The sequence below is a fragment of the Marmota monax genome, unplaced genomic scaffold (genome assembly GCF_021218885.2).
Source record: "Marmota monax isolate L192 unplaced genomic scaffold, Marmota_monax_Labrador192_F-V1.1 WCK01_AAM20220418_F8-fsc00521, whole genome shotgun sequence".
NCBI classification, from domain to species: Eukaryota; Metazoa; Chordata; class Mammalia; order Rodentia; family Sciuridae; genus Marmota; species Marmota monax.
In genome coordinates, this window is record NW_026694603.1 from 270,746 (window position 1) to 342,834 (window position 72,089).

The following is a 72,089-nucleotide window of genomic DNA, read 5'->3' on the forward strand; positions in this document are numbered from 1 at the left end:
AAAGGACCTACCTATCTAATTTAATTCATGATGGCAATAGCTACAATGTCTAGTTGCTTATAAGTGCTTCTTAAGAGTAAACTGAACTATACCTCTACCTAATTTTCACCACTTTATCTTGGGGGCTGTGTATTGGTTTTGGTGATCCCCAAAAGCTCATGTGTGACAATGCAGGAATGTTCAGAGGTGAAATAATTCAATTATGAGAGCTGTGACCTAATCAGTGGATTAAGCCACATAATGGATTAATAATATGAAAGGACTGCTATACTTGGTGGTGATTATAAGGCAGGTGGGGAATGGCTGGAGGAAGTAGATCACTGGGGGCATGCCCCTGGGGATTATATGTCTTGTCCTTGGCTCCTCCCCACTCTCTCTCTGCTTCCTGGGTGCCATGAACTGAGCAACATTCCTCCACCATGCCTTCCACCATGATGTTCTGCCTGACCTTGGACCCAGAATAATGGAGTTGGCTGACCATGGACTGAAACCTCTGAAACCATGAACCAAAATAAACTTTTCCTTCTCTAAATTGTTCTTGTCAGGTATTTTGATTGCAATGATTTAAAAAAAAAAACTGGCAAACACAGGCTGTTTTCTGGAGCAACACGTACTATTCTCCATTTAACAATGAGTCAGACATTTGAAGCCAACATATACATATTTCCTCTTAGTTGCTTCTTTTTTTTTAATAAATATGCATGGTTTAGCAATAGGTACTTGTAAAACACAGTGTCCAAATTTATCAACATCCTGGTGTCCCCATTAGGGACTATGAAATGTACAAGGGGACTGTTACTTCTCTTAGTCTCTCTCTTAATTTCATAAATGATCATTTCTTTACCATTAACATGGCACTACTGGATTATATATATTATTATTAACTAAAACCAGTTTTTAAAAACATTATTTCTTAATCATGTAAGCCAAACATAATCTTTGTAGATAATAGAAAACACAAATAAATAAAAATAAATAAAAAATTATTCCAAGGCACCCAATAGAATAATTCCTATAAACGCATTATTGTAAAATCTTCCAGACTGTTTTCTATGCTCATCATATTGTTTTTTTCTGATGGCAGTATAGTGTTCCAATTCATGTAATCTAATTCATAATTTTGAACAGACATTTGCATTGTTTATAATTTTTGCATATTTTGTTTTTGCTCTCATAAACCATGGCTTTGAGAATCAACCTATGCTTGTGCCTATATATACTTATCTGATGATTTTCTTAATAACCTAGAGGTGCTATGGTCAGATAAAAATAGATTTTCTTATGCATCTTTTAATTATATATCACCAAATTACACTCTAGAAACCCATTTACATTTCCATTAACATATTATAAAAGGTCTATAACTCCCGGAATTTTCCCATAAGATCTTGTTAAGCCAGGTGTCTCCCTTCCTATAATAATAATTTCTTTTCAGCTGAATGGATACTTTAATTTTATTTAATTGGTTCCAGTCCTTCATTTCCACCTGTTCGTATTATTACTTTATGATCCAATCAAGTATGAGATTACACAACCATTCTGGCTGTGTCATCTGCAAAGCTGACCCTTGACCCTGCTGTTGTCATGTAAGTTACAGAGAACACTGTTGAACTGAACAGAGCCAAGAATTGGGTCCCTTGGCTATGTCCTAGGTATGTCTTTGACCTGAGTGATAATCACTTACAAACCCACCAGTCTTTCTAAGGGACTCTTGGAATTGCCCACAGTCTGGCAATGAACAATGTAATAGCTGATGTCACTGGACCTAGTTCCCAATACAACCAGTATCTGTACACCTAGGATGTGCTGGTGATTAAATATTGTTCTTATCATCTCATACCCAAATACACAGTAGCTCAATGAAACAGATGTTAACTGTTTTCCATATTTGTGTCTTTGGGGAGGGATTAAGAAAAATAGAATGTCTTAATACAGCTCCCATCCCCCTTCTACCCTCAAAGGAAGGAATGACCCTTCCCCTTGCAGGTTGAAATTAAGATGCACACAAATGTATCCATAAATAATTACATTACCAATTTTTGCATCTGAAAATGTTGCATAATTAGTAATATATATATATATATATATATATATATATATATATATATCCTAAGACTTTCTCAATATTGTATTTTTGAGACTTATCCATATTGATACATATAGATTGAATTCATTCATTTAAACAGTTTTATAACCTTTCTTATAAAAAAAAAAAAGGAAAACCCTGCTGAAAGATTATTTCCACAAAGAGCATTTGTTATGGGTGTCCTTAAGTTCAATCCTTTGTGACAATTTCAAGAGTTTCTGAAAGATAGACACATAGTAAAATTGTTGGGTCATAGAGTATGAATATCTTCAGTATATATACCCAGCTACTCTACAGGGCAGTCCACCAGTTAGTTCCAACATATACTTCTGACAGCACTAATTCTGAGTTCCTTTTTCCCACATCTTTGTCAGCATTTGGTATTGTCCATTTCACCAATTGCCAAACTTTGGGGTATGAAATCCTTCCTTGAGATTTTAATTTGTATTTCCCTGAATATTAGTGATAGTAGGCCTCTTTTCATGTTTATTGATTATTTTGAATTGTTTCCATGGATTTTGTGAAAGCTATGGGAGCCAGTTTTCAAGATGGTCCCCAGTGTCACCTGCCTCCTGGTAGTCACACTCTGTGTGGTCTCCTTCATTATACCAGGGTTGATCTAAGACACCAGTGCAATATGACAGAAGAGCTGTTGTGCCCCTTCTGAGATGAGGGTATAAAAGATACTGTGTTTTCCATCCTGGTAATTCTCTTTCTCTTGGACCACTCAATCTGGGAGAAGACGGAAGCCATATTTTACTAATGTCTCCTTGCCAAACAGCTAGCAACAAACTGAGGCCTCCAGAAAACTACATGGGTGAACTTGGAAGTAAATACAAATGACTTGTATTTACCCAGCTGACATTTTGGGTGCAACCTCATGAAAGACCCTAGAACAACCTAGCTAATATACTGCCAAATCCTTGACTCGCTGTAAGGTAATAAATCTTACTTGTTTTAAGCTAAGTGTTGAGGTAATTTTTTTATGCAGAAACAAATAACCAAGACAATATTTTTGGACATCTATTGGGTTGTTTTTCAAAAAATAATTTACAGCATTTATTCTAGACTCATCTTTTTTTTAGCTACAAGGAACACAAATATCTTCTCCCAACATTGGCTTATCTTATTAGCTTATTCATGATGTTTTTGATATAATAAAGGCTTAAAATTGAATGTAATCAAAGTTGCCAGGGTTTTTTTCCCCCTTTATCATTTAAGCTCTTTGCATGTGATTTATAAAATCTTTCACTACATTAGTAACAAAATCAGTCTTCAGCTGGGCACAGTGGTGCATGCCTGCCATCCCAACTACTCAGGAGAATGAGACAGGAAGAAAGAGCACAGGATTCAGGCCAGCCTGGGAAACTTAGTGAGACCTTGTCTCAAAGTAAAAGATAAAAAGGGCTGGGGTATGTAGCTCAGTGATAGGGCACTTGCCTAGCATAAACTAAGCCCTAGGTTCAATCCCCAGTAACACATGTACACAATTTTCTTTTCCTGTGTTTTCCCTTAAATGATTTGAATCTTACCTCTATTTTAAATTCTTTAGTCATTCCAGAAATAATAGTTGAATCGATTTGGGCAAACCTCTCTCACATAAAGTAAAAAGGGCCGGGGATGTAGCTCAATGGTAGACACCATGGGCTGCAAACTCAGTACTGCAAAAAAAAAAAAAAAAAAAAATCCAAACAACAACAACAAAATAGCCCCACCACCACCACTGCAAAAAGAGGTCTCTTAAAAATTCTTTTTAATATAACACACTTTGTGGTCTACTTTTTAAATAATTTGCTATACGTTTTTCAGCTTGAAGATTTATTCTTGGCTCTGGAAAAGACCAGAGAAAACCACTTATTCAAGTCATGTTGCCATCACTGTCATTACATTCTGACTCAATAACCATGACCCTTTTTGCTTCTATTATTATTATTATTATTATTATCATTATTTGTCCTTTTTGCTTCTTTAATTGCACCAAACTTTAGGATAAGTTATAGACCCTAGTCATTCATTTTTGTGGATCAGCATCTGAGCCTATTCTCTCGAGAACTCCTCATCCCCCAAAACCTTGGTACACAGCAGAGCTGGCCTCTCTCTACAGAAGGTGATCACTTCTTGCTATGGTTTGAATGATTCCATCAAAACTCATGTTGAAATTTAATCCATTGTGAGATAGAAGAGGATGGACTTAATCTAACTATGGTATTTGGAGGTGGGACCCTTAGGAGGTAATTAAGATTAAACGAAGGCATGAGAGTGAGGCTGTAAATCATCAGGACTGTGGCTCTGCAGGAGAGACCTGAGCTAAGAAGCTTTGTTTTGTCATATGATGCCCTGTGCCACTTTGAGACTCTGTAAGAAGTCCCCAGCAACACAAAGGACCTATCAGATGCAGTTTCCTGATCTTGAACTCCCCACCCTTCAGAACTCTGAGATGAATAAAACTTTACTCTTCATAAATTACCCAGGTGGTGGTATTCAGTTTTAGCAACAGAAAACGAACTAAGACATAATCGATGCACATTTCCCCAGCCTTTTTTTGCAGCAAAGATATGGACATATGACCAAGGCTTACCAGTCAAGACACATTCCCTTGGGCATTGAATTGAGACCTGATATTCCAAAGAATCATTAACAATTATGAAGCAATGCTTTTTGATCTTTAATGCCCATAAGAATCACCTTGGAATCTTATTTTTTTAAAAAAAAATGTTGAGCTCCACTCCCAGAGATCCTGATTCAGTAGGTTTGGGGTGCGACATGAGAATTTACATGCTCCCCAATGATGCTTAATCAGCTGGGTGGAAGACTCCACTTTGAGTAGAGCAACTTCTCTGGTGATAATTGTGGTGGGGATGACATCAGGTTTCCCAGGACAGCAGGTTGCTGTTCGAGCCAGTGTCTGTGGTGGAAGCTGGGCTAGTTTTGTGGTAGATTTTTAGGGTGCTATTCCTAGCTGGGTAGCTGCTCACTTTGGTCCTCCAATCCCACTGACAATTCTGTGCCTTACCTTATATCTCCTAATAGATTCCTTTGCCACTTTAATTCAGCTGGAATTATTTCTGTTGCTTACAGCTAAAAATACTGACAAATGAACTGAAGCAGGTACCTCCGAAAAGAAGAAATACAAATGGCCAAGAAATATATGAAAAAATGTTCAACATCATTAGCAATTAAGGAAATGCAAATTTAAACTACCCTGAGATTTCATTTCACTCCAGTCAGAAGGGCAGTCATCAAGAATACAAATAATAATAAATACTGGAGAGGATGTGGAGAAAAAGGAACACTTCAACAATGTTGGTGGGATGGCAAATTAGTACAACTACTACTGAAATCAGTCTGGAGGCTCCTCAAAAGAGTAGGCATGGAACCACCCCATGACCCAGTTATAAAACTCCTCAGTATATAGCGGAAAGAATTAAAGTCATCTTACTGTTGTGATCCATGCATTCCCATGTTTATAGCAGCACAATTCACAAGAGTCAAACTATGGAACCAGTCTAGGTGTCCATCAGTGGATGAATGGATAATGAAAACGTGGTATACATACAATGGACTTTTGTTCAGCCATAAAGAAAAAAATGAAATCATGTCATTTGCAGGAAAATGGATTGAACTTGAGACCATTATGTTAAGTGCAATAAGCCAAATTCAAAAGGTCAAGGGTTGGATGTTTTCTCTCATATGTGGAGAGAAAAAAAGGTAGGGGAGCAGGGTAGAAATCTCATGAAAATCAACAAGATCAGTAGAGGAAAGGGAGCAAGGGGTAGGAGGCAGAGTGAGAGAGAGAGAGGGGAAGTGCTAGGGAGTGATATTGGCCAAATTATATTGTTACATTGTATGCATGTGTGAATATGTAACAACAAATCCCATCTTTATGTATAACTATAATGCACTAATAAAAATGTGGAAAGACCAAAAAAAATATTGACTGATCTTCCCATTTCCTTGTCTTTTAAGACTTTCTTTGACACCCAAACTATTCTTCGCTTCAGTCTTCCTGACATTATTCTTCCAGATTTACACTGTTGTTTTGCATTCCTGGAATTTATGCTATTTAATACATCTTTGGTACATGTCTGTTAAATATATATATTGTTTTTTTCTCATTTCAATAATATATGTTTACTGTAAACTTATTTTAAAAATACAGACAAGCTCCAAGAAGCAAATTTAAAGTCATCTTTAATGCCACCACCAGAGACAACCACTATGAATATTTTGTTATACTACCTTCATTGTTTTCTATATACACATACACTTTTTATATATTTGGGATCATATCGTACAGACTGTTTTATAACTCCCCCTCCTTTTTTCGTTCCCACAATGTAAGTCAATGTTGGCCCCTGTCAAAAAAAATATTCCACAATACGATCTGCAACAGGGACAATAGCTTCTAGCATATGATGTACTGTAATTTATTGAACTTAGCTCTGATGTTTGATATGCAGGTTGACTCAAATTGTTCACTATTATAAATAAAACTGCCAAAGTCTGATTCAAAGTGACACATTCGAGTTGGTTAGCAATTCCTCCTAGAGCCTCAACTAAATTCTCAAAAATTCTCTTCTTTAACATGTATTTCTTCAGTGTCCCCCCCACCCCCACATCATGCCCTGTTCTAGTTGCCTGGGATAAAGAACAAAATAGATGAAACCCCCCCATGTTCCTTATAGCTCATATTTAGTGGGGTGAATAGTGATGATCCTATAGGTTGATGATACACACACAAACATACAATCTATTAACACTATTCCAATAATAAATAATAATGATGGCAGCTACCCCTTTTAAATGGTTGCCATCTGCTAGACATTATGCTAAGCCGTTCTGTGCAGTCAATCCTCAGACACTGCAATCATCTCCATCACAATCTAACTTTCCCCACAATGCTGGCAGACCTAATGTTGAATCTGTTAAATCTGACCCCTCCCCAAAGCCTGAGATTTGTTTTATTCAAGGAGTTGGACCAGGACCCACGCTTATCAAGCTTCACTGCGACTGTAGACAGCGCCTGGCTCCATACAACTACAGGCAATTTGCCACCTACCCAACATGCAGTCTATCACACATACACACACAAAAAAAAAAAGAAGGAAAAAATAAACACATGATTAGAGCTTAGAGGAGGAGCGAGCCACTGACAACCATCCATTGCCAGATTAATAGGAAGATGTCAGGAAATGTTTCTGCATCCATCACGTAGCAAGGAAGACATGACCCATTAAAACATGCAGTCATCAAGAGAAAACAGATGCAGATGAAAGGCAACAGACTGAGATAAATAAAAGTAGCATTAAAAGGGTGATAAAGAACAATAGTAAGGAAACAAAATCAGATTAAAACTCATAACTAACTCCCTCACGGGGGATAGAATTGATGATACCCTCCAAATAAAATCAGACGATCCCACAGAGAGGTGAAGACCTGGAACAGTTAGAATTCTTACACATCCCTGAAGAGAAACCATTGGACAATATTCATCACAGCTGCACATTCCCTATATCCCCAGCAGTTGCATTTCCAGACAGATACTCTGGGGCAGTGGTTCCAAACTTGGTTAAATGTTAGAATCATGTGCTTTTTAAAACCCAGATGCCAAGGCTGGACCCTGTAGCAATGAAATCATAAGGTCTTGGGGGGTATGAGTCACCCATCAATAGTTTTTTTTTCAAATATACATGACAATAGAGTGTATTTTGACATGTTATACATACATGGGGTACAACTCATACCAATTAGGACCCCATTCTTGTGGTTGTGCGTGATATGAAGTCACACTGGTCATGTGTTCATATAGGAACATAGGAAAGTTATGTCCGATTTATTCTATTATCTTTCCTATTCTTATCCCCTCTCCCTTCCCTTCATTCCCCTTTGTCTAATCCAATGAACTTCTATACTTTGCCTCCCTGCCCTCCCTTGTTATGGGTTAGCTAATGGATGGGACTGAAGAATATCATGCTAAGTGAAATAAGCCATTCTCTAAAGAAACATCAATAGTTTTTAAAGAGCCCCAAGTGATTCCAGGGAACAGTCAAGTTTAGGAATGACCACTAGCATGTGTACTCTGGATGACATCACCCAGGATGTTCACAGTAGCATCGTTTGTAGCATCATTTCAAGAACCCAGAAGTTTCCCAAAGTCCGTGGGAAGAATGCATGCCAGGTAGGGTATTCGCACGGTGACATATTTTATCAGAGCGAAAGGCAAGTCATTGTGGCTATACCCAGAATGAGGATGGAGCTCACAAACATAATTGGGGTGGGGGACAATCACAGGAGAGAATATGCAGCTTGATTTCACTTATGTAAAGGAAATTTCCCCAACTAGATACTGTATTGAATAAGTTCTGTAGGTAATTCATTTATTGACACAGTATAAAGAAATTCAAAAGAATGATAATCACAAAATTCACCAATAGTGGTTACCAGAGAGGAGGAGGCAGCTTCTAAGACACTGGGACTGTTTGCTTAAACTAATCGTGGTACTTTATACCTTATACACATGTAATAAAGATTATTTTGTCTGTTTTAATTAATTAATTAAATGTTGCAGTGCTGGGAATCAAACCCAGGGCCTCAAGCATGCTAGGTAAGCACTGTACCACTGGGTTACATCCCAAGTCCTTTTTATTTTTATTTTTTTTATTTTGAGACTGGGTCTCGATAAGTTGCACGTGCTCCTCCTGCCTCAACCTCTGGAGTAACTAGGATTATAAGTGTGTGCCACCATGCCTAGGGATAAGGTCATTTTATAAATACAATATCAAGAGTAACTTGCTGCAAAGACTAAGACTCTTTGGGGGTCTTCCCTGGAGATGCTCATGCCCAGAGAAAATAGGTTGGCTAAATTCCAAAAGTCTCCACTCAATAGGATCCCCTTTCGCAGGTTAGATTTTTATAGTCCACGAACCTCTCGTATGGCATTCATAGACTTAGTTGGTATCTCCTATTCTTCCTGCCCTTGTGTGATTCTCTACCACGTTATATCAGGGCATGTCACTTTCTGAGTCTAAGTTTTAGAAGACACCCTGATTTCATTTTCATTGTTCTGTCTTTCAGATCAGCTGCTCTGGGGGAAACCAGCTGCCATTTCATGAGCCTATCAGCAACTGTAGGGAGAGGTCATGTGACAAAAGCTTCCAGCCAGCAGTTGTGTGAAGGCTCCATCTTGGAAGTGGACCTCCAGCCCCAGTCCCCAGCTGAGATACTGTGACACATCAGACCTTCAGCCAGAACCACCCAGTGACACCACTCTGGATTCCAGATCCTCCAAAACTGTGAAAGATAATCAGTGTTTATTTTAAGCTGCTAAATCTTGGGGTAATTTGATCTGCCTAACGTAGACAACCAGGGTTGGGGTGTGGCTAAGTGGTAGACCATTTGCCTTTCATGCATGAGGACCTGAGTTCAATATCCAGCACTACAAAAATAAATAAATAAAAACATAAAAAAAGACAATCAATACTCGCATCTAAACCATACTAATGGATTTTAGTTGTCAAAAGATGAAAGAAAACAGAGGTGGAGGACAAAAAGAGATGAGGGGGTCTTCTTTGAGAGGCAGCAGAGTTCCTTATGAAGTAAGTATATTTTCAACTATCCCCCATCTCTTACAAGATGGGGAATCTTTACCTATTTATCAGAACTGGAGGACCCCTAGGGAAGTAGCTTTGAAGTTAAAAAGTGATGCCGGAACCTGGGCCTGGAGCCCCACTTTTGTTTGAATCACACACCAACAGCAGCTCCCTGAAGCAACTGTGGTACACCTGAGCACAGAAAGGGAGTTACCATCATAGACAGAAGTAGGCTGGCTCAGGAAACCCATGCCAGTGGGGCAGGAGAGGGGGCTGGAGGTTGGGGTAGTTGAGGCTCTGAAAACTTATCTGCCAGCCATTGATGTTCCACCTGGCCTGGGTCAACTCCTATATCAAGCTTGAATCATAGCACAATGCTATCTGGGACAACTAGGAAGAGCCAACCAAGTGCACTATGACCTGATGACACAGAGGACCTGGTCAGAGAGAAGCCCATGGCCTGGCAGAGAAGGGAAAAGTCTTTCCTTCTTTCTGTCCCACGAGGGGACTCTCAGAGCAGGCATGAGTGGCTGTGAATGAGGAGAAGGGGCACCAAAGAACAGAGCTGTCCTCTGATGCCCAATCTCAGAGCCGGGGGGCCTTGAACTAAAGGGTGATGGAGGATAAAAATATTTGAGTGTTACGAAATGTTTACCCCAAAGAAAACTATTTTAAACTGGAAGTGACTGGACAGGGCTGATATTTATAAGATTGGGCTAACTTCAATTTTTCCATGGCTGGGGGTGGAAAAAACAAAAAAAGGTTTTTTTTAGCGAAAAGGAAGTGAGTTACAAAAATAAAGCAAACTTCTTGTTGGCACTTGGTGAAGTGGGGACTGTTCAATTAAAGTGGTTAAATAAATAAGCATGAGAGTGAGCTGTGTGTTCTACCTTCAGGGATTGGAATCTGTATCCTACTCTTTAGGACCTTTCACAATTATAAATGCAAGTTTTTCCATGGTTTTTATTTGTTTACGAATATCTTGTTCTTTGCAAATGCAATTCCTTCTTAAATTCGATATGCAGCTGTGGCCTATGGAACTTTCTGGGATGATGGAAATGTCCAATATCTTTGCGATCCAATCCAATAACTAGTAGCTACATGTGGTTACTGAGGGATGGAATTTTAAATCTTGCTGAATTATAATTAAATGTAAATACTTGCACATGACTAGTGTTATCCCCTTGGAAGATACAGTTTAAGGTGGAACTATCTTTCTGAAATCTGGTTTCCTCATTTTGGAATTCATCTTCTTTGTTTGTCTCCTGTTGCAAACTCTAAAACATCAGGGTCCTTGTGGCTCAAGGTTTCTGACACTTCTACATCACCTGCCAATTCTCCTGAAACCAAATTTAGAATAAATTTCACAGTAATCTTTACATCTGGAAAATCTGAACACAGACTGAATATCTGGTAATACTAAGGCATTACGAAAATTGCCTACTGAAATATGTTCACATAAAAGAAATGATACAATTTTTTGCTCTTGGCTCTAGGTAATAGAGTGGGGAATGGACAGAGGAAACAAGACTGGTTGGTATTTGTTGAAGTTGTGTGGTGGGTTCATAGAAGTCCCTGAGATTAGTCTCTCTAACTTATATATGTATGCTATAGGTTGGATCTGGAGTATCCCCCTAAGGTGCCTGTTGGGAAATGCTGGAACCTTTAACAAAAGGTAGAGAATAGGGAGGAATTTATATACATACATTGGGGGGTGTGACCTTGAAGGGGATAACGGATGGGTGGGCCTCAGACCCTTCCACCACCCTCTCTCCCTCTTCCCCCTCCCCTCTTTTTTTTCCAGGTCACTGAAGTGAATGGGACCTCCTCTACCATGTGCTCCTGCTGTGATGCACTGTGTTGCCACTGTCCCAAATTGACCAAGCAACCACTGGCTGGTTTCAGACTATGAGCCAAAATAAAACTTTCCTCTTTTTAAGTTGTTTATCTAAGGTATTTTGTCACAGTGATGACAAAGCTGACCAATACAATGTATAAATATTTCAATGTCAAGGAGCAAGAGTTGAAGTCAGGCATTGTGGTTTGTGCCTATGATCCTAGCTATTTGGAAGACTGAGGCTAGAGAATTGTGAGTTCAAGGTGAGCCTGGGGCAACAGAGTGAGAACCTGTCTAATAAATAAATAAGCAAACAAGGGTTTCTAAAAAAAATCGGAAATGCTAATATAATAAAGTTCAGTGGAAGAGAAAAACAAGACATAAAATTATAAATATACACTATAATAAGGAATTTACTTACATAGAGGGAAATATAGAGTTCAGGGTAGTAGTTGAAGCCCAGATGGCTAAGTTCAAGTCCTGGCTCTAATATCAACTTGACTACATGATCTCAGGGAATTTTTTTTTTTTTTTGGCTTTTGTTAAACTTCAGTCTTCTTATCTACCGAATAAAAATCTTCCTCTATTATACCTCTTAAATTGCTGTGGAGATTAAAGAAGCCTATTTATGAAGTACTTAACCAGCATCTGGCACACAATATGAATCAAATCACTTATCTTTGGAGAAAAGATTTATGAGCAGTTGCTCTTGCACCACTGTATTATCAACTTTCCACAAAAGAATGTTTTTCTTTTATATTCAAGGTGAGAAATGGAAGAGGAAGAAAGAAAAGGGAGGGAGGGAGGAAGTATCTTCTTCCCTTGCTACTTCTGTGTTCTGAGAAATTGTTAGCAAATAAATTAATAATTTATCAGATGTTTTAGACTTTAGAAAAATGAGAAATCCAACTTATGTCTAGATAACTGGAATTCCCCCCAAAAAACTGTTTTATGTCTTTGGGGATGTGTATTAGGTAAGCATTCTCTGCAAACTTCCTTTAGCCCTGGGGGTGGAGTAAGATTTTGTTTTTGTGGTTGTCCTCCTTATCCCTGACCCCAGAGCTCTCCATATTGATGAACAGACCACTTAGTACTTTCTTTGCAGATAAGACTACGCAAACTTCCCTTTCTATTAAAATAGTATATTTTAAGAAAGATATGGCCTTCCATTATCACTATCAGTCATGACTCATTCCCCCCAAGTTGATGCTTATGCAATTTTAGTTTTCTTCCTCAGTCACATGAACATCTTGCCTTATCTAGTCCTTCACAGTCTTCATATTGGAAGCTGGGAATGTAAGGTCACAAACAAAGTTCTGGTCCAGTTGCCTACATTTTAGCCCAAGAAGAACTGAGCATTGTCTCTATTATCTTGTGTCTGTCTGTCTCAAGAAGAATTTTTTGCATTCATTCCTCAATTCTGAGTGTACATGGTAATCATGAAACTGAAATTACACTAAACCAGTCAGATAGAGAGAGAGAACATAGATTCGTCTAACCGAAAAGTCCAAAAGGTAGAGTTAGCTTCCAACAGGGCAAAACCCAAGTGTGTTAATGGGTTTTGGAGAGGTATTTCTTCCTCTCCAATTAAGCTCAACTTTCTGCTTACTGAATTCTTTCTCAGTCTCATTAACGCTCAGTCTCCTAGTAACAGCTCCAAGCCAACAAACAGTCTATCATCCTTACACCTCTAATAGAGCAAGAAAGCATTTCCTCATCATCTGAACAAAGTCCAAGAGACAGCTCTCACTGATCCACACTGGGTCGTGTGCCCCACTCTGAACCAATCACTGAGATTTTGGTAGCTCTTTCTGGGTTGGATACTCACCCTTGGAGCCAAAGGATGAGTTCAACCCTCTTGGGCCATATGGAGGAAGATAGATGGCTTCCCTTCAAAATTAAAGGGGCTGTTAAAAGAGGGCAGGACAGGGGAATGGCAGGATAGGCAGCTCAGTGGAAAGAGCTTGTCTTGCAAATGTGAGGCCCTAAGCGAGAGCCCCAGCACCAACACCGAAGAAAAATATTTTTGAAATAAAAGGAGGATAGCAAAAAGGATGCTAATCAAACAACAGCAACAGCTGTCCCCTATGTAGCTCATCAAAGTCTTTCAAAAATGCCCTGTGATACTACTGGAAAATCTCCTGCCTGGCCCATTCTTGCCCATGTCTGGGGCACTCTGACCTTTGCGAGCAGACTTGCACTCTAGTATCTTGGGCTCTGGCGCAGGAAATGAAATCTTCTTCTGCACCATTGACATTGCCGCTCACTCCCTCTCAACATCCTTTCCTTTCTCTTTCAAAGTCACAGCTAGCTACCAGCTGCACGAAAAGAAGCTGCACCACCTGTGTCCCTACATCCTTCAATATCCTTCAGAGAACTTTAAAACTTCCAGAGACCTATTTCAGATTTGTTTTGACTACACCATTTTGCTGCACGTGAATCAGCAGAGGAGGGCAGTAGATAAAGTTTCAGTGAATAGCTCCCATCCATCTCGGAACCCGTGAACTTCAGAACCATGGTGCTCACCAGGGCTGGTCTCAGGAAGGAGTTGTCTTTCCGAATGCACAAGGGTTTTCCCCACCTGCCTGTGGCTGTATGTATACTACAGTAGCCGGCAGGGTGCTGAGGACACGCTACCAGGTTCAGGGCTCCAAGTCCTGTTTCCACTCTTATCCTTTCCCAATGTCCTTAGAAAGAAAGAAAAAGAAAGAAGGAAGGAAGGAAGGAAGGAAGGAAGGAAGGAAGGAAAGAAAGAAAGAAAGAAAGAAAGAAAGAAAGAAAGAAAGAAAGAAAGAAAGAAAGAAAGAAAGAAAGAAAGAAAAAAGGAACAGATCTGAAGATGGAATCAAGAAGAGAACACTGGGTACTTTACCTCTGATGTATTTATTTTTAAGCTGGGCCATGGATTCAAGAGTATTCATTATATTATTAACTAGTCTTCTGAAATATTTCATGAATTTTAAAAATCCACAGGTTAGAACTCAAACTCACAAACAAAAAAGCCAATCTGATTATGTGCTCTCTAGCTCGGTTGCTCATTTTGGCCCAAAGGATGACGTCCTAACTGGGCGCACAAAGTCCTCTGTGATATAGACCAGTCTTCTTTCTTCTCACATGTTAAAGACTGTATATTTGTGTGCTCCCAAAATTCACCTGTTGAAACCCTAACTTTCAGTGTGGTGGTATCTGGAGATGTGGTCTCTGGAGTAAATTAGATTTGCTGGGTCCCAATGATGGCATTAGTGCCCTTCTAAAAAAAAAAAAAAGGAAGAGATACCGGCTTCCTCCCTCCTTCATTTTTCTCTCTCTTTCATTTTCTCTCTCTCCCTCTCTAGATGGCCCTGTCCTCCTGCCATGTGACAGCACAATTAGAAGACAACCATCTGAAAACCATGAGGACAATCTTTATCAAGAACATAATCTGTCAGCACCATGATCTCCATGTTCCAGAACTGTGGGAAATGTTTGTTGTTTAAGCCATCCAGTTGATGGTGTTTTGTCATAGCAGCATGACCTGACTAATACAGCACCTTCCCTCCCACAGCCATCACTTCAGGCATGTTGAACCATTCCTTAAAAGTGCCATCTTCTCCCTGGACTGGATGCTTTGGAATCTGTATTTTCTCCTCTTTTTCACATAACTAACTCCTATTGACTCACTGTATTGAGTCAAATAGGTTAATCAAAAGATCCCATAATGCAGTGGCTGAAAGCATGGAAGTTCTTTTCTGATGTAATAGATCTGAGACTAGCACTTCAGGGTAGTGGGAAGCTCTGTTCTTCTTGATCACCTGCATGACTGAAACTGGGTCACCTTACCATGCAGATTACAGCCAGCAAGTCAGTTAAAAGAGAAAGTTAGAGGAGGCATACTAGGATGTTCTAAGGCAGACTCTGCAGTAGTCCATGTCATTCCCATTCATTCCATTGGTGAGAACTGTGGTCATATGTTCTCAACTAACTGCTGGGTATTCTGGGAAATGTAGTCCCTTTCTATGCAGCCATGTGCCTGCTTACAGTTATTTTGTAACAAAAGAAGGAAGGAAGGAATTTCAATAAACAGTTGAAGCTCAGGCTTCAGTTCCTCTGCAGAGCCTTCTCTACCCCTGATCTCTCTGTCTAATAGATGTCCTTGTGAGCGCTTAGTACCCTACAAAGAGCCATCTCATTAGTTGCATATCTCCCCAGCTTCACTCCTCTTCCTGCCCCCTATTACACTATAAGAACAGTGAATGTTCTGCACGGCAGCACGGGCCTATAATCCCAGCAGCTCAGGAGGGTGAGGCAGGAGGATTGCAAGTTCAAAGCCAGCCTCAGCAACTCAGAGAAGCCCTAAACGACTCAGCAAAACCCTGTCTCTAAATAAAACACAAAAAAGGGCTGAGGATGTGGCTTAGTGGTTAAGAGCCCCTGGCTTCAATCCCTAGTGCCCCCCCTCCAGAAAAAGAAAAGTGAATATGGTTCTGTTTCCTTCATGCCTGGCATTTGCTAGACATTGAATCCATTTTGAGTAAAATATGGAGGAATGACTATAATTTGCAGAGCTCCATGCACAATGAAAATGCAGGGCCCCTTGTTCAAAAATGAGCATTTTTAAGATGGTGACAGCAGAGCCTTAAACCAAGGGTGGGGTCTTTCTTAGTGCAGGGCCCCTTGTTCTTGCACAGGTTGCACACCCATGAAGCCAGCCCTGAAAGTATGAGCAAATAAATGAGTCAAATATATCACCATGCATCATACTCCATAAGAAAAGCCACCTGTCTGTGGGGTATTCAATGCAATGAGTAGAGATAAATCAAATCATGCTAGTAAGTATTGAAGTAAATCTTTCCTCTAAAAAATGAACTTAACAGAGGTCATCCCAATGGCAAGGGCATCTGTCATTTCCCAATGCCTTGTCATTTGGAGGATGGAGCTCAGCAGCCGGTGGGCTACCGAGTCGTTATTGGTCCAGATGTGCAGGATCTCACCTCCTACAAGGTCCTCCTCTCAACCAATCATCACAGCAGCAGGAGTCATCACAGTAATTTTCTTACAGCCTCGGAGCCTCTCAGAGTTGAGAAGACCTTCGAAATCATTGCCAAGCTGTTCTCTAGCATCTGCTTAGACACCTCCAGCGACAGGGAACTTCCTACCTCCTCAGGCAGCTCCTTCTGTTTTTGACAGCTCTGCGGATGGAGTTCTTCCTCAAGTTGAGCCAAAAACCTACTTCCTCGTGACTTCCACCCACTGGCTCAGAGCCACATGGAGGAACTTACAGGTGTTTAAAAGGCTCTAATGTTCACCAGAAAGTAGAGGGGGCCAAGGAGCTGCCCAGAGATGAAGGAGACCACTGATGTGTTTGGCTCAGGCCAGGTTAAACTTGATTTTTTTTTTCATTGGTTGCCAACATTGAAAAATCTGGGGAACTTGTATAACATGTAGACTTCAAAACCTTCAAAACTTGGAAACTCTGGCAATCCTGGGCTCATAATGCCACAATTCTATTTGCACTAAGAACACTGATGAATGGCTATGGAGTGGACAACTGCCAATCTCTTCCCACAGTCTGATGCACTGCTACTTGATATCCAGGCAAAGTCATTGAACTTAATGTCGGAGCCCTTACGCTGATTCGTATGTTTGTTGTTTAAGCCATCCAGTCTATGGTGTTTTGTCATAGCAGCATGTCCTGACTAATACAGCACCTTCCCTCCCACAGCCATCACTTCAAGTATACACCCAGCTTCCCCACCATAGGGGCAGTCAATGAGTTGTAGGTTTATGTCTTCAAATTGGCATTGCAGGTGTCTCCTTCCTGCTCAGAGGTATTGGCTGATGCCCCAGCAGTGACATTGTGACTATGGCAACATGATGATAGAAGCTACACTTGGAAATGTTGAAACAAACAGATCATAATATCCTGGATCAATAGTGATTACAGACTTGCTGTATCAGCTCTATTGGGGTTGCGGCTCAGCAGTAGAGTGCTCGCCTAGCACGTGCGAGGCCCTGGGTTCGATCCTCAGCACCCCATAAAAATAAATAAATAGGGCTGGGGATGTGGCTCAAGCGGTAGCGTGCTTGCCTGGCACGCGTGCGGCCTGGGTTCGATCCTCAGCACCACATACAAAGATGTTGTTGTATCCGCCGAAAACTAAAAAAAATAAATAAATATTAAATAAATAAATAAATAAAGGTATAAAAAATAAACAAAAACAAATTAACATACCTTGCTTGGGCCACTCTTATTTTAGATAGTTATCGTTAACAATTAAACTGTTTGTATCTGTTATATAATTTTTTGTTATTGTCTTTTCTATTTTTTTTAAACCATGATTTGAACCCAGGGGTGCTTTACCACTGGGCCATATCCCCTTCCCTTTTCACTTTTTATGTTGAGACAGAGTCTCTCTAAGTTGCTTAGGGCTTTGCTAAGTTGCTGAGGCTGGCTTTGAACTTGCGATCCTCCTGCCTCAGCCTCCCAAGCCACTGAGATTACAGGCCTTTGCCATTGCATTTGCATCTTTTCTTAAACTGAGTTTAGACTATGAAAAAGACTCAACATATACAAAGGTAAAAAGACTAATTTCTAAACAAAAAGAAATTAATTGAGACCCTTATATCATACACAAAAATTAATACAAAATAGGGCATGGGCCTAATTATAATAGATAAATCTGTAAGAAGAAAACTTAAAAGAGTAAATCTTCATAATGTTGGTTTTAAAACTAATTTCTTAGAGATGACACCAAAAACATCAATGATAGGAAAAAAGATGAATTGGTCTTCATCAAAATTAAAGTGTTTTGTGCTTCAAACACCACCACCAAAAACAGTAAAAAGACAGCCCACAGAATGAGGAAAATATTCCAAATCACATACCTGATAAGGACTTGCATTCAGAATAAAGAAGTACTACAACTCAGTTAAAAATCACTTGAACTGTAAGCTTTGCACACAGTAGGGCATGCCTATTGTCACAGTTACTTGAGAGGTTGAGGCCAGAGGATCCTTTGCACCTAGAGGTTGTAAGCCAGTCTGGACAACATAGGGAGACTGCCTCTAAAAAATAAAAATAAAATAAAAGTTCTAAATGTGCTAAGAATTTTAATAGCCATTTCCCCAAAGAAGATATGCAAATGGTCAATAATAAACACATAAAAGGGTGCTCTGCAGCATTAGCCATCAGGGAAATGCAAATCAAAACCACAGTGAGATACCACTAGCATGTCTGGAATCAAAAATAGCAAGTGTTGGCAAGGATGTGGAGAAATTGGAACCCTTGTGCATTGCTGGTGGGAATTCAAAATGGTGCAGCTGCTGTGGAAAACAGTTTGGCGGTTCCTCAAAAAGTTAAACATAGAATTACCATATGATCCAGCAATTCCACTTCTGGATATATATACCCAGAAGAATTGAAAGCAGGAACTCAGATATTTTTTCACCCATGTTTTTAGTGACATTGTTCCTTACAGCCAAAAGGTGAAACCAACCCAAGCATCCATCAACAGAAGAACAGATAAAATGTGATAGGTACCTAACAGGGAATAGATTTAGTCATAAAATGAAAAGACATTCTGGCACATGCTATAACATGGGTGACCCTTGGAAGCATTATGCTTCATGAAATAATCCAGATACAAAGGTACAAATGTTATATGATTCCACTTATGTCAGATACCTAGAAGAGGCAAATTTATAGACACAGAAAGAGGAACTAGGGAGAGAGGGGAAAGGAGAGTTATTGTTTAAAGGGTACAGAGTTTCTTTTTGGATGTCGAAAAAGTTCTGGAAATAGTGGTGGAGATTACACCATATTCCAAATGTACTTAATTGTACACTGAATTGTACTCTGAAAAAATAATTAAAATAGCACATGGCATATGTATTTTGCCACAATAAAAAATAAATAATATTGGCCTGGGGATGTCGCTTGGTGGTAGAGTGCTTGCCTAGCATGAGGTCCAGGTTCAATTCACAGTATCCCAAAAATTAAATTAAAATTATAAAAGACAGGTCATGTATCAGGTATTGGTAAGAGTGTGAACAAGTTGGAACCCTCATACATGACTTTTGGAGAATAGTCTACCAGTTTCTCCAGACGTTAAACATGGAGTTACCTGATGACCCGCCATTTTCACTTTCAGGAATACCCAAGAAAAAGTAAAACATGTCCACACAGAAATTTTTCATGAATGTTCATAGTCCCATTACTCATAACGGCTCTTAACTGGAAACAACCCAAATGCCCATCACAAAATGTAAATAAATGTCCACCTAAGTTAACAATTAAAAAAGGAACAAAGTACCCATGCATGCTACAACATGGATGAACCTGGAAAACATTTGAAGTCAGAAGAGCCAGTCATGAAAGACTACAGTTTGTATTTTTCCATTCCCATGAGATGTCCAGAATAAGCAAATCTGTAAGGATAGAAAATAGGTCACTGGTTGCCAGGGGCTGAGGAAAGGAGGGATGAAGAGTGACTTCTAATATGAATGGAGTTTCTTTGGGGAACAATAAAAATGTTCTAAATTTAGATTGTGGCAATGATAACTCTATAAAAACTATGGGAAAAAAATCATTGAATCGTATACTTGAGTGAATCTTAAGGTATACAAATTATATCTCAATAAACCTATTTGGGGGACTGAGATGTGGCTTGGTAGTACAGCACTCACATAGCAAGGACGAGGCCCTGGGTTCGATCCCCAGCATCCCACACATACACACACAATAAATGAATTAATTAAAAATAAACAGATACATTTGTTTTAGCAAAATAGACTATGTTCCAGCCTCAATATTTCTTAACTTGTGGTCAGTTTCTTTTCATCCATACCCACACATGCTCTGCCTCACCTCCATATTACTTTGAAGAAACTATCAGACATCTTTTAATACAGAACTTAAAACCAGAAAAGCCCAATCATGTGGTTGGCTGGCTGCACTTCTCCTGGCTGTGTGACATGCAAGTTTGGCTCTCTCGCCTTCCTGGAAATATTGCAAATGATAGGATACCTGGCAGTAAATCCCTTTCCGCTTAAACTTTTTTTTCTACAACTAAGAACCTTGACTGCTGTAGCCACAATTGACATTGACATTCATCCATGGAGGGTGTTTTGACGGAAATGTGCTGTCTTAAAAAAAATGGTGGTTGGAGAATGATTTTCTCCTTAATGAAACTCTCCGTGGAAGCCCAGAAACCTGCTGTGAAGGTCACTATGTGGAAAAATAAGTCTGTTCCTAATACATGTCACAAATGTCAAGCCATTTATGGTCTAGGTAGGATGGGTGGACAACAACCAGGTGATCAGCCAGGGAGCTGTCATTAAGGCAAAACCATGGGCCAGGACCAGGAAGGGAGCATGGAATCGAGAGCTGATGAATTCCAAGCAAGGTGTCAAGGGGAAGTCAAGAAGGATGGTCCAAAATAGAGAACGGATACATAATCATAAGGTCAAGCATATTATTGTCTTGGTGCCCTGCTATGGTGGATTCTGCCTTTGATTCCGTAAAGGATTCGGCCTCCTTTCCTGAAAGGCTATGGGTAGAAACATCATGCCCTTGCCCTTGAGAGTTGACTGAGTCACGGGTGCCTTCTGTCATGTTGTCTGCCACCTGGACTCACTTCCTAGCTCCTCTGTTTCTTTAGTAAGCTGCTAGGCTCTAGTTAACCTCTCTACCTAATGGTCTTTACTAGTCCTTGGCCTTCTGAACCCAACTTTCCTGTATTCACATCAAGTCTCTCTCTCTCTCTCGCTCTCTCTCTCTCACTGCATGACCTTCAACAGAGACCTTTCTGAATCTCTGTTGCATTTTCTGTAAGATGGGAATAACAACATCTATCTTAGGTGTGAGTTGAAAGGAGGCTCTGAAGTTAGCTATCTAAGGCACTTTGCTCAATATCTGACATGAAATAGCTGTCCAATATCTGTGGGTCTCACCTTGCCTGCTGTCCTTTATTAGTAAATATGAGGCTGAGTTGGATCTTGCGTTGGCACCTTCCAAATCAGAAAAGATGGGGTTCTTATTGCTGTGGTTTTTGAGGCTAAGGAATGCACTCATTTTCCTTTCAGAATATATTGCTTTATGTTATAATAATAATAATAATCATAAACGTTTATTGAGTGTCTGTGCTGTATAGCAGACACTGTACTGAGAGATTCTGGTTTCCTACTTCATCTTCTCAGCCTCACTATGCATTGAGGACTATTAGAGAAGGTCAATTACTCACCCAGCATCATGCAACTAGCCAATAGCTTGGCTGAGATTTTAAGTCTGCCTGCCTGTTGCTAGAATCTTCCTCGTGCTGTTTCCCATCTGCCGTGAGCTTTGCTTCATGGCTGCTCAGAGCTGCCCAAAGAGGATAGCTGCTCCCACCTCCAGACCCTGGACCCACCAGTCCTGAGGGCAATTTTTCATCAGAGAACTGGTGTGTCGGGGCTTCCTAGCTGAGAGCCATGACCTTGTTCTAAGAATTTTCCTGCTGTCCTGTCTCATCTCTGCCACCTGGGATGCTTGGCTTCCAGGATCCTGGGCATCCTTCTTGACTTGATCACCCCAACGCCTTGCTTAGAACTCTGGCTCCAGCAGATCCCTGATTCCATGCTCCCTTCCCGACCCTGGCCCATGGCTTTGCCTTATTGACAGGTCCCCAGCTGCTGGCCCAGTATGGTCCGTTCACCCTTCCTATGGCCTGTCTTTTCCCTGACTGAAGATTGGCCACCACGCTAGACCAATGCTTCTGACTTTGACTTTGACTTTGATCTTGCTCACACTCTCTCTCTGCCTCTCTCCTCCTGCTTCTCTCCCCATCCCTCCTTCTCTTTCCCCCTCTCTCTCTTTCCCTGATGAAGCAAGCAACCCCATGGAAAGGTCTCCAGGACAAGAAACTGAGCCCAGCCTGCACACAACAGCCAGCGAGGAAGTGAATCCTGCCAGCACCATGGAGTGAGCTTGGAAGCAGATCTTCTGGGAGCCTCGGGCTGGCTGACGTCCCAGCCTCGGACAGACACCTCAATGGCAACCTAGGAGAGACTCCTCTGAGGACCCAGCTCAACCTCATGAAGATTCCTAACCAACAGAAATGGTGAGATAACATGGGTACCACCAAGTTTGGGGGAGATTGTTACAGAGCAATAGGTAAGTCATGCGGCCACTGACTTATGGGTCTTCCTTAGCCCCTTCTTTGTGCCTCAACCTTCCAACCATCCACGCAGACACTACACCACCAGGGCCACCAGACTAAAGGAACTATATTAAATAAGCTTGGCGTTACTACAACAAAATGCCTGTGGCAGGCTAACTTTAGTTTTAAAAAGGATTATTTTAACTCGCAGTTTTGGTGGTTAATGTCCAGGATCCAAGGAACTGACCCCATTGCTCTGCCATGGCAATGATGGGAGCACATGATGAAGCCAGCAGTCACATCCAGGGAACAGAGAGGGAGAAGACAGGCAGGGTGCACAATCCCCTTCTAGGGTACCTCCTACTAGGCCTCACTATTTTTTTTTTAAGCCATCCTGGAGATGGAACCCAGAGCCTCACACATGTCAGGCAAGCACTCTACCACCAACCTGTACCTCTAGCCTGTTTAATTTTTTATTTTGAGACAGAGTCTCACTAAGCTGCCTAGGCTGACCTTAAACTTGCCATCCACCTGCCTTATCCTCCCAGCAGTTGGAATAACAGGCGTGTGCCATGGTGACTGGGGTAGATCTTGCTTCTTCAAGGTTCCACAGCATTTCCCAATACTGCCACCTTGGAGAGCAAGCCTTTGCATATAGACTTTGGAGAATGGTACCAGTATTCAAATCATAGCAAAATCAAGGAAAACATTCCCTCAAAACAACATAATTGCTTTACGAAAGATGCCTTCGAACACAGCTGCTATGGTCTGATTATTGTTGTCCCAGCCCCCATTCCTATGTTGGAACTTAATCCCCAAGTTGGCATTAAGAGGCGGGGCCTTGTGGACGTAATTAGCTCATGAGGGCTCCACATGGGTCATCCCTTAAAAGGGGATTAGCGCCATTATAAAAGGGCTTGAGGGAGCCCAATTTTCCCCTTTTTGCCTATTTGCTATGTGAGGACTTGGCAAGAGGCACCATCTTGGAAGAAAAGAGCAAGCCCTGGCCAGACATTGGATCTCCTGGAGCCTTGGCCTTGGACTTGCCAGCCTCAGCCTTGTGAGAAGAAAACTTCTATTATTTACACATTCCCCAGTCTGTGGTGTTTTATTATAGCAGCAGAAATAGACTGAGACAAACTTGTGGACGATCTTGTTGCTGATCAGTAGAAAATGAACTCATTCGTTCAGGAAATATATTCTCAACAGGGGGCAAGGTCACCAATGAAGAGACAGGAATTGGTCCTTGGGAGGTGAAAAATCTTACATCTTACGGGTGTAAAGTACAGACATATGAACTATATATGCACAGGTAAATGTATAATATATAAGCAGATATAAAGTGTGTCTGGGTGATTCACATTTCATTGGTGGGGGGTGGTTCTGATAATGAAAAACAATGGTTGAGAAAACTGCTTTCATGTGACACAGGTGGCCCCATGCAGGTTTGAATGCTATAGGGAAGAATGAGACAGCAGAATTAGTATAGCAAGTCGTGGGCCAGGCAAGGTGGTGCACCCCTGAGATCTCAGCAACTCAGGAAGCTGAGGCAGGAGGATCTCAAAGTTGAGGCCGGCCTCAGCAACTTAGCAACAGTCTCAAAATAAAAACAGGACTGGGGATGTAGCTCTGCAGGAAAGCACCCCTGTGCTCAATCACCATTAAAAAGAAGAAGATTTGATGATAAGCAAGTAGGAAGTCAAACCCACTTAACCTTGGAAATGACAGGAGCCTCTGCTTTCGCCCTAGTTTGAAGACTTGATCTGATGGGACTCGGATGCAAATAAGTTGGCCCCATCTCACTAGTTGTGCAAAGTCTTTGAGCAAGTTTATTAACTTCTCTGTGCCTCAATTTCCTCTTATATAAATAAGGATAAAAATAGTGTTTCTTCAAGGTGGGTGTGGTGGTGCACACCTATAATCCGAGAAACTCAGGAGGCTGAAGCAGGAGGATCACAAGATCAAGGCCAGCTTCAGCAACCTATGGAGACCCTGTCTCAAAATTTTTAAAAATCATAATAAAAAGGGGTAGAGATGTAGCTCAGTGGTAGAGTGACCTTGGGTTTAATCCCCAGGACTGCAAAATAAATTTTTGAAAATTTTAAAACAAGTAGTCCTTCCTCATCGGATTGTTTATAGGATGAAATGTGATGGTGCATGTGAAGGAAAGGAAATATCCCCCCCCCACAGTAAGTGCTCAATAAACACAACCCCCGTTGACTAATGGGTCAGTGGCAGACCCCGTGTTTCTACCACCCCAAAGTCATTCTTCTCTCCCTTCTTTCCTGTTGCTGAAGGAAGTTCTCCAGGTTAGTTTTGGGAAATACTGGGTATTCATCTCTCCAAGCTCTTTTCCACGAAAAGATCACCGTGGCCTATTTCTAGCCAGTGAAACAAAGAGAAATCTGTGGGTGGGGTGTCTGAGAAATGTTCCCTCCTTGATAAAAGAGATGCTTGATAAAAAGCTCTTCTCCTTTCAGGCTCTGGATAGTCTGGTGTGTGAAGATGTGATGCTTAGAGCTAAAGCAGCCATCTTGTTACTATGAGAGAAGAACCTCATGATTTTTTTACAGACTTGGACTCAATGCCTTGATCACTGATATCATTGACCCTGCCCAGGATTTCCTGCCTTCTCATTAACTAGAACAAGGCAATACCTGTCATGTGAAAGCTATGGTAAGTCTCACTTTTTGTTACTTTGCAACCAAGAGTCACTTGAATATCCTCACAACACACATAACCCCGTGACACAGTACTGTTCCCATTTCACAGGTAAAGGAGCTAAAAGCGGTGTGGCTCGAGTTTTGAAGATATATTATCTAATTTAATCCTCATGGAAACTCTGTGGGTTACATTTTATCTCCACTTACAGATCTCTCCACAAATTTAGAAGATAAAATAATACCCAGTGTCACACAATCGATGAACGGAAGAGATAGGACGTAAAAGAGGTCTTAAACCCAGCTCTAAATGAAGTGCTCTTAGCTGGGCGTGCTGCCACATGCTGCGATCTCAGCTGCTTGGGAGGGGGAGACGGAAGGATCACTTGAACTTGTGAGTTTGAGATCAGCCTGGGCAATATGGCGAGACCCGGTCTCAATAAAACTAATAAATAAGCAACATCCTTCTGTGCTCTTCTGTGCTATTTCTCAGCATCAAAATCCTTCCGGACTTTGTTCTGTACTGCTGATGGCGAGTACATAAAAATCCAGTAACCCTAATTCAGGTCATGTCAACCTGAACATAATTATGTTCATGGCTGAGAAAGCGCATTTGGCTAACTCGATATCAGTCGTCATGAAGAAGCACGTGAAACCCACCGTCCTCAGACTCCTATGCCAATGTATATTTCTGTCTTTAGGCTCTCAGAAAATTTATATTCCCGATCCGCCCTTCAATTGGTAATTACCCAGCGTCTGTTCTTTTTAAAATCTTTATTATTTTTTATTCTCTCCCAGATGTTGAGTGGAGCTGCAGTGATTTCTGGGTTTCAGGGAGAGGTCCAGCTGCTGGATCTGGGAAGTATCCACGTTTTGTTTCTTTTTCAGTTCTTCGACTTGAATTTATGATGAGGTTTTGGTAAATAGCACCCCTCTCTCAGCCCTGCCCTCTTTGCATGTGTCTGAGTCTGTGATATCTTGGGTTTAATTATGCCGATGTGTCTCTTGCTGGAAATTTATGGGATGACTATTGCCAACAGCCCAGAGGCCAGGATTAGGGATTTGTGATCTAAACATCCTCGACACTCCTCCCCTCCCTATATCCAAAGTGAAATCGGGGAGATCGTGGGTAGCCTGTTAAATTAAAACCCGATCAGGTTGGGAATCTGAGAAAGTCTCGGTCCTGTCGTGAATGGGAATCCAGCATTTGAAGAATCGACGCAAGGTTAGGGGTCAAGGCTAAGGAAGGAGGGGGAGGGGAAAGTAGGACATAGGTGAGTCTGTTTACATCAATAGGACTTTTCAGTTTGAGACTTGGTTACCCAGAAACTGCAGGCTCTGTCTAACAAACTTGGTTAAATTCACTCACTTCTTGACTTTCCAAATAGATTTTTAGTTCCTAGAACTCAAAAGTTACTCAAGTAGCCTGTGATTCCCAGCAGCTCGGGAACCTGAGGTAGGAGGATCGAGAGTTCAAATCCAGCCTCAGAAACTTGGTGAGGCCATAAGCAACCTTGTGAGACCCTGTCTATAAATAAAAATGTAAAAAAGGGTTGGGGATGTTGGCTCAGTAGTTAAGCACCCCTGGGTTCAATTCCTGGTACCAAAAAAAAAAAGTTGCTCTAATAGTCTCTTTCTGTGTTATGAATCACCCCCCAAAATTCTGTGGTTTAAAACAACACGTTATTTTATTATCTCTCATTGTTTCTGCAGGTCAGGAGTTTAGGAAAGTCCCAGTCCATCCGTTCTGGCCACTGGTCTCCTGTTAACTGCAATTGGAGAGTGGCTGTAGCAGATGGAGGCTGACTAGACATCTCTCCTCAAGCAGGGGTCTCTCCAGGTAGGGGCACTTGGGCTTCCCCACAGCATGGCAGCCTCCAAGGCAACAGACTTCTTACATGACTGGAGTATTGCAGGGTCAAGTGCTAGCCATATGGTTTGTTATGACCTTTCTGTTCTTCCCTTGGTCAGACAGGTGCAAAAGTGCACCTAGCTGGCCATGGTTGCACACACATGTAATCCCAGTTGCTTGGGAAAAAGAGGAAGCCAGAGGATTGCAAGTTCAAGTCCACTCTGGGTAATTTAGTAAGATCCTATCTCAAAATAAAATTTAAAAGTCCGGGGATGTAGCTCAGTGATAGAGTACTTGCCTAGCAGGCAAGTTCTGTCTCCAGTACCAAGAAACAAACAACAAAACAAAAACCACAAAATATCAACAAAATAGACTCCATTTTCTGATAGATGTTGAGGTTACATTATAATAAGAGCTCCTAGGATTGGGGAGCTCATGGTGGCCATATCAGAACATATGCCTTCACTGTGCCTTTATGTCCATTTATTTTTTTTAATCTTATTTTATTCATTTATTTATACGTGGTGCTGAGAATCGAACCCAGTGGAGTAACCAAAGAAATGCATTGGGACATGGTATATAAAGGGGAAAGAATGTGGCAGAGAGCTGATCACATGAGGGGTGGGAAGGGCAGAGAAGGCTTTCCCCAAAGGATCCACTTTAAAAGGAGAATTAAAAATCCTGCACTGGCTGGGGATATAGCTCACTTGGTAGAATGCTTGCCTCACATGCACAAGGCCCTGGGTTCAATCCCCAACACACAGAAAACTTACAAAAAGAATCTTGCACCAGGCAGAGGCACCAGAGAAAGGCTCAGGGGTGTTGGGGGGCGGGGAGAGGATGAGCCTGGGCATAGGTGATGGAGTGCATAGTGGTGGCTGGGGACAGACACTGCCTGCTTGCAAAGATGGCTAAGATCACGGCTTATGGGGACCTCGGGGGGAAATGGTGAAAAGTAGTCAATCAGGGCTTAGCATACATAATGGCCTGGGTTTGATTCCTGGCACCCTCCCAAAAAAATGGAAGAAGAAGGAGGAAGAGGAGGAGAGAACAAGAAAGGAGAAGGAGAGGAAGAGGAGGAGGAGAAAAAACATAATATATATAGGGTTCCATATTCTCCTTGGTTTCCGGCATCCCCTTGAGGTCTTAGGGCATATCTCTCATGGATAACAAAGGCCTTCTAAGGCAATTGAATAGTACATAGAAAATCCTAGAAACCTTTGGGAGCCTGATTCACTAGCAACCGTGAGTGAGAGAAGATATTCTAACAAGATTGTGAGCTCTCTGTCAATCACACTGAGGTCTAGCATTTGCTTGAGTCTTCAAAACATTGAGGGTCCAGAGCTGGTAATCTGGATCCTGGTGGATGACCCCCTGAGATTGCAGAACATGGGTAGGGGTGGTCATCCCTCTGTGGAAAAGCTGAGGGAGAACTATTCCTTCCAGAGAATGATGGTTCAGGCTTCAGCTGAAGGGGCTACAACTCAGATACCTCTGCATGGGTTGGAGCAGAAGTCAGGAGAAATGGGGGGAGGAAGACTCTTTGTGCAAGGGGTGATTAGCAGCCACTTCTAATCACCTCTACCAACACGATCCTGGTACAAGTGCCCTCATCTCTCACCTGAATTAGAACAACAGCCTTCTAACGGGCATTCTGGTTCTTCCCTTGCCCTTGACCAGCTACACAGTAAATAAGATCATGACCTTGACTTCCTCAAAACTCTGCAGCGGCTTCCTACCCACTCAAAGTAAAAGCCAATGTCCTTTAAGTGGCCTATGAAACAACATTATCTGACTTCCTGTATGTGTGACTTGCCCAGCCTCCACATGCTTCAGAATTTAAGTTCCTATTCCCCCATCAGACCATGAGCACATAAGGGCACAGACTTTTGCTTATTTTGTAAACTGCTCTAGCCAACTGAAAATTTTTATGTCACATAGTATGTTTAAGTACTGGCAAGAAATGTATTTTTTCTTTAAAGAAAATATTTGAGCTGATCAAATATATCAGAGGCTACAGATCTCTAATTTGTGGTCTCTGGTCTTGCATGAAGGAGCTGGGTATGGTGGTGGTGCACACCTGTAATCCCAGCTACTTGGGAGGCTGAGGCAGGAGGATCAAAAGTTTGGGGCCAGGATGGGCAACTTATCGAGGCCCTGTCTCAAAAAAATAAGAAGAGGTGACCAGGCTTGGAGAGCAGGCTCAGAACCTTAGGAGGAGCGCATCCTGGGGGCAGCAACACCCCTACCCGGCCCCTCCTTTTCATGGTGATCATGACCACCAGGGGGAGCTCCCTCCCATCACACCTGGTCACCTTCCACCCTGGTGAAGTCAAAGTCAGAAACTCTGTCTCTCCCAGAGGCCAAGAGGAGGGCATCTAGTGTGACAAGCTCAGTGGTCTGAGGCTCTCAGGCCCATGTGGCAAGGTCTCTTTGAAGTTCTCTTGGGACACCTGAATATTGGAATCCTTCTGGCTCTTCAAGTTGGGTTTCTGCCTCTAGAACCCTTGATGCATAGATGTGCCTGAGCAGCATCCACCTGCAAAAGCCAAGCTTGTGGGCTGGAGGAGGTCTAATCTCTTTGTCACTGGAGGACAGCTGCTTGTCAACAACAGGGGGTGCTTGGGAACCTGTGGCCCAAATGTCCCAAATTTATGGTTTCTGAAATCTAATCCCCAGTGTGATGGTATTAAGAGGTGGACCCTTTAGCAAAGATTAGACAATGAAGGCTGTAGTTTCATGAATGGGGCTAGGGTCCGTTTATTTATTTTGTTTTGTGTGTGTGTGTGTGTGTGTGTGATTTTGTTGTTGTTATTGTTATTGTTTTCTTTCTTTCTTTTTTCCTTTTCTTTTTCTTTATGCAGTACTGGGGACTGAACCCACAGGCACTGTACCCCTGAGCTACATTCCCAGCCCTTTTTATTTTGAGACAGGGTCTCACTTAATTGTCCAGACTGGCCTTGAACTTGCAATCCTCCTGCCTTAGCCTCCTGAGACACTGGGATTACAGGTGGGTGCCACCTAGACCCCTTTTATGCTTTTATTTTACTTTTTTATACTTTTAGATTGATGCATTATAGTTGTACATAGTAGTGGGATTCATTGTTGCATATTTTTTCATGCACATAATATAATAATATAATTTGACTAATATCATTCTCTAGTATTTCCCCTTTCCCTTCCTCTCTCCCCTTGGTCCCCTCCCTCCACCCTCCTGATCATCTTTCAGTTTTATGAGATCCACCCCCACCTTTCTTTTCCTTTTTTCTTCTCTAGTTTCCATATAAGAGAGAAAACATACAACCTTAATTTTTCTGAGTTTAGATTATTTCACTTAACATAATGTTCTCAAGTTCCATCCATTTTCCTGCCAATGACATAATTTCATTCTTCTTTATAGCTGAATAAAACTCTATTGTGTATATAGACCATATTTTCTTTATCTATTCAAACATTGGTTCCACAGTTTGGCTATTGTGAATTGTGCTGCTTTCAACATGGGTATGCATGGATCACTATAGTATGATTTAATTCTCCAGGATAAATACCAAGGAGTGGTATAGCTGGGTCATATGGTGGATTCATGCCTACCCTTTTGAGGAACCTCTATACTGATTTCCATAGTGGCCATACACATTTACAATCCCACCAATGGTGTAACAGTGTTCCTTTTTCTTCACATCCTCTCCAACATTTATTATTGTTTATATTCTTGATGACTGCCCTTCTAACGGAGTCATATGAGATCTCAGTGCAGTTTTGATTTGCATTTCCCTAATTGCTAATAATATTGGACATTTTTTCATATATCTGTTGGACCTAGACCCCCCTCTTTTTTTAGTATTTATTTTTTAGTTTTTCGGCAGACACAACATCTTTGTTTGCATGTGGTGCTGAGGATCGAACCAGGGCCGCACGCATGCCAGGCGAGCGCGCTACCGCTTGAGCCACATCCCCAGCCCTCCCTCTTTTTTTTTAAAAGAGAGAAAGAGAGAGAAATTTTTTAATATTTATTTTTTAGTTTTTGGTGGACACAACATCTTTATTTTTATGTGGTGCTGAGGATGGAACCCAGCGCCCCGTGTGCCACGTGAGCGCGCTACTGCTTGAGCCACATCCCCAGCCCCCTAGACCCCTTTTAAAGGAAGCTTGAGGGAGCCCCCAGCACCTTCCACCATGTGAGGACACATATTAGGTTACATCTTTGAGGAAGAGGCCTTCACCAGACCCTGAATCTACTGGTGCCTTGACCTTAAACTTTCCAGCTTCCAGAACCATGGAAATAAATTCCTGTTGCTTGTAAATGACTGAGTCTATGGTCTTCTATTGTAGCAGCCCTGGCCCACTTAGAGGTGGCCCAACGTTCTTCCGTCTGTAACTATTTACAACCTCAGGAGAGAGATGGTATCTCCTTTGTAGATGAGGACAAATGGCTTGGAGAAGTGACAGACCCAAGTCTACACAGCTGTGAGTGGTGGCATTAAACCCAGGGCTGCCCAATGTCAAAGCCCATGTTCTGTCCACTCCATGGCTCTGCCCATGAATAAATGCCTAAGTGAATCTTAAAAGCCCAGAATCAGACTCAAGGGACTGGAAGAGAAATTTAAGGTCACCGAGTCAGATGCCCCTTGGAGCTTGAGACCCTCCTTTATGGCTTCCAACTACTGGTCACTAGTAAAAGTGAATAAGTCACCAAGGTCCCCCTCCCCTTACATCTCCCACCAACTCTGATTGAAATCTTTGCCTCTCGCCAGCCTCTGGGCCTGGCCTCTAATAGCTCTGCCCTTGCTGCCTCCTTGGGGAGGTCCCTTCTGTATTTGATTACAGATCCCATTACAGAAGTGAGGTCCCTCCTTGCTCCCCGAACAAGGCACCTTTTATCTAAAGGACCCCATTTGGTGAAAAGATTCTATGCTGAGATTGAAATCAAGGATCATCAGGAAGTAGGAACAGAGAATAAAAATGATGGGGGTCCTTTGTTGGGGATCAGAACCAATACCTCTTATCCTAAGGAGGCCCAGGAAGGGCATGCCAAGGAAAGGTCATTAGGTCACACCTTTGGGGCACTTGGAACCAGCTTCCCTGACAAGGGTCCTCAGGAGCCGGCTCTGAGCTAGAGGCCCTGCTCCCTGCTGCCTCTCCTCACCAGCTGCAGCCTGTCAAGCTTCTCCCAGAGCTTTCTGGTTCCCTGGGTTGGCTCTTGTCTGCTTGGCCAAAGGAGATGTCACTCACTGGTGCCACCGGAGTGGGTGCAACAACAGGCCCCCGTGCAGATGTGCAGAGGGCAGGCGGTGGGCATGGGGGTGGGGAGCTGCCCCTGGTCTCATGGAAGCTCATCTGGGGGACACGACAGGGTCCCTGCCTCTCACTCGCTGGGTTTGCACACTTTAGTGCAACTTGCCAAATTGTGCCCGAGTTCTTTTGATAAGCCCTCCCTCCAGAAAAGCTTCCAAGAGAAAGCACTCGCTGTGAATGCACTAATCAGATCCAGCGAGAAGTTGTTCCAGCACCTTTCCCTGAAATGTGATAATCCCGTTTCTAATTTACTGATTACGCAACAGGAAAATGTCTTCCTTAATTTCATAAGAAAAGCACATTAGCCTGCTTAGAGATCTCCTGTTTCCTCATGAAATCATGAATGATAACAGCTCCCTTTAATAAATAGAACCCATAAGGAACATCGAGGATGATTACTTTGTTTATTAACATGCGGTGATTAACATTTCAAAAGCAATTTAAATAAATACAGGGAGAATCTGATATGGGGCCCCAAGGTAATGATCTAGGTAGGGTAAAAAAAAAAATAGAGAGTGTTCATTTGAACTTGAACTATTTAAAATCCGTGCTTTCTAAGGTGGTTGTCTCTTACCAACTTAGGCACCAGTGAATCATCTCCAAGAATCCCACCTTATGAGGAGTGGGTCTAGGGTCCCTCCTAGAAGTGCTTTTTTTGCAAAGACAATCAGAACCTTAGAGACTCTGGCCCTCTTCCCCCTTTCTGTGTTTCGCCTTCCATGAGCAGAGCAGCGATCCTCCTGGCCCATCTGCCAAAATGTGCTGCCGCACCTTGGGCCCAGAGCATGGAATCAGCCTACCGGGGACTAAAATCTCTGAAACTGTGAACTGAAGTAAAGTCTCCACTCAATTGTTCTCATCAGGTGTTTCGGTCACAGCAAGGAAAAGCTGACTAACACACTTTTGTTATTTTCTTTTTCCTTTTTAATTTTGTTTTGCTTTAAAACAATGTCTCCTCATGTTGCCTGGGTCTGCCCTGAGCTCCTGGGCTCAAGCAATCCTTATTGATTGATTGATTGATTGATTGATTGATTGATGGATACCAGAGATTGAACCTAGGGGCACTTAACCACTGAACATATCCCCAGTCCTTTTTTTATGTTTTGAAACAGGGTCTTGCTAAATTCCTGAGGCTATCTTTGAACTTGAGATCCTCCTGCCTCAGCCTCCTGAGTAGCTGGGACAACAGGTGCGCATCACCATTTCTAGCTAAATTTCTTATTTCTTAATCTATTCTGTGCTTTCCAAACTTCCTGGACCACGGTGGTAAGAAGAGTGGTTCCCTACCAAAAGCATTCATCTCCTAACTTTTGTGACTACGTTCCCTTGTTCAGCCAAAAAAAAAAAAAAATTAAAGATAAAAATAAATTAAAAGTCTTCGGAGATGCCGTGTGCAATTGAGTCAAGGATCTTGAGATGGGGAGATTGCCCTGGACTGGTCCAGTAGGTCCTAAATGCCATTGCTTGTTATCCTTATATAAAAGGGAGAGAGAGGGAGATTTTACCACACCCAGCAGAGGAGGCAGTGAGCCCACAGAGGTACAAACTGGGGCAGTACAACCAGAGGCCAAGGTATACAGGTTGCCTTCAGAGAATCTAGAAGGGGCAAGCAATAGATTCTCTCCCAGATCCTTTGGAGGATCCAGGGCCCTGTTAGCACCTTGATTTCAGCCCAGTGAAACCGATTTGGAAGTTCTGGCCTCTAAAACCAAAAAAGCATAAATGAATTAAAATATATATATAGTATTAGTTGTTGATGGACCTTTGTTTTTATTTATTTATTTATTTGTATACAGTGCTCAGAATTGAACCCAATGAGAATCAAACACATGCTAGGCAAGCACTCTACCACTGAGCCACAACTGCAGCCCTGGATATTGTGTTAAGCCACCCAAGTTTGTAGTGATTTATTATAGTAACCACTAAAAACAAATAAATGATTTCCGCCATATCTGCATACCAGTAACACTTTGGTTGACTAACATTTTTCTTTCAATCAGTTCTGAGCTAACATAGCTTTCTGCTTTCACCTTATCCTAGCAACACTATTCAGAAGTCACAGGTTTGAAAGACGTCAAATACTCAGTTGAACATCATTTTAAATGCTCACCCCTAGGTCCCCTACAGTTGTCTAATGAACCACAAGTAGAAGTGACGCCCCCACACACTTTGTGAAACACTGACCCAGCTCCACGCAGCTTGTGAAGAATCCACGGTGCAGCTGGCCTTTCAAAACTGCTCTATTAAGTTCAAATTTCACTTGAAAATGATCAGAAGAAAGAAAGAATCAGCCCCTTTAAAAATAGAAGCCATAGCTCCTGCAAAATTTCACAGAGACAGATTTTAAAATGTAGCATTTAGCGGAATCTTAAATCCTGCTTGGTTGAGTAATTACCATATAGATAAGGGCCCTTAAAGGAGGAGAAGGGAGCCATAGATGGTGCTAGCAGAGAGCTGGGTCTGGTGGCAGAATTTAGCTAACGAGAGGCTTTACCCAGTCTGAACCAGAACTGTAGGTCTTCTGTGTTTTAGTTTTCTCTCTTTTTTGCCTCAAGACAGAGGGATTCATAAAATAAAGCAGGAATCATGGTGCAAGGAAAGATGCAGGAAATCCTGAAAAACTATGACATGTTAGATTGATAAAACCCCCAACGGGAGAAGAAATTCTTCAAAATTTCTCCATGTGGTGCTGTATACCTGTAATCCCCGCTACTCTGGAGGCTGAGACAGGAGGATAGCAAGTTTGAGGCCAGCCTCAGCAACTTATCTAGACCCCGCCTCAAAATAAAAAATAAAAAGGGCTGGGGGTGTAGTTCAGTGGTAGAGCACCCCTGGAGTCAATCCCTTAAATCATTAAAAAAAAAATTTAAGTTTTCCAAAATTCAAGCAGAGGAACACCAAAACAGACAAACCAGTTGAAACTGTTAAATTAGGCAAAGATCACAAAATATCCAGCTCCAAATCATCAGGTTAGTCATGCTTAAGCCTGGAAGTAGATATTGATAATACAGCCTGATTTAATCATAGCCCCCAGAGTTTCCTAGGTTGGGAACTTGTTCCCCAGTGCAGTAATGTTGAGAAGTAGAACTTTTAGGAGGTGATTAAGTCCTGAGGTTTCTGTCCTCATGAATGGATGAATCCATGAATGGATTAAGGGTCAATGTGTTACGATAGAAGGAGCTTTGTTATAAAAGCAAGCTCTCTCTCTAGCATTCTTGCTCTGTCTCACTGTGTAATGTCTCCTTTCCTTCATGAATAATCAACCTCTTCCCTTTATAAATTGCCTGGCCTCGGATATTCTGTTACAGCAGCAGAAATGGGACTGAGATACGTGGTTTACTGACAGCTCAATTCTAAGAGAAGCCAGTCCTGAAATTTCACCATTTCCTGAAACATAGTTTCATCACCAGATGTCTTAGTTCTTCATCAAGATGACCAAAATATCTGACAAAACAACTTAGAGGATGAAAAATTGATTTGGGGCTCATAGTTTCAGAGGTCTCAGTCCACAGATGGCCAACTCCATTGCTCCATTGGTCTTTGGTAGGGCAGAGCATCATGGTGGAAGGACACAGTGAAGGGAAAGTTGTTCAGTTCATGGTGACTGGGAATGAGAGAGAGAGGAGAGAGAGAGAGAGAGGGAGGAAGGGGCCACAGAGAAGATGCACTCTTCCAGAGCAACCCCAGTGACCCACTACTCCAGCCATGCCCCACCTGCCTACAGTTACCCCCGGTCAGTCCATTCACACTACAACAGACTGATGCTAATCACTCTATCTCCGACACACAGGAATTTTGGGGATGACTCCTCACACCCAAACTATAATATCAAGCATCACAGCACATGGGAATGCTTCCAACATATATGATGGAAAGATTGACATGCCGATACAATCTCTCATTTAGTATTGGTAAAAATCATTACTATTGGTAAAAAATCATTTGCAAACAAAATTCTCTTTTCTAATAGTTAAAGTCTCCTAGTTTGGGTCACAAACCTATGATCTGAGGCTGCACCAGCACATCCTGAGGAAAAGCAAGATCTCTGGCCACACCTCAGGAAGCAGTCACCTCTGTGCCTAGAGCATCTTTCCCTACAGCATCAGTTGAGGTTGACCTGAGGTTACAATGACCACTGTGTCTTTTGCCTTCCCAGTCTCATCCCAGATATTCCTTTGGGAAAATTGTCTTCAAAAATCTTGTGTAGCATAGTGGCAGAGCAGCTGCCTAGCATGCACGAGACCCCGGATTCCGTCTTCAACACTGTAAGTAAATTAATGGGTAGACCTGAGCCAGTTCCATTTTTTGAAAGAGCTTACATTGCAGACTAAATAGATGAGGAAATGTCATCTTCTTGGCCACAGTAACTGTTCAAGAGAGAGGGGTGAAAGAGAAGTAGGCTCAGAACTTTTTATTCCAAATGCCTCCCCCAAAGCCTTTGCATATCTGAGCTGAACCTGAGAATCAGTAGGATTGGAGCCTCTGGGTGCTATGGTAATGAGAGAGCTGTAGGAGAGTAAAGTGGACACAGAACTGTATCAATTCAAAGGAAAGAAGAGTTAGATAAGAGAAAGATCGTGACATGATTTGAGATCCTAGATGCAGCCATGTCTGAAGCTTCCTCCCTCTGAACCTTTTATTTATATGAATTGATACTTTTCTTTTTAAAGTTGGGTTACCTGTTATATATATTTGAAAGTATCCTGATAAATGATTGCTGAGGCACAGGCTGCAGCTTTATAGGAATGGTGCATGTATTTCTCACAGAGAGGCATATTATGAAAAGTGTACCTGCCTGTTTGGCTAGGTTTACAGACATGCATCAACCACACTTGATTTCCTTATTAGGCTACCCACCTCCTGCTCCATGCAGCCTTCATCTCATACTCTTCCTTTAATTGTAGTTTTCTGAGAATCACCCTTTGAGTGAGCACAGTGGTACGTGCTTGTAGTTCCAGCTACTCTGGAGCCTGACGCAGAAGGATCACTTGAGCCTAGGAGTCCAGGGCCAGCCTGGGCAACATAGCAAGAGAAAGAAAAAAGTAGCATTCTTTTTTTTTTTTTTTTTGGGGGGGGAGGGGGACGCAGTTACCAAGGATTGAACTCAGAGGCACTCGACCACTGAGCCACTTCCCCAGCCCTATTTTGTATTTTATTTGGAGACAGGATCTCACTGAGTTGCTTAGTGCCTCACTTTTGCTGAGGCTGGCTTTGGATCCTCCTGCCTCAACCTCCCAAGCTGCTGGGATTATAGGCATGCGCCATTGCGCCCAGCAAAAAAAGTATCATTCTTTGATGTTGCTGACATGCACCCTTTTCCACCTGTTGCTGATTCTGCCTTCACCTGAAGAGATGGCTCCTTTTCCTTATGTTCCCTAAAAGCATTTCTCTCCTGATAACAATTGGTGGGCAAACCTTGCTCTGAGTAGGTTTCTTACTGGGACTTGATTACATTCCTGTAATCCCAGCTACTTGGAAGGCTGAGGCAGGAGGATTGTAAATTCAAGGGCGGTCAGGGCAGCTTAGTGAGACCCTGTCTCAAGAAATAAAAGGCTGGGGATATGGTTGCATGGTAAAGCACCCCTGGCTTCAATCCCCAGTCTCTCTCTCTCTCTCTCTCTCTCTCTCTCTCTCTCTCTCTCTCTCTCTCACACACACACATACACACACACACACACACACACACACACACACATGAGGTTTCTTTATGCATTTCAACAAACTGGGAAGATTCTGTCTCTTGTGAGATTCTATTCCCTGGCTTGTCCCATCTTTCCAAAGCACAGAGGGCAACAGTGTCCCACATCCCTGTCCTATGGAGGAGTCCAAGCAGCCAGAAGAGCCCTGTGAATTCTGATTTTTTCACAGGACTTTGGCAGTGGCAGAAGGGGGCTGGGGGAGCAGTATGCCACCATCGTCATAGCAACGTGCTCCCTGGTGGGTCCTGGGCTGCACTCCCAGGCAGGAAAAGCAGCTCCCAAGTGGAGTGGGCATCAGAATGCGGGGCTGCCCAGGAAACAGGAGGAGCTGAGGCAGAGAGGCTTAGCAGGTGTCCCCTCTTGAGAGGCAGACAGCCAGGAGGCGCTAAACCAGCAAGCCCAACAGGAGAGAACAGAGTGAGCTGACTCAGGGCTGACCAGTCATCCATGTGGGCGAATCCTGACCTCTTGGCCCTATATACTCCTAGATGATGTCGTTCATAGTTCTGGGCTACCCGTGATTCCTACTTCTAGAAATGAAGGATAACAAACTCTAGCATTCACCAGTCCAGTGGTCCCCAAACACGTGTTCATGTTGACATTACTTGGAGACCTTTTAAAAATGCTCAAACCTCGCCGGGTGCTGTGGTGCATGCCAGTAATCTCAGCGATTTGAGAGGCTGAGACAGGAGGACTGCAAATTAGAGGCTAGCCTGGGGTAATTTAGTGAGACCCTCTGTCAAAATATCTAGGTGATTCTTACAGCTGCCTGAGGGATGTACCATACCAGGCCAAGGTTCTGAGTCATGTCTGTGTATAAGAATCACCCCCAGAAAAGATGGTGGATACCCTACACCTCTCCTCATTTCAAAATCTCCTGAGTTGGCCCCAGGTATCTGAATTTTGCACAAAGCCTTCCGTGATTCTTGAGGAGGTGCTGAAGTCACATATCACTAATCCAGAAAACCGAGAGGCAAAGTTTGGAAGAATGGGTGGTCAGTAAGGAATGTGGGAGGAAACTGGGGGAGTTGGAAGCTTCCCTAGGCTGTGCTCTATCCCTTTGGGTTAGGCCAAGACAGGGATGTTGCACTGAATCTATCAAGTTAAAAAATATCAATAAATATGATTTGGCATCGTTATTTTTGCAGGGTTCAATCTAATACCAATTTACTAAGAGACGATTGTTTCAAGAGGTTTCTGTAAGATTTTTCACCAAGGCCAGGGTCAGAGTTCAAGGTCCTAAGTAATCCCACAGAGATATCAGACAGCCAGCAGCTTCAGCCCCTGTAAGGGCAGAGATGAAGGAACTCACCACAGGTTCAAGTATCTTGATCCATAACTCACCTGGTGAAGGGCCACAGGTACAAAGTACATGTTCCTTATTCCCTGACTTGAGTACTTAATTTTCTTTGTAATCTCTTTTAGATTGCAAAAGTAATATGAACTCCCAGTAGCTAAGGAATTGATGCCAAAGTTTATAAAGGGAAGTTAAATCTCTTCCCACCCTCCCCCTTGATTTCCAGCCTCTTTCCCCCAATGACCAGTGTTAGCACTGACCTCATTTAATTTTAGTTAGGAAATGAGTTGTTCCTCTCTAAGCGTGTTTGCCCAATTCTCAAAATTGTTCCTTTCCTTACTTACAAACATTTGAAATAACTTGGAATCTTTTAACCTCTGTGAATGAAGATCCTCCAAAAAAAGTGCCCCATGCTGGGTTGACTTTTAAAATGGAATGAATCAGGGCTGGGGGTGCAGCTCAGTGACAGAGTGTCTGCTTAGCATGCATCCCCAGCACCAAGTAAATAGATAAAATAAAAAGGAATAATACCAGGGTCCTCGTCATTCTAATGGTCCTTTATATTTGAATAATGTTGTAGAGTTCATTAGCTTCTTTCAATGCACTGCCTACTTTTGCTGCCTTGGTGAGTTGGTCAGATACCTAGAGGGATGCTTTGTTCTTATTGGACAGATGAGAAAACTGAGGCCCTGACTCGGAAGGACAGAGCTGGGACTGGCCTTTGGATCTCCTGTCTTGTAAGCTTAATTTAGGATCTACGTACTCAATTCCATCTCTACTATTCACACTGCTCTATTTATTTAAGACTATCTATTACCAACATCCATCTTGTGTGTGTGTGTGTGTGTTGTGTGTGTGTGTGTGTGTGTTTTGCTGGGGATGGAACCCAGAGTCTTGTGCATGCTAGGTAAGTGCTTTACCATGGAGTTACATTTCCAGCCCTAAGATGTCTTTTTATTTTCTTGAGACTTTTAAAATGACTCTCCGTGATTCCTAACCTCCTCCTCCCAGCCACCAGGGTCAAACTGTTAACAGGTGTTCTTTCGGTCAAAATGTCAAGATACTTGTAATAACATTAGTTATTACACACACACATACACACACAAATACACAAAGTAGTTTTTCAGTCCATAGTGTGTGGTAGCACATGCCTCTAATCTCAGCTACTCAGGAAGCTGAGGCAGGAGGATTGCAAGTTCAAGTTGAGGCCAACTTCTGAAACTTAGTGGGACCATGCCTCAAAATAAAATAAAAAGGGCTGGGCCTGTAGCTCAGTGGTAAAGTTCCCCTGGGTTCAATTTTCAGTATATATATATATATATATATATATATATATATATATATATGAATTTTTGAAAATTAAATACATAAGCTCTAATATTATGATGGTCTTTCAGAAAAGTTAAGTATACGGCATAAGCTTACTTGCATATACTTACTTATTTTAATATTGTGAAAAATTTCAAACCTATGAAAAAGCAGAGTATATAATGAATCCCCATGTACCTACCACACACTTTGACAATTAACCACGTAGTACACATTTCTTGCCTTGCTTCTTCATAATTCCTCTTGCTCAGTTCTAGCTGAATTCTGGATTCTGAAGTTTCTAGATGTTGGCCTCTCGGAAAGCTGGGTTTCCTGTATTCTTACCCTCAACTATGAGTTTGGAGAGAGGACCCCTGTTCATGTGCCTTTCCGTGTCCAAACTGTTTGCAGCCCTGGGAAGTCTGAAGGGCGGTTTGCTATGAGGTCCTTTGGAAGAACTTTCTAGCTCTTTCTGCCAGCTCTGACCTTCAGGTGACCTTGGGGAGGACCTGGGATACCTCCTTTGTCTGACAGGGGAGATCCTGTTGCAGAAGCCAAAAGGCATTTAAACGTGAATTCTATTTCTTCACTGAGGCTGTCCTCAAAGTCTATGGAAAGAATTTTTATTAGTCTAGAGAGGAGATAAACTTTCCTTCTACTTCCTTCAATACCAGAGTTGGAAGTTTCCACAGGCTACTCCGACTTTTCAATTCTGCAAGTGAAGTTTCTTTGGGTGTGAACCAGGTTCAGGGCACAAGGACTCCTGGACACTCAATGGAGGTCGCCCCTGACCAAGCACATTCCTGAGATGGTCTCCTGCCATCCTTTCCCTGACCCTGGTTCTGCAGATGAGGACATAGAGGTAGAGAGAGGGGCAGCCACTTTCCCTGGGCATGTAATTAGTAAGCAAAAAAGTTGGGAGTCAGATGAGTCTCATCTTCATTAATAAATGGAGAACTAATTATAGTCATTGAAGAGACTGTTCCTTTTCTGTTGTGATTAATTCTGAATTTATTTTTAGCCTTCAAAAGAATAGAGACTCGTGTTGATGGGGTTTTGTTCTGAGAAAGAAACGGGCTATTCCTACCAGTCATCTTGGCCAGCCTCTTTTTGCAGGAGAAAGCCAAGAACATTCTTTTTTAAAAAACTCAACATTCCCCTGGGATTTGTGTCAACCTAAGCTACTTTTAATGGGGTGCTATTTGCACGCCTTGATAGAGGGACACCATCTATAAATGAAAATTCCAGCTTTGGCCATGCGACAGGGGCAAGAAATTAGGAGCAGGCTTGTCTTTGAGGCAAAAGGTGTAAGCTAAACCAGGTACTAGTGGCTCACACCTGTAAATCCCATTGACTTGTCTCGGGAGGCTGAGGCAGGAGGATTGCATGTTCAAAGCCAGCCTTAGCAACCTAGCGAGGCCCTAGCAACTTAGTGGGACCCTGTTTCAAAATGAAAAATAAAAAGGACTGGGGATGTGGCTCCGTGATTAAGTGCCTCTGGGTTCAATCCCTGGTACTGGGGGAAAAAAAAACGAAGCGGGTTGGGAAAAAATAAAGCAGTTTTTGCAATGTGCATGCATATGTATATTTCAAGGATGTGTCTATCCTGTGACCTTGGGCACAGAAGTCCTAAGGAGGAATGACCTGAAGCCCCCGAGGGGCAGCAGTTCTCTTAAATTTTATTCCTTCTAAGTCTTCCTAGGAGGGCTCAGTCCTCCTTGGATAGATTTTTCCATGCTTCAGGTTAATAGCAGTCATCTTGTTAGAACTGGGTCTTGACCCCTGGTGACTTTCCAGCTCTTTCTGTGGCTTTGCTTATCTCTGCCCAGCTCTTGGTTGGATATTCTGTTGTTATTTTCTCCTGAAGGGCAATCTCATTTCCATATTTCCATGCCCACAGATAGGGAGGAGTCGGAATAGGTCAGGAAGTCTTTTCCATACCCTTGGGACAAGAACAGTGAAAAGATAGACTTTAATTCCTTCCTTCCTTTCATTTTTCTTTTTGGTGGCACTGGGATAAACCCAGAGCCTCCCGCAGGCTAGGCAAGCACTCTACCCCTGAAACACACCTCCAGTTCCTGACTTCAATTCCTACAGGTTATCTTTGGCCTCACAACTTACTCAATGTCTCTGAAGCCATTTTTTTTTTCTTTTTCTCTCCCCTTTCTCTTCTGGTTTTGTTTGCAAATGAAACCTGTTGCTTTCACTAGGGAAGCTGGTTTGGTTTGAGGTCCTTTGGAAGAACTTTCTAGCTCTTTCTGCCAGCTCTGACCTTCAGGTGACCTTGGGGAGGACCTGGGATACCTCCTTTGTCTGACAGGGGTCAGAATTTGGGCTAGAATTTCTTCTGGCTTCAGAGTTTCCAAATGGGAGGATGGGGGTTGAAGGACCTGGGAGAAAGTTGGATTTGGTGTTCTCTTCTTCATCCCTCTCATTCACGTTCTCTTCTCTCTTCTATCCCTATTTCCTTTTTTCTTATTCTATATTCTCTGTCTCTTCCATTCCCACTAATCTTTTTCTTTCCTCATTTATTACCGCTGTTAAAGAAAAATTATGGCCATCGTTTTGGACACTGCTAACCTCCTGCACCAGCCCCAACGGACCAAGTCTAAAAATCAAAATGGAGTCACGCTAAAGTTCTATGCCATCAATTGCAGCCTAAGCTGTTTATCTGACTTTCTGAGAAATCAGGATTAAAAAGATAACAGCCAATTTTTTTTCCAAACAGGCCAGTTTCAAATAGAATGATAATGAAGTTCCCTCTGCCTTAATCCTCACACACACACACACACACAAAAAAAAAAAAAAAAAAAACTAACTGAAGTAATCTGATGTTAACTAATCAGTTATTCTTCTATTGTTCTTCTTGTTCCCACCTCACAAGGACAGTAACTTGGAGATAACCAAACCCCTTGATGTCCCTGTCTCCTCTCTTGAGCCTTCTTCTGTCTATAAAACTAACATCCTCTGCTTGGATTGTTGAAATGCTTAATCTGTCTTATGGAATACAGTGTTGCTGGATTGTAGAGTCGGAAAGAAAGCCAATTAAAACTAGCCAGGTACGGTGGTGTGCCACATCTGTAGTCATCCCAGCCACTCAGGAGACTGAAACAGGAGGATCACAGGTTCAAGGCCAGTCAAATTAGCCAGATCCTGTCTAAAAAAAGAAAAGAAAAGAAAAGATATAACTCAGTAGTGATAGAGTGCTTGTCCGGCATGTGTGAGTCCCTTTCTTCAATCCCCAGTATCAGTATTGCATGATTGTTAAAACAGGGCTGGGGTGGGGGATGTGACTCAGTAGTAGCTCATGAGCCTTGGGTTATTCAATCCCCAGCACTGCCTCCACCTCAAAAAAAAAAAAAAAAAGGAAGAAAGAAGAAGAAGAAAACTTTTTTGCTAAAACTGCTGTAATTCTCTCTTCTTATACCAGTTTGCCTTCTTATTTTCTGTGTGCTGTTAACTTTACTTTCTCTTCCTTCTTTTAAGTGTTGATGGGCCTGGCTAAATAAAATAACAATGCAAATCCTTCTTCCTTGTAAATGATGATGTTCCCTTATGTACAAATGAAATCTGAAAATAAAATGACAATCTTTGAAGTATGTGGTCTCAGAACTCCATCTTAAGATCTGGGATTTTTGTTAAAAACACCAACACCTTGTTCCCACCCCAGACTCACTGTATCAGAATCCCCGGGGCCAACGCCACAAATAGCCATTATTTCTAACATGTTCTCCTTTGGTGATTCTCACACTTAAGTTTCAGGATCTTTGTCTGGAACCTCTGGCTGGGATTACAAACACAAGGACTGAGGAGAAGATGGATGGAGCTTTGCACAATCTCTCCTCTATGCCTGCTCTAGGCTAGGTTTCTTCTAACACTCCAAGGGAAGAATTGCACCCATTCATTTTCTCCAAAGTCAGGATTCCAAAATGCTTTCTCCAGTTCACTAACTTAACTTTCTTTTCATTCCCAATGTTATATATTTATTTATTTTAAATCAGGATCTTACCAAATTGCCCAGGCTGGCCTCAAATTCATGATCCTCCTATCTCAGCCTCCTGAGTGTCTGGGATCACAGGTATGGTCCCATCACACCTGGCTCCAAACTGATCTTCAATATCACTGATCCTAAGAACTTCAGGAAACAGCCAACTATGATACAGAAAGACAATAACAGAACCTCTAGCTGTGTATGATGTGTATTTTAATATGACCACTTAAAAAAAATTAATTTCATATAATAAAATACTTCATTTTAGTGATTCATGTATTTAATTTATAAATAATAGAAATACATACATTTTGGAATTTTTACTGATAGAGATACATAGTCAAACAAGTTTGAACAGCCTGATTCCAGCACTAAGATTATAGAGAATCCTCCTTCTCTTTCTTTCTTTCCCTCTCTTCTTTTTTCTTTCTTTTGCTGGAGATTAAGAGTCTTGTGCATGCTGCTCTTTCCTGAGCTATTTCCCCAGTCCAGACATCTAGATTATAATTATTATTAACTTTTTTTGTACTAGAGATCGAACCCAGGGGTGCTTAACCACTGAGATACATACTCTGTTCTTTTCATTTTTTCTTTTGAGATAGGGTCTTGCACAATTCCCCAGACTAGTCTGAAACTTGCAATCCTCTTGCCTAGGTGTCCCAAGTCACTAGGATTGCAGGTGTACACTGGCCCACATGGCCACATTATACCTTTTATAACACCAGTCCCAAAGCTCTGTGGGTTGTTGTTGAATGAACTGGTACATGTGAGCAGAGAAAAATACCTTTGTTGGGTAAAGAAAGCCTTTCTTTGTTTATTTTTGTTTTATGTTAACAGCTTTATTGGGGCGCACTTTCCGTGCCAAAAAATTTACTTGTTTTAAGCCTATCATTCAGTGATTTGCCAAATTGCACAATCATTACCATAATCTAATTTTAGAACACTTTCACTACCCCAAAAAGAAAACTTGTATTTGTTTGCTTACTCCCAACCCCAGGCAACCACCAATCTGTTGACTGTTTCTATGGATTTACCTTCTCTGGACATTTTGTACAAATGGAATCATATAATATGCAACCTTTTGTGTCCCATGATTTCATTTAGCTTAACATAATCCACATGGCAGCATCTGTCAGAACTTCATTCCTCTCCATAGTTGAGTACATATTCCATTGTATGGGTGTACTACATCTCTTCTATTCTTTTTTTTTTTTAATTTTTTTTATTGGTTGTTCAAAACATTATAAAGCTCTTCACATATCATATTTCATACATTAGATTCAAGTTGGTTATGAACTCCCAATTTTACCCCAAATACAGATTGCAGAATCACATCGGTTACACATCCACATTTTTACATAATGCCCTATTAGTAACTGTTGTATTCTGCTACCTTTCCTATCCTCTACCATCCCCCCTCCCTCCCCTCCCATCTTCTCTCTCTACCCCATCCACTGTAATTCATATCTCTCCTTGTTTATTTTCCCATTCCCCTCACAACCTCTTATATGTAATTTTGAACTGATAGACATTTAGATTGTTTCTGCTTTTTTTTTCCCCAGGGGGCTATTATGATTGGGGCTGCTGAGATAATTCACTGTAAGTTTTTGTGTGGACGTACATTTTCATTTCTCTTAGGTAGACACTCAGGAGGAAATTGCAGAGTCATATGGTAAATTTATGTTCAGCTTTCTGCCCGCCCCCCCCCTACCACCCCGCAATTTATTTTTAGGTACTGGACTGGGGATTGAACCCAGGGGTCCCTTTACCACTAAGCTACATCCCCAGCCCTTTTTGTTTTTTATTTTGAAACAGGGTCTTGCTCTGTTGCCCAGGCTGGCCTGGAACTTGAGATCTTCTTGCCTCAGCTTCCTGAGTTGCTGGAATGACAGGTGTGTGCCACCACACCCAGCTATGTTTAGCTTTTTGAGAAACCAAAACCCTTATATTTCTCTGCCATCCATAGGCTAATAGAAAAGCATATAAGCCTGTCTTGGGAAGAAAAGAAATAACTGCCACAACATAACTTTAAATTGCAAATGATAAAATTATCAGCTAAGAGACTTAGGCTTGCTCTCAGAGGTACAGGCTCACCTGGATATTGTAACATGTGTTTACAGAATTATGTGGCAATATGGAAAATCTGAATATGAACAAGGATCCACACAGTCTATGCAAAATGATTTAGGAAGTGCAGAATGCTTATTTTTTGTAAGACTCAATATCAGGCTTCAAGAGGGATAGATGGAAATATTAAAAAAAAAAGATGTTCTTCTCATGAGTTATTAGGAGTCTAACTGGTATAATAAGACCAACTTAGTAAAAAAAAGTTTAATAATTAATTACAGATTTAAATGCAAGTTCAAGACAGTAATAGAAGCGAGGTGTGATGGCATATGCATATAATCTCAGCATCTGGGAGGCTGAGGTAGGAGGTTGGTGAGTTTGAGGCCGGCCTCAGCTATTTAGCAAGATCCTCAGCAATTTATCGAGATCTGTCTCAAATAATAATAATAGTAATAATAATAGCAACAACGATGAAGACTAGACTGGGGTGTAGTTCAGGGGTAAGGTGTCCCTGGTTTCAACTCCCCAATCAAAAGAAAGGCAAGGGGAAAATAGATAAGGTACCTCTCTCTCTCTCTCTCTCTCTCTCTCTCTCACTCTCCGATTGAATCCAGGGATGCTTTGCCACTGAGTTACATCCCCAGCTCTTTTTATTGTTTATTTTGAGACAGGATCTCACTAAGTTGCTGAGGTTGGCCACAAATTTGTGATCCTTTTGTCTCAGCCTCCACATGCTGGGGTTAGAGGCACGTGCCATCATACCAGCCGTATTATCTCTTTCAGGATCCTGGGAGAAAACAGAAATCCAAAGTACACTCTGACAATTTTTGGCATCCCAAAGATGTAAGAGTTCTCATTTTTATTACTGTCTTGGAAATCTTAGATCAAAAAAGAAGTATTAGATTATAAAAAATCATCAGGACCACTGAACTAGATAAATATTAATAATTACCAATATTTGAGAACTTAATGTACCAGGCATTGCTTTAAACATGCTTAATAACTTTATGATATAAATACTGCTACCATCTTCTTTTAATGATAAGGAAAATGAGAATCAGAGAGTAAAGAGCCCAAAGACATATAGTTAGAAAGTGGCAGAACGGGTTTGAATACAGGCAGTCCAGAGCTTATACATTTGAGTATCTCAGTTTTAGACATTGGCTTCAATCTCCAATTATAATTGGAGGAAATAGACACAAAGGTGTTGAGGGACTTCCCATAGAGACAAGAGTCCCATTACCTGCTATTCCAGTCTATTTCTGTAAAGACTAATATTGGCTAGGTGCAGATGTGCACACCTATAATCCCAGCTACATGGGAGGCTAAGGCAGGAGGATCCACAAGTTTGAGGCCAGCCAGGGTGATTGTATCCAGAGTCTGTCTCAAAATAAAAAAAATGAATGCTAGGCACAGTTGAGTATGCCTATAATCCCAGGGACTCAGAAGGCTGAGGCAGAAGATTGCAAGTTCAAGGCCAGCTTGAACAATTTAGCAAGGCCCTAAGCAACTTAGACTCTGTTTCAAATAAAAATAAAAAGTTCTCGGGGATAATATGCAGTGGTAAAGTACTCCTGAATTAAATCTCCTCTAACTACCCACCACACACCCAAAATCAAAGGGGGTATGGATATAGCTCAGTGGTAGAGAGCCACTGTGTTCAATCCTCAGCAGGAAAAAGAAAAAAAAAAAAAAGACTAATATTGGGTATCACCAGAAAGCCCTGTCTTAAAATGCTATTTGGAAGTGAGCCAGAAGGATCCACATTTACTGAATCTGGCAGGATGAACTAGAGGAAAAAGCTCTTGATGTATACAATAAGGCAACCTGAATTCAAAGCCGCATTTTATTCGCTGGCTGTATTAGGGTAGGCAAGCCACAACCTTTGAGCTCCAATTTCTTTACCTCTGATCTGGGGGCAATAATCACCTCCATTTCCAGGATTACAGGAATGAGATGAAATAATTGAGGAAACTGACAGCCGTGATTCATTTGGGGGCTGGGGGGGATATTGGGGGAGGGGGGTCATTTGGTGCTGAAGTGTATGGAGTGCTGTGTAGGCTGAGATTTCTCAATTCCAGAATGGAATGCAGATTGCTCACAGGTTGCTACAGAGAATTCCGGATTGCAAACTGGGTGCAGTGGTACACACCTGTAATCTCAGCTGCTTGGGAGAATTGCAATTTTTTTTTTTTTTTGTACCAGAGATTAAATCCAGGGCACTTAACCACTGAGACACATCCCCAGCCACTTTTTAATTTTTTTTTTTTTTTTTTTTTTTGAGATAAGGTCTGAGTTGCTTAGGGCCTGACTAAATTGCTGAAGCTGGTTTTGAAATTGTGATCATCCTGACTCAGCCTCCCAGGCCTCTGGGATTACAGGTGAGTGCCACTCTGTCTGGCTAGTGACATGTTTTCTATGATAAGTTATGCAGCTTTTTGTTGTTGGTGGTTTGTTAGTTTTGTGGTGCTGGATATCAAACACAGGGCCTCATGTTCTACCACCCAGCCACACTTCCAGCCCTGTGACTCTGTGTTAAGAGATTCTTAATGGTAACTGGTCAAGAGTTTGTTTTCCCATGTTTCTGGCCAAGCAAATGTTTGTAAATTTGCATCTGATGGAATATTACAGACAATCTGCACTTGCCAACTTGCCAGGGGCCAGAGGCCAGGTGAAGGCTGCTCAGGTGAGATGGTTTACATGCAGGTTGAAGTTCAATAGTGAATCTCAAAGCTAGGTTGAGCCTGGGCATGAGTATTTTTAGGGAGTTACTCAGGTGATTCTAATGTGCAGCCAGGGTTGAGTACCACTGACCTAGGTGAAAGACCTGTGCCAGGGTCTAATTCAAAGCACTGATAGGTATGCAAGACCAAGGACTCTTGTAGCCCCAATTGACTGGTTTTAGAATGGGTATCTGGATAGGCATGGTGAAGAATGAGGCTAGAGTAGGTATTATAGAGGGCCCGAAATGCACAGATGGAAGTTTATATCAAATTTAAGAGGCAATAGGGAGCCATGAAAGATGATTGAGCAGGGATGTCAGTGGGTAGAAGTATAGCTTGTATGTCCCTTATCCAAAATGTTTGGTACCAGAATTGTTTAGGATTTCTGATTTTGAAATATTTGCATATACATAATGAGATATCTTAGGGATAGGATCCAAGTCTAACAACAAAATTCATTTGTTTCACACCCACCTTAAACACATAGCCTGAAGGTAATTTTATATATTTTTAATGCACCTGCATTTCGCCTGTGACCCATCGCATGAATTCAGTTGTGGAATTTTCCATGTGGCATCATATTGGCACTCAAAAAGTTTTGAATTTTGGAGCATTTGGGACTTCAGACTTTTTTTTTTTTTTTTGGATTAGAAATGCTCAACTTGCAAACACAGATATAAAAGCACCCAGCAATTTAAGTTTAGGAAATGTATTTTATTTTTCCATATAGAGTAAGCTAGCAAGAAACCAATCTTTCTTCCTCTTCTGTGGTCCAAGGTCAATTCTATTCAGCACCTGAGGTCCAGGAATCCCTTGAGAGCAGGAACTTTTCCAAATGATGTCGGTAGTACCTTACACATTGCATGGGACATGACAGTTTCCTAACTAGTATTTGTTGACTGACCAAATGAGTGTCGCCTCATCAGTTGGCAGGTCTAGATTCCCGCAGCGCTGTACCCTGAACTGGCCTTCATTTGCATGGAAAGCTAAGGGCACTGGTTCTCTCACCTTTCGCCCGTCTTCCATTTATCCCCATCGACCCGATTCCAATTCTACCAACTCCGACTCCATCTCCCTCTCCTCCCAGCCTCTTCCCTCCAATACGACACGGTGCCTCCTGGCATCTCCGCTCAGGCGCCAGGGTTCAAACCTGTCTTTCACCCATTGTTCAGTTTCTGGTGAGTCAAGTTCAACCCCAGGTTCAACCACTACAATGACGGTCACAAACACGTTCCTCCACAGACACCTTGATGGCAGAGCGCGTCGGTCCGCCACCCAGCATCAGGCCTGCGAAACAGGCACGGAGGGGCGTTTCCCTCCCAGAGCACTGGGTGGCGGGGGCATGCGTGGGAGACCCTCTCCCCAGCGACTTGGCCCCCCCGCGAGCTGGCGCTCAGCCCTCGGCGGGCGTGGCCGCCCTGGCCCAGCCCCCGTCCCGCCCCCCGTCATCTCCCAGAGAGTCCCCGCCCGGCCACCCGGCCGCCAGCCCCTCTCCACGTCCGCCCGTCCCCTCCCTCCCTCGCTCGCCGCCGAGTCCCGCGGAGGGGGGATGCTCCGGGTCCCACCTCCCCGGGGAGCTGCGCATTTCCGCGCACCAGGGCGGCCCTGGCTCCGGCCGGCCCTCGCGGCGACAGCCCGCGTTCCGCGTCCCCGGGAAGTTGTCTCCGGAGCCCGGGGCCCCTGGGTCTCCTCCCCCTGAGCCCCGCCCCCTCGCCCGGAGCTGGGATCTGCAAGCTGCCCGGCCCGGGGGCGTCGCCGCTCTCTCGGCGAAGCCAGCGAGTGTCTGCTTCTCTGCGCGGATCGCGCGTCCCCTACCTGACCGGGGACCCCCGCGGACCCCCGACACGGCGCGCGCTCAGAGCGCGGGAGCCCGGGACTCCGGGCGCCTGGGATCCCGGGACTCCGGGCGCCTGGGATCCCGCGGAGCCGCTGCCCAGCCCGCGGGGCTCGGCAGGGATGCAGTCTGCGCTGTGAGCCCGGGCGCCAAGGCCATGTCCGGCACCCGCTGCCGGACCCTTTACCCCTTCTCCGGGGAGCGGCATGGCCAGGGGCTCCGCTTCGCCGCGGGTGAGCTTATCACGCTGCTGCAAGTCCCGGACGGAGGCTGGTGGGAAGGCGAGAAGGAGGACGGGCTCCGCGGCTGGTTCCCGGCAAGCTACGTGCAGTTGCTGGAGGTAAGGGGCGAGGGCCAGGGTGGAAAGACTCCCCCGGCTGCGGTCCCTCGGGTGCCGGCATACCTGTTGACCACGGCGGGGATCTGCTGCTGTCCCTGTAGAGGGACGCCCCTGGGGGCAGATCTGCTCTACCGACCGACATGCAACTCCGCGTTCCTGGGGACGGAGAAGGCAGCGCGCACCCCTGCAGGCGTGGGCATCGCGAGCTCCACAGGAGCGCTCCCCTCGCGCCGGGCCTCCCGAGCCCATTGGCCGCTCCGAAGAAGCTAGAACTTGTTGCCTGTGCGAGTTCTGGAACAGGCGGGCGCGGTGCCGGCGGTGGCAGGGCCCGCCTAAGGGCTGCACAGACCTGGTGGTCTTGGGAAGACACAGGGAGAATCCGGGGTTCTGAGAAGTAGCCCGGCTTGTCCAGCCTGGATCCCGGAGCCCGCTGACCCGTGGACACAGTTGTGCTGTCCCGGGTCAGACTGCCTGGCTGCCTCTGGGCCGTCCACTTGCTGGTCCGCGGAGCTTTACTGGCCACCAGTGGGAGCCTCATCCATCAGCGGTCTTATTTCAGGGGTGCGGCAGCCCCCAGCCAGAGCCCCCCTCCACTGGGCTCAGAACCTGAAAGTGCTATTTCCTGGGGTTCTGGCTTGGCCCCAGGGCTACCCAGGACCTGCTGAGCAGAGTCAGCTGGTTGTTTATTGTCTGGGTGACAATTGGGAGGCCTCACTGTTCTGTAATCACTGAGATCAGGGTCAGTGATTACTGAGATCAGGGCCTGAGTGAGTGAGATCCAAAGTTTCTGAAGTCCCCGTGTGTGTGTGTGTGTGTGTGTGTGTGTGTGTGTGTGTGTTGGGGGGTGTGTGACTTTACAGGACACCCCCTTTTCTAAAAGCCTGTCTGACCCCAGGATTGCTCTAAAGACAAAATTAATGGTTACCCCCAATTGTGTTTAAGTATCAGTAAACATTCATATGACCAATCTTCCCCTATCATGGAGATTGTATTTATTTATGCTTTTTTACCCTCTTTCCCAAAGAACAAAGTAGCAGATTTTAAATGAAAATGACCCATTCAACTCATGGCCTGGAGGGGTAGGGGGAGAAAGGGATAGAGATGGTTACAGAGGAGGGAGACTGCCTGAGTAGTATTCTGTGGCAACATTATCAAAAATAATACCTGGCCACCTAAAGGCACATGATATTTCTCTCAGGTCCAGAAGAGAACAACAAACTCTCTCCCAAATGGATTAGTACCATCTGAGCAAAGTTTAGGGGCTATTTCTGCTGCAGTCTGGAATGAGCTTTCCTGGCTGTTAGCAAGAGTATATTTGGGAACTCTGGGTTCTATGTTTGGAGTACCTGTACAGTAAGGGAGGCACAGGTGTGTGGCTTTGATTTTCCTGGTTCTTTCCTGACATTCAAGATGTACAAGAAACACAGATCATACTGCTTTTGATGGGAAGATCCGGAGCCTCTTGATTGTAGCTCCAGAGCCCTGGGAGAGACGCATATTTTGGGAGTTGTTCTGGTGGCCACGTTTTCTCAGGAAATACTGATGTGGAAATTTGGCTATAGTGGATGTCTGTCCGGTGAGGAGTGTCCCTGGCTGGACTCAGTCAGCTGTTTTGGGTGGGGGCAAAGCTTAGTGGGTGTTAGTAAGAACCAAGTGACTCTGCTCTTCCTTGGGAGGGGAGGAGAGGAAGGATCAGGCTCAGGGGACAAAGCAAAAATATCAGATGGGACAGACTTGTGTGTGACAGTCACATCCCCTGGCATTTATAATAGGTCTAGGAAATCTCTGATGTGTAAAGATTGGTCAGACCACTCCCAGCGAGTGACCCGCTGTAGAAGTGCTTATGTATGTTTGAGGCCACTGAGAGGGACCTTGGTTTATTGAGCACCTACTAGGCACTGGGTGTGGTACGTACATTATCACCAGTTCCCCTGATCAGGGGAGGAAGAGTCTAGATCTATGTGGAAAAGGGCAAGTACAGCCCCCAAGGTCAACATGCTGTCACAGCATCCCTAAGGGGAGGCTTTAATGTTAGGGCTAAGAGAGAGGGATGGCTAAAATATTGAATGGGACTCTCTTCAGGGCTAAAGCTGATGCAGTTGCAACAGGAAGAATCATGGATCAAACTCTGTATCTGGGGACCTCCTACATGAGCAAGCTGGACCACAAGGCTGAGGATTGGTAGAGATAGAAGATAATGCAAGTAGAGTCCATTGGGATGGGTCAAATCCTCAAAGTCCTGTGATGTCAGCCAGGGGGCACCTGACGCTGAGCTCACTGGGGGAATGAAGTCTGGGTTTATATCTCCTCCCAGAGGTCAGGAAGGCTATTGGGGGTAGGGATGCATGCTGGGTCCACAGCTGAGAAAGGTCTTTCCAGGGTCCCCTCGACTCCATCGTGACTCTTGCCCTATGATGGAAAGAACGACACCAGAAAGGCCCATCTTGCTGGAGACGTGTAAGGCACTGACTAGGATGTGTGCAAAATGGATACTCACCGAGGATTTCTTCCTTGTTTGGGTGAAGAAAGGGGAAGTGAGAGGCCCTGGCTTTGCAAGAAGCCTACACTGTGGAGGGGAGTTGGGAACTAATCTGAGAGGGTTGCTAGATCTGCCCTGGTGGTCAGCCAACTCCGGGAAGGAGGCCAGGGTGGTGGAGGACCTGGTTACTGTGCAAATCTCTTTGGATAGGACTCAAAGATACGTGGCAAAGTGGTCAGCACACCCAGGCTTCCAGAGGATTCCAGGAATATCTTAGCCCAAGCGGAGAAGCGTGGAAGGGCTCTGGTAGGCTCAAGGACTCTGGCCATTAGAGTCCTGGCTACTCAGGGTGTGGTGCAAAGAGGAATGAGGCCTGTATGAGTCAGGTTTCCATTACTATGACGAAACACCTGAGATGGGCAACTTTAAAGTAGGAAAGGTATATTTTGGCTCACATTTTTAGGGTTTTCAGTCTCTGGTTGGTTGAGCCCATTGCTTTGGGGCCTGTGGTGAGGCTTCCCTCCTCTATCTGGTTCCTCTAGGGGCTGGTTGATGCATAATGGTGGGGAACATAATGGTGGGGAGTATGTGATGAAGCTGTTCAGCTCATGGTGCATTCTGGGAAGCAAAGAGAAAGAGAGACAGGAAAAGGCCAGGGTCCCAAGAGCCCTTTCAAAGCCACATTCCCCATGACCTAACTTCCTCCAATTAGGCTCCACCTCCTACTAAAGGCGTCACCACCTTCCAGTGGTGCCTTGGGCACAAGTGAACCTCTGATGTATGGGCCTTTGGTGGACATGTAAGTTCTTCAGCGTGAGGAGATGTAAACCCAGATGGCAGATTGGAGCTGTATAAAGAGAATGAAGAACACAGCAAAGGGTAACTATGTGGACAAACAGTCATATATAAAAAGTTTTAACATTTTTTTCTTTGAAATATTCTTGACTATTTATTTATTTTTTCTCTACTGAGGATTTGAACCCAGAGGTGCTATACCACCAAGCTATATCCCCAGACCTTTTAAATTTTATTAATTTTTAGACAGGATCTCCCTTATTTGCCAAGACTGGCCTTGAACTTGGGATCCTCCTGCCTCGGCCTCCTGAGTTTCTGGGGTTACAGGTATGCACCACTGTATCTGTCTGGGGGACATTAAAGATTCTACCAGCCAAGACCTGTAGCTGGCTATGGAATGTAAAGGTCCTTAGTTAAGAGCAACTACAGGAATCTTTCCTGGGAGTGTCTTTAGTCATGGAGAGAGAGAAGGGTAGAGCAGTCTTCTAATATCATGGTAGGGCCATGGTAGAGGAGGAGCTGGTCTTGTGAAAGAGACCTGAGTCCAGAGCCAGGAGGCTGTGGAGTGTGTTCTGCCAGACCCGAGACAGGCCCCAGATCATGTCCACAGACCTGGGGCCCCCGTGTGTGGGAGATTTCCACCAGTCCTGCAAGATGCATCAACCAGCTCCTGCAGGAACCAGATAGAGGAGGGAGACCAAATCTCCATCCTAGGGAAGACCTGTAGAGTCAGGCATGGGATCAGGACAGGTGCTGTGGCTAGTCATGTCCAGTGGTTATAGGGCTGAATGGGGCCCAGGAGTTCCTCAGAGCCTGCTCTTACTTGAACTGGAGAGAAGAAATTAGGGACCTAGAAGATGCCATAACACATCTGCAAAAACTCGCAGAGCTTTTGGGAAATAATTCTGGATGGGTAATAAGATTGGAATGCAAATACAACAGAACTTTTCTTTAAGTAGGTGCTGTTGTTAGAATCCATGGTCTAGCTGGAAGGCCTAGATCTCAGGGGCACTGCTGTGGTTTGAACGTGATGTGACTTTATTCTCTCTCTCTCTCTCTCTTTTCCTGGGGCTGGGGTTCAAACCCAGTCCTTGAATATGCTAGGCAAGTTTTCTATCACTGAGTTACACCCCAGTTCAGAAACTTCATTCTCAGTGCAGCAGTATTGGGGGGTGTTTAGGTCATGAGAGCCCACCCTCACAAGTGGATTGATGCCAGTTATAAAAAAGGCTTGAAGCTGGCTGTCGTGGTGTGTGCCTGAAATCCCACCTACTGAAATGCTGAGGCAGAATTGGCCAGGTTTCCATTACTCTGTGCAACTTAGGGAGACTCTGTCTCAAAAAAAAAAAAAGGCCGGGTGTGGTGGTACACACCTGTGATCCCAGCGGCTTGGGAGGGTAAGGCAGGAGGATTGCAAGTTCAAAGCCAGCCTCTGCAAAAGTAAGGCACTAAGCAACTCAGTGAGACCCTGTCTCTAAATAAAATACAAAATAGGGCTGGGGATGTGGCTCAGTGGTCGAGTGTCCTTGAGTTCAATCCCCACTATAAAAAAAAAAAAAGGGAATTTAAAAAAATATCTGAGTCTGCAAGTTTAAGTACTTGCTCTTTTTCTGTTCTGCCTTCTGCCATGGGATGACAGAGCAAGACCTTCAGCAGATGCCAATACCTTGACTCTGGACTTCCTAGCCTCTAGAACTGTAAGAAATACATTTCTTTAACAAATTACCCAGTCTTTGGTATTCTGTCAGAGCAACACAAAAGGGACTCACAGAATATAACACTGTTTACAAATGCTACTAGGAGGGATGCAGGAGGTCACCCTTGAACTCTTGTCTCTTCCTCGCCACCTTCCATCCTCCCACTTTTGGTTCGTGTGCTGCAGGAGTTAAGAGGGAGTGATCACTGGTGACAGTTGACTGTGCTATGGACAATTAAGGAATGATTTTTATCTAGTGCCAGGCAACAAGCTACTTCTGAACTTATCTCACACAGTTCTGTGAGGCGGCAGGGCTTGGCCGGGTAGTCCTTCCACTGGTCTGTTTGATGTCTCTCATGCAGTTGCAGTCAAATGGGGGTTGGAACTGAATACCAAAGTGGATTTTTTTTTTTTTTTTTTTTTTTTAGGAATTGAATGAACCCAGGGCTTCATGTATGCTAGACAAATACTCTACCACCCTTTTCTTCTTTTTTTTCTTTTTTTTTTTTTACTTTTTTCTTTTGAGACAGGTTCTTGCTAAGTTCCTGTGGTTGGCCTTGAACTTGCCTTGGCCTCCTGAGTAGCTGGGATTACAGGTGTGTGATACCACATCCAACAAAGTGGCATCTTTGCTCACCTGTCTGGAACCTTAGTGTTCTTCCATGTGGCCTCTCCCTCCGCATGGAGTCTCCTTCTCCAAGACCTTTCCACATAGCCCTTCTCTTCTGTGGGGTAGTTGGAGTTCTTTCTTGGCTGACTCCCCAAAACAAAAAGACCCAGACTGCCAGGCTTCCTTAAGTCTTAGGCTGAGGCTGGGTACATCATTTCTGCCACATCCTATTGATTAAGTGAGTCACAGGAGCAGTCCAGAGGCAGGGTAGGGAGGAGGTGGATGCAGGTGCGGATACAAAGGATGTGTGGTTTGTTGAGGGCTGTTTTGAAGACTAGTTGTCTCAGAAGAGTAGGGATGACACGGAACCAATGATCCTTTAGAGGGGAGGCAGCAAGTGCCAGGCCAGGCTGAGGAGAGAGGGAGTTCCCCAGAGGGAGGTAAGGTGTAAGAGACCTGGGCAGTTCTGCTTGGAGATTCTCTTTTGCATCTTAGGGAATTTTTTTGCTTTTATTTATTTTTTTAAATTTAGCAGCAGAGGGGGTTCAGGCTGGGGGTGTAGCTCAGTGGCAGAGCACTTGCTAAACATGCACAAGACCTGGTTTTGATTCCCAGCACAGAAAAACAATAATTCCCAACCAAGACTCCAGTGGTTTCTCTTTAGAGGCCACGTGATAAATGATGCAGCTGGAGTTTGAAATCATATTTGCCTGTCCCTAAAGCCTGGGCCTGTCCGTAAACCATTGCCATTCCAGCCTGGTTTTGGCAGGCCTGCGTTCTGAGAATTAATAATCATAGTATATCTGAGCTCCCTGATGGTGGATGCTCACTATGGTACACACTTTGATTTTAATAAAGAACCTTTTTTTTTATTTCCTTCCTATAACATAAAAATCACCTAAAATGGGTGTGGCCTTGACCTTCACACCAGTGAGTTTTTATATAGTCATGGACTTTGTCCATAAAAGGTATATTAGGGCTCATGGCTCCCCAGGTATGTAATTGGGACAGAAATTATGCCATCTTCACTGAGCCATCCTGCCCTTTGATTTGGGGTCTGGGGCCTGCATCTGTAACTCCTGCAGTTGGAATATCTACCTTTGACCATACTCTGTCTGCCTCTGCCCAGCAAGAGCCACCCCATGTCCACGCTCTGTGCTTGCTTGGTCAAGTGGCCTCTCCACAGGATTTTTTAAAAGCAGTGGGCAGGGATTCTGGATTCTGTGGACTCAGGGCATCTTCACAAAAGTTCCCTTAGCAACAGGTCGGCAGGAATCCCTGACATCTGTTAACCACAATGTGAATCCCTGACATCTATTTCCACCTAGATGCATGAGTGAGAGGCAGGCCGCCTTCTATTCTCACCCTGAATAGGCCCGGTTTGTATTTGACGGGGCTCCGTAGACCAGGTCTCTGAACACGGTGCTGGTGAAAGGAAATGTTTGGGAAACCAGAAGGTCTTGTATGCATAGAAGGGATTATGCCTATTATCAGGCCACACCAGGGGACATTGCTCTTGCAGCTTGCACTCTCATTACTCAGAGCAGCAAGGCAATATATGACAAGCTGTCTGACACAGTTGTCAGGAGTGAGCCCCCTGGACTTAATTGCAAGATGTCTAGATTCCTCTCTCCCTGCAGTAGAGAGGCTGCTGGGGTGGTGTTTGTACCTCTGGAGAGGAGTAGAAATGGTGGCTAGCAGGTGTGTCTGGCTTTTTCTTAGGCAGACCAGAGCATGGAGTGGCATGGTGAAGGCTTAGTTGTAATAGTGTATGAATTGTGAGAAATTCATGTGGTCTCTTTGTGTGTGTGTGTGTGTGTGTGTGTGTATGCTGCAGATTGAATCCAGGTCCTCACACCTGTTAACTAAGCTCATACTCTACCACAGAGCTCCATCCCCAGCCCAAATGTGAATCTTAAGAGGCTCCAACTACCTCCCCCTATCACATTTGGTATTTCCTCCATCTGCCATCTGATAGATTAATTTTATTTTATTTTAAAAATGATATATACACACATATATGTATGCACACATGTGTATGAAAATATATATATATATCTTTTTTTTTTAAGTGCTAGGGATGGAATCCAGGGTATGTTAAACAAGTGCTTTACCAATGAAGTACACCTCAGCCTAGAATTTGCTTTATGAGTATGGCTTCCTGGTTCACTATATCTACTTCTCAAGCTACACACAGTATCCTGATTCACTTCCCAGGTACTCACATTTCACACATCAAAATTAAGCTCATAATCTGTTCTCTCTTCACTGCCTTTCTACCTTCAGCTTCCAAACCTTACTGTCACCGCCCTCTATCTACCCAGTCACCTGACACTTCCCCTTTTGTCTGTCCTCTCCTATTTATTAGCCAATCTTGTTCCCTTCTCCTAGAAGCATTCTCAAAGCCTTCTTTTCCTTCTTAACTTGGTTGGCAAACCTTTGCTGAAGAAGGCCAGGAAACGTTTGAGGCTTTGCAATCCAAGAAGCAAAATCGAGTTAAAGCTGCCTCCTTGGGATTTGCAGTGCGCCAGAGGCAGTGAGAGGTGGGGGAGGGTGCCCCATATGTGCTCTGTCACAAATGACTTGAGTCTGCTGCTATAGTGCAAAAGCTGCCTTAGATAATTCAAAAACCAGTGGGCATGCTTGTGTTCTGTTAAAACTTTATTTCGATTTTTTTAAAAATTTTTGTTTTCAGTGATGGTGTGTTAGTGAGTTTTCTGCTACTGTGACAAAATACCTGAGAAAAAAATCAACATAAAGAAAAATTTCTTTTGGCTCTTGGTTTCAGAGGTTTCAGTCCATGGTTGGTTGGCACCATTGCTTTTAGGCCTCTGGAAAAGCAGAAACATCATGGTGGAAGTGGGTGGTGGAGGAAAGCTGCTTAGCTTATGGCAGCCAGAAAGCAGAGGCTGGGGGTAGAGATGTCTGGGGATAAGATATCCCCTTCCAGGGAATGACTTTATGATCTAGGTTTTCCAACGAGGCCTTGTGTCCATTACCTCCCAATAGTCCATTCCATTATGAACACATTAATGACTTAATCCATTGATGATATCAAGATCTCATGATCTAATCATCTGCCAAAGCCCCACCATTGAACAATGTTGCTTTGAATACCAAGCCTTCAACCCATGAGCCTTTAGGATACATTTAAAATCAAAACCACAACAGATGGGTCTCACAGTGTTGCCTAGGCTGTCCTCAAACTCCTGATCCTACTACTCCAGCCTTCTGTAGCTGGGATTACAGGTGTGTGGCTATTTGGATCTTAAGTTTCTCTCAGACATCCGTATGGTAAAGGGTTTGGCCTTAGCCTGGCAGTAGTGGAAGGTAGTAGAACCTTTACGATATGGGGCCTAAGGAAAGAACTTTGGGTCATTGGGGAAACACCCTTAAAGGAAACAGTGGGACCCCAGTCTCTTCCTCTTCCCTTTCACTTCCCGGCCACAAGATGAGCGGTTTCGCTTCATGATGGGCTGTCAGCATTGCTGGAAGTGCTGCAGGTAAGGCAGGGACCAGCACAGGAAAGAAGCAAGCTCACCTCCTAGTTCTAGTTGTGGAGATGATAAGTTAGCCCGAAGTTAGATCATTTCAAAGCTCCATGGGGCCAATAAAAACAAGGTGCCGTGACAGAGTAGGGGTGGGGTGGTAGTGGTGGGGGTTCCAATGAGGCCGTCAGGAATGGCTTCTCTAAGGGGGTGGTGTTCTACCAGAGACCTGAAAGATGGAAGATCACCAGCCATGTGGGTGTTGGGCAGACAGTAACTCAAGGCAGAAGAGACTGCAAATGCCTATAACCTGAAGTTAGCCAGTGTGTTTGAGATAGTCTAGAGAACCAGAATATTCTGGGTGAGCAAGGGCAGGGGATGTGATGGAGAGAGAGATGGGTTGCAGACACAGCCTGGGAGTTGGATGGTTTCCTGTGTGCAGTGGGAGAGCCATTGATTGGATGGAAGGGGAAGGAATATTCTGGTTTGCTTTAGAAAAGCATCTAGACCTTACAGACCTTCAAAGAGGGCAGGAGGGGAAACAAGGGGATCGGTCAGGAAGCTGGGAGTGGGGTACTGAAGTGGGATGGGTTTGGAATGTACTTTGCAGGTGGAGTCCATTAGGTCTCCCTGACAAATTGCCCGGGCTAGCCTCTGAGGATCTCACCTCTTGCAGGTCAGTTGCAATACACCATCCCTATTTGTTTCCCCTATCAATCCTTCACTCCTACTGGAGACCTCTTAAAGAATAAGGTAAAAGGCAAATAAAAATTGGGGAAAAAAACCTTAATGTCACCTAATGTGGAAAATGCTTTTGTAAGTTTTGGGTACTGGGGATGGAACCCAGGGGCATTCTACTGTTGAGATGCATCCCCGGCCCATTTTATTTTATTTTTTAATTTAAAAAATTAAAAAAATACACACACACACACACACACACACTTGGGATTGAACCTAGGGGTGGGTTTACCACTGAGCCTCATCTCCAGCCCTTTTTTTTTTTTTAATTTTTATTGTTGGTTGTTCAAAACATTACATAGTTCTTGATATATCATATTTCACACTCCAGCCCTTTTTATTTTTAATTTTGATACAGGGTCTTACTAAGTTGCTGAGGCTGGCCTTGAACTTGGCAATCCTCCTGTCTCAGCCTCCTGAGCCTCTTAGGCTTACAGGTTTGCACTACCATGCCTGGCACTATATCTTATTTTGAGATAGAGTTTCCTTAACTTGCTGAGGCTGTCCTGGAAATTGTGATTCTTCTGCCTCAGCTTCTTGAGTTGCTGGGGTTGTAGGCATTCACCAGCACTCCTGGCCACACAAAGTCATCAACATTTTCTTTCTCACTAGTACTCAAAGAACTGCAAATTCAATTTTTAAAATGATTATCCAAAGAAAGGAAGGAAGGAAGGGTATTGGCAGGGTGTAGAAAAATGATTTTATGTTACTTAAAAACATTAACAATGTCCAAACCTTTTGACCCAGCTATTCCACTCCTAGGAATTCAGACTTAGGAAGCATCTGATACGGTAACCTGCGAGCATCGAAGTGCCTGATGCGTTACATTTCTCATAATGCAAGAGAGGCCACAACCTAAGTGTCCACAGGAAGAACTGGTTAAAATCAGGTTCACCTGTGCCTAGCACAAGCCCAGACATAAAAAAGGGCTCAAGAACTAGCTTTTAGAAGCTGTGTTTTAGAAATAAAAAATGTTGCTCAGTGAAGCTACATATTTTCATAGACTTAGCAATACTTTTGACTTTTTACTATGAGACAAAAAGAAATGGTGTGGTCCAGAAATGAATTGCTTTTTTAAAAGCAGGGACTGCCTGATGCATGCCTCTAATGCTAGCTACTCTGGAGCCTGAGGCAAGAGGATTGCAAGTTCAAGGACAGCTTCAGCAACGTAGTGAGAACTTGTCTCAAAATAAAAAATAAAACTGGCTAGAAATGAGCTCAGTGGTAGAGTGCTTGCCTAGCATATATGAGGTCCAGGGTTTCATGGAGGGTGGGGATAGAGAGGATGAAGAGCAGGGACTCTGTGTGCTGCAGATTCCCTAATATCCATTCATGGAAATAACAGGTGGAAGGAATACATACTGGCCCCAGGCCCCATTCTTTTAAATATCCCCATTAAAAGCAAATCTTTGTCTTTTGAGGAATAGATTTGACTTTTTTTGGAAACAGCCAAAATTTGTCTGAAGCCAAGTCTGGTGTGTCTATGCATGTGACTGTCTGTCACCTTGTTGCAGAAAGGATCTTAGTCACCTTACCAAAAAACCATATGGTACAATAAGATAAAAGCATAAATACATGAGGAAATCTCTGGAGAGGAGAAAATAAGGGAAAGGAAAACTAAGATGATTGCTGAGAGTGAAGTTTGATAAGTGAAGAGGTTAACCAAGTGGAATGGTGCTGTTCAGGGCTACAAAAGAGGTCTGACCCTCAAGAAATGTTACATGTGAACACTTTTCAGCAAAGAGTAACAAATGTTCCAAAAATGGCTGTAATGTTCCAACAGTCAGGATGGGTTAGGATGTGCTGACATAACAAAACAACTCCAAAATCTCAGCAGTTAAAACAACATAGGTTTGCTTCTTGCTCTTAGTCCCAACTCGGTTGGGAGTTGGTTTAGAGTTGGAAGATCCTCCAGGCCCCAGGATGATGGAGCAACCACTATCTGGAATCTCTCTAGAGTGTTAAACAGCAAGTGGTTCTTAAAGTTTTTGCTTGACACTGACACATGACACTTGTGCTCATTTCATTGTCTAAGAGCACAGCCACATCTTACTTCAAGATGGTGGGAAGATATAGATCTACCATGTGCCTAGAAAGAGAAAAGCAGCAAGCTGAATCTACATGGGTGACTCTGATGACCATCTCATGTGCATTCACTCAGGGGATGCCTTAGTTCTGGTCTTGTTTCAGTTTTAACATTTTATCATCCCACTACACTGATGCTTCTTAAACTGAATTCTTAAATTGCTTCTAGAGGAAGGCTTCTTACAATGAATTCTCTCTATATATTTTTGGATATAAATTCTGACTCAGTAGGTCTAGGACGGGGCCCAGGGTTCTGCATGCTTGACCAGCTTTCTTAAGTTATTGATACAACAAGAAGTCAGACTACAGTGTGGAGCCCAGCAGGTGGCCCTAGCTCCTGAGAAGATGGTTAGCTCTTATTATTTTTTTTCAAATCAATTTTGTTAGGCTTAGAAAATGATATCCCAAAGTGTGGTGCTTTGGAATTCTGAGTACTTGGAGCTAAAGGAAAACCAAGGTCTCTCTGATCTTCTCCCCACCCCTCCCCACCCCAATGTTCCACCCTTTTCCCTTCTAAAGCACAGGAAGGGGCTTGCTTATCTACCTGAAGGCCAGATTCTCCAGATTAGAGAGAAAGACTAGAGTTGACACCATAACCTACAGCCCAGGTGAACTCTGTCACGGGATTGGGCTCATTCATCTCCCCTAAAAATAATTTACTCATTATCTAAAATTACCTACAGCTTTCACTTCCTTCTTTCCCTATGAAGAAGATTACTTAAGTTTCAACCATCTGGCCCTTTTTCAAGTATGATTTTCTGTGCATTTGTACATTAATATATTTGGATGTCTTTTCTCCTGTTGGTCTGTGTACCATTGATTTGTTTCACAGACTTGAATTATCCAACATTTATGGGGTAAAAAGGAAGTTGCTTTTGCCCCTCCATCTCCCTCTCTCCCATAAGCTATCCCAGCATCTACTGTCCTGCTGGGTATTCTAGTAGATACTCGATTTGTACTTTTTGAACAAATGGGATCATTTCCTGATTCCAGACTCCCCAAGACATTTTTCTCTATTTTTTTTATTGAGCATCTACTACATGCTGAGCAGATACAGCTAAGACATGGAGCTGAGGTTAACAGTTAAGGGCTTCTTTGGGGAGCCTTTGGGGACTGTCCCCTCTAGGATGACTCTGGCAGGCGACCTCTTTTAAGAGACTTCAGGTTCACATTATTCTGTTGAAAGGAAAGACTTTTCAGCCATTTGACATTCTTTTTCTTTCTCTGACACTTTCATGTCTCCTCCCTCCTCATTTGCTTGTCAGAAGACAGCTCCAGGGCTAGTCAACGAAAAAACTAATAAGTTGTAAAAATTCTTTAGAAATGCTATTTTAAAAAAATCCTACAGAGAGGAGTCCTTGTCCTAATTTAATCATGTGAGAGGATCCTTATTTTAACAGTGGTTCATGGAAGAGAGTCGTGGTGGAGGCATTTGTTTTTGATTTGTAATATAATTTAGAAATGGGAATAGGAAAACTTAATTTTGAATTTAGTTCGAGTCTACTGTTCTCATTTAGGAAGTGTTTTATTGATAAATAGCTACAAGCATTTTTTTTTTTTTTTTTTTTGGTGCATGGAGGGAAAAATACATAATCATGTTGAGTAGTTGAAAATTAAGGGCATGCTCAAAACAAAATATAATCCAGTACTCAGCCTGATGTTTTCTTATTATAAAAAGAGGGATTCGGGGTCTGGATACTGGGGGCTTGTTTTCTGGTATAGGCACACCGGAACCTACCTGCAGGGTACTACTGTGAATGGCATTAGCCCAGGGCTTCTGCAACATTTACGTGCCTGCAGACAGCATGGGGCTCTTGTGGAAAGGTAGGTGGTGATTTAGTAGGTTTGAGGTGGAGTTTAAATCTGAAGGGCAAAGCACCTTTCTACCGGCATGTAGCACAGAACACTTCTTTTTTTTGGTCTTGAGGATTGAACTGAGCTACCTCCCCAGCCCCACCCCTGATTTTTTTTATTTTGAGACAGGGTCTTGCTAAGTTACCTAGGCTGGCCTCAAGCTTGCAATCGTATCTCAGTCTTCTGAACTTCTGGGATTACAGGTGTGTACCACTATGCCCAGTGCCTGCAAGCACTCTACCACTGAGCCAAATGTCAGCCCAGCATAGAACACTTCTGTGACTACAGGTGAGGCCGCACACCAAGCAGTTCTCCACGGGAACCTGCCGGGTCTCCTAGGATCTGATTCAACCCTGACACTGTCTATTGAGAGTCAGGATGGGAGCTCAAAGGCTAAAATCTCCCCACAAAACCGCCCCCATTTCAGATGTCCAGTAGCGTCCCCTGGGCCTTGGCCTGTCCCTGGTTTTCATCTTATACCACACTGAGATTCTGCATCTCTAACTAGCCACTGGTCTTTGGGCCACAATTTGAGTAGCAAGGCATTTGGGTACTCTGAGGATTTTTAAAGTTTGTCTGTAAGACATGTTAAATGTTTTAGAATTAGATTGGATTTAGGTGTTTTTTTTTTTTTTTTTTGGTTTGTTTTTAATTTTTAAGTGGATTATATCAGGCTACCCAAGGTCACCGAAAGAACACAGGTTTTGGAATTGGGCCTCTCTTTGAGCATATTTAATCTGAGGACGGAGATATGGTGGTTGCTGTTGTTCCTGTTTGTCCACCGGTGTCCCTTATCCCAGGGTGGAGGTGGGGCTCAGGAAGGCTTACTGGGGATGGGCCAGAAGCCTGGCTATGGAGAAAGTGCCGGATCTAGTCTGTGGCAAGGCTGCGGAGAGGGGGGTCCCCAGGAGGAGAGCGGCCCAGGGTCTGGACTCAGTGTAAACCACGGTGGTGGAACAAGAGCCTGGGATGGCCCTGCCAGATACAGTGTTAGGAAAATCATCCAGTGGGGATGTGGCCTCCACATCTGAAGCAATTTATCAGTTCCTGCTGCATGCTTTGGGTGGTTAGGATCGTGGGCTGACATGTGAACCTGGCTGCTGCCCCCAGCAGGGACTGCTCAGAACACCTTCCATGCGGGCAGGGCAGAATCTCCCCTGGTGTGGACAGCCGCCAGAGTGTGGCTGCTCTGGCTTTGAACAGCTTAACCCCTGCTGCTTCTGCAACCTGAGGCAAGTTGCAGGATCTCTCTGAGTTTTATAGGGCTCCTGTGAGGGTCAAGGTGGGGAAAGAGTCTGACACTTTGTACACACCCCTGTAAACGGAGTTTACATGCCCACATGCTCTGGTGGTCATGCCAAGTTCAATGCTGAGAGCTGCCTTTAATTGGGACTTCTTCCGGTGCTAAAGCGAGAGACCCTTTTCTGTGGCCCTTCTGAGGACATTATGCAAGACTAGGTCTTGGTGCAGCATTGTGGCCAGGCACAGATCCTTGGTGCATCTCATCAAATGCAGATTGTGGTTCAATGGGTCTGGCAGGGCACCTGGGATTCTGCATTTCTAATAAGCTCCCAGGGGTGCTGTTGGTCCTGGGATAACGCTTGGAACTGCAGGACCTTAGAGCACAGTAAGTCCGACTAGGTAAAGAAAGTGATGCTGTAGCTGTTGGCCATTGCTAGTTTATTTGAAACTCCTGCATAATGGTCCCCATAGCTCAGGCCCGGGCTACTTTTACTTGCTTCTTAACCTGGTGGACCTCTGGCTTCCTGGACACTCCTGAAGAGGCTCTTCCTATAAGGACATAAAAGCTGTTTATTGGGAGAGGTGAAGTTCAAGAGGCTGTTATAGGTATCAGCTTTCCTTTTCATTCTTTTGCTTTTCCCTGGAGCAAAGGAAAGGTTTGTTCCAAGGAGCTGGATAGAAATTTCTTTTTTTTCCCCCCAGTGCTAGGGATTGAACCCATGGTCTTGCACATACTAGGTAAGTGCTTTATCACAGAGCTACACCTCCATCCCCAAATTCTCTTTATAAAGTGTTGCTATAGGGCCCGGATTCTAATCCTGAGCCACTGTCTTGGTGCTCTCAAAGAGATGGTGTCACCAAACTAGCTACCCTTGTAGCCCCTACCTGGAACTCTCAGATCATAGCTTCTCTTCTGCTGTCCAGGTTACTGCTGGGCCCTTCACAGGAGGCTTGGCCCGTTTATCTCCCCTGGTGATGTTCATTCATTCTCCAGAGTGATACTGCTGTGGTTTTACTAGCTACTCTGTTCACAGAACTTTCCTGTTTAACTTTTCATAGCCTTTTCAATGAGGTCCAAGTGTTTGGGACCTGAAGTGTTTGGGGCTTTAGAATATTTGCTTACGCACAGGGCAGTGTCTTGGGAATAGAACTCAAATACGAGCACAACATTCACTTGTTTTGTAGGCACAGTATATCCATAGCCTGAAGGTAGTTTTATGCGATGTTTGCAGTGTGCCTGTGTTTTGATTGGACTTATCACATGACATTAGGTGTGGAATTTTCCAACTGGGCCATAACGTGGGTCTTAAAAAGTTCTTGAATTAGGTAGCCTTTGGAGTTTGGATTTTTGGATTAGGGATGCTTAACTTTTAAAACATGCCTTAGCGTTTTTTACAAGGCCTTCATTTTTTTTTTTTTTTTTTTTAGCCATTTCGTTCCATGCATAATCTTAACAAAACCACGTGGAACTCCTAATCCTTGGATGTGGCTTTATTTTCTCTTCTGTGTCTTTGCCAATTTCTTCTCTCTGAAATAATCTTCCTCTGCATCCACTCTCTAACCTCCCTCCATTTCCTTTTTCCTTTGGACAGCTTTCTTGAGATAATATATAATGCCTATACTATTGGAAGTGTAGACGTCAAGAGGTTTTGAAAAAACTGTTCATGAAATTGTGCAACTGTAGGCATGATTAATTTTAGAATGTTATTATTACCTCTGAAAGAAGCTGGTACCCATTAGCAGTCCCTCCCCATTCCTACCCCCCAACCACACCAGCCTTAAGCAACCACTAACTTACTAGCTGTCTCTATAGATTTCCTGTTCTGGAGATTTCATATAAACGGGATTGTATAACATGTGGCTTTTTTTGTGTCTGGCTTATTTCACTTAGCTTAATGTCCTCAAGGTCTCTCCATGGGGTGGCATGTATTAGCACTTCATTTTTATATTTGCTTGGATAGGTATACCATAGTTGATTTATCTATTTTTCAATAGGTGGATGGTTGGGTGGTTTCTCCTTTGGGTCAAATATTGCTTCTATTTTTATGTCTTTTACTTTTCTCTATTTTGGGGGGAGGAGGGAGGGATTCTGGGGATTGAACCCAGGGCCTTGAACATACCAGGAAAGTGCTTTACCAGTGCGTAAACTAGTGGAGGCCAGCTCCACCTTGCCCTTTAATTGTATGTATGCATGTATCTATCTGTTTATTTATTTTTGATACCAGGGGTTAAACCAGGGGTGCTAACCCCTGAGATTCATCTCCAGTCCTTTTTATTTTTATTTTTTTATTTTTTTATTTTGAGACAGGGTCTCCCTAAGTTGCTTAGGGCCTCACAAAGTTGCTGAGGCTGATTTTGAACTTGCGATCATCCTGCCTCAGCCTCCCAAACTGCTGGGATTATAGGTGTGCAGCACCACGTGCCTGGCTTAATTTTATTTTTTTTGAAATAGAGTCTCACTAAGTTACCCAGGCTGGCCTCAAAATTAACAACCCTCTCCCACCCGCCAAAGTAGCTGGGATTACAGATGTGTATCACTACACCACTGTGCCGGCCTTATGACTATTTTCCTATCAAGTTTTTGTGTTGGATCTATATTATTTCACTGTAATGAGTACATGCTTGCTGGATCATATGGTTCCTCTATGTTAATAATTTAGAAAGCTATTGGAGTGTTTTCTAAAGCATAGATAATATTTTTTTTACAATTCTACCAGGAATGTGTGAGATTCCCAATTTTTTAAAATATTTTTATTAGGTATTAACAGGCCTTTATTTATTTGTTTATATGCAGTGCTGAGAATCGAACCCAGTGTCTCACACATGTGAGGCAAGCACTCTACCACTGAGCCACAACCCCAGCCCCCCCCCCGACTTTCTTTATATCTTTGCCAACACTTGTTATTATCTGTCTTTTTAATTACAGCCACACTGGTGGTTTAGATGCATTTTCCTGATGATTAATTATGCTGAGTCTCTTTTCACATGCTTATTGGCAGTTTGCATACCTTCTTTGAAGAAGTATCTATTCAGAGCCTTTGCCCATTTTTGGCGGGGTTATTTTATTTTATTTTATTTGCTATTGTCTTCTTTTATTTCCTTTCCAGCCAGATTAATTTTCTGAGGACATAGGGGGAAAAAATCACTTTTGCTTATTGTACTCTCACAGCTCAGACTATGTCTTTGGTAATGAAGAAGTTTGTGCATTTCTGCATCAGACACCAGCCGGGTGTTCTCATTCAGATCAGTTCTGACATGACTCAAAGATAATGTCACATATCCTGGCTGAAGCTTCTGTCTCACAAGGCTGTCCTCACTTCCAACACCAATCCAAGGACAGGTTTGACTGGCACTTCTGAGCAACTGGTTATCCGTTGGCGTTCCCATGTCCCCATCATTGGGGGTTGACTGATTTGCTTGAGAGACTCACAAAACTCATGGAGACATGTTTACTGGCTTATCATAAGGATATCACAAAGCATGTAGATGAAGACATGCGTAGAGCCTAGGTTATATGGAAAGGGACATGGAGTGACCACACCTTCTGTGGCTACCTTCCCGAATGTCCTCATGTTCAGCTATTGGTAAACTTATGGCGGCTTTATTATACAAGCACAGTTGGTTACATTATTGAAGGATGGTGATGAACTCAACCCTCAACCCACCGCCCAGGAGATTAGAGACCAGCCCTTCTCTGGTACTTACCTAAGGGCTGCAAACCATCAATCAGCTCATTAGCATACAAAATGACACATCTTTCCTTCCTTCCTTCCACTGAGCTATTGAACTATATCCCTAGCCCTTTTAATTTTTTTTTACTTTAAGACAGAGTCTGGCTAAGTTGCTGAGGCTGGCCTTGAACTTGCAATTCTCCTGCCTCGGCCTCCCAGGGAGCTGGGGTTACAGATGTGTACCCTCCTCACCAGGCCCAAATATATATTTCTCAATATCACAATTTGTTCTCATTTCTCAGCCTCGGGCGACCGCGAGGGCTCTGCTGATCTAGCTCCTACATTTTTCTTCTGGACTGTTTATTACTCACCCTACTAGATTGGAATTCTGTTGCTGTCACTGGACTGTGGGTTCCTTGAAGTCAAGGATTGGGTCTCTGCTCTTCGTAGATTTAGTTGGTAGCACATGGTCTGGCATAGGAACTTGGAGGGAAAACAAAGGATCAAAATCTAGTCGTTTCTACGATAGTAATGATGAATTCAATTCCGGGTTTGCTACTCTGATGGTTATTTGGTTTCACATGATGAAGACAAAAATAACAATAAGGAGTTTGCAGAGGGACACCCGCAGAACTTCTCTTCCCATCCAGGCATCTAATCCATATGGACTTACGGGTAACAAGATGGACCAGGGAAGAGAGTGCATGCCTCAAAGCAGAACATCCCCACAGTGGGGCAGATAACTCAGATCCCATGGAGTAAAATTGTTCCCATCTATCTGTAGGGCAGCAAACCGTTATTGTTTCTCGCTGGAGAGGAAAACAGGATTGAGCAAATCTGTCTCCCTTAGAACTGTTGATTACTGGGTCACTCCTACAATGGGAGTGTTAGTCAGCTTTCCGTCCCTATGACAAAAGACCGGAGGAAATCAACTTAGTAAAGGAAATGGTTTATTTTGGATCATGGTTCAGAGGTTTAAGTGCTTGGTTGCTTAACTCCATTGCCTTTGGGCCTGTGGCAGCACAATGTGTCACGGCAGGGGCACATAGCAGAGGAGTCCTGTTAACTGAACAAAGGGAGAGGAAGGGGCTAGTGTCACAGTATCCTTTTCAGATCTCCCAGTGACCTGTCTCCTTCCATCAGGCCCCACCTCCTAAAGGTTTTCTACCACCTCCCAGTAGTGCCATATGCTTGTGGCCAAGAACTTGGACTTTGGGGGACATTTAAGATCCAAACCATAACAGAAGTGTTCTCATTCTGTGGCACCAGGGGAGGCAGCCTGGGCCACTGGTAATGGTGGTAAGCCTGGGCGGCAGAATGAGTGGCATCTGCCTTTGGACCCTGGTTGGATGAGTCTCTGGGCATGTTGCTTACTTTACCTAGTACCTCCGTCTCCAGGTCTTTGGATGGGATTCGTATGCCCACAGTTGAGGACTGTTTTGACAGTTAGGGTCGTCTTCTGTAGAGAGCCTGATATCATTGCTCAGTATGTGCTGAGGGCTGCTGCCTTTGCTATTTTCCAGTGCTGGGGATGCCTGGATTATTTCTTATTTCCCATCCATCACTCAGAATGCTTCCCTTTTTTTTTTTTTTCACCAATGATTGAATACAGGGCCACTTAACCACTGAGCCACATCCCCAGCCCTTTTTGGGTTTTTTTTTTTTTTTTTCATTTCGATACAAGGTCCAGTTGCTTAGGGCTTCGCTAAGTTGCTGAGGCTGGCTTTGAACTTGGGATC